This window comes from Lepidothrix coronata, unplaced genomic scaffold, assembly GCF_001604755.1.
Source record: "Lepidothrix coronata isolate B3197 unplaced genomic scaffold, Lepidothrix_coronata-1.0 Scaffold57, whole genome shotgun sequence".
Classification (NCBI taxonomy): Eukaryota; Metazoa; Chordata; class Aves; order Passeriformes; family Pipridae; genus Lepidothrix; species Lepidothrix coronata.
In genome coordinates, this window is record NW_016690237.1 from 4,902,442 (window position 1) to 4,969,212 (window position 66,771).

Here is a 66,771-nt window from a genome sequence, read left to right on the forward strand (position 1 = left end):
ATCATAATTCCCTCAAAGAGGAAAAGAGAGGAAGGGAGACAATGTTCCAGCTGCTGTTCTGTGCTTCTGTAGCCTTCAGCAGCAGTGTTTCATGCTGTATTGCAGGCTGATACAGGCTCTCCTGCTCTCTGCCTGTTTGGGCTCATGACTGAGGGAGCACAGACTGACTACTTCAACATTTTCCTTCTTTTTCTTCCTTCCATACCCAGTGGGAAAAGGATTTAGCAGAAAAGTGTGGCCTGAACATGGGATCAGACAACTGACCAGGGTGGGAAAAATTTTAGCACATCTGTACTGACATTGTCTTCTCGGATGTTACTGTATGGATTTTACAAGGAAGGACAGAAAAAACAGACCAGGATAAATGGTTAATATTAATGAGGTCCTTGCAGGCAATGGCTTTGACATCTTAGGTGGTGTCTCATCTGAAGAGTAAGTCTGTTCATAATAGCTAGGAGAGAGCTGACAAATAGCAACCAAGGTGATAAAACAATTATATAATATTTTCCATAACCTTTGCATTTATTTAGAGGCACATTAAATCATTCTGTAAATTATTAGCATCTCTGAGATAATAGATACTACATGGAGACAGATAAAGGGACAATGATGATACATATACCAGCTTATGAAATATACAGCAGTTGGCATTAATCAATGAAAACACTGTTATGATTAATCTGAAAATATGCTCTTAGAAATAATTTTTCACCATTCTTGAGAAATGTGTCACAGCTTCCAACATTCCAGTTTTTTAAAACACAACAGATGAAGTGTCACTGCATGATTAGTAACAAAGAAGGGCAATTGTTAATTAAATAAAGTCTGAACCACCATTCCTGACACAAGCCCAGTCACCGAGAGTCTGAGAAAGACCAAGGACATATGAGACACCCATCTCCTGTCATTCCCTGTTGCATCATCCTTCAAGGAACCAGTCTCCACCTACTCTCCACATTTCGAATCATCCAGTTTGAGCACTGATTCCCCTGCATATACCTTTCCTTTTGGTGGGGAGCACTATGACCCTCAAAAAAACCTCTGCTGGATCCTGGGCCCCATCACTTTGGAGTGGGTGTCCTGCAGGAGACTAAAACTAAACTAAAACTGCAGGACCAAGCTACACTGGGAATATGCTTGGGTGGGCAGAGGAAGAGTTAAGAGTGGTTGTGCATTCATGCCCTGCTTTCCAAGCCTGTAAATCTCTGTTTGACTCCAGGATGTGCTAAACAGCAGCCCAGTATGGAGTTTTTCAGAGGAATTTGCTGAGAAACTGCAGAGAAGCAAAAGAGACACAAGTAATTTGCTGTAGAAGACCATCAAGCATCTGCTGAGTGATTAGCTTACCAGCAAATAGATACACTGAGCAAACACAAGACAGAGGAAGCCTTGAGATTAATGACAAGAAGTAAGGGTAGGGGTATATCTTCTTGCATTTATTTTTCCTAGATGCAGTATATAGGACAGCTGAGAAAACAGTTCAACCAGTGCTGCCATCCTTAGTAATATTATTTTAAGTTAATAAAAATTTAAATTTATGTCCTTTTTACTACCTCTCCTCTGAAGAGATATTTCTCTTCCTTTCATATCATTAAGGAAAAAAATTCCAGCTCTCAAAGAATTCATTGCCAAACTCATTTTTAATAAATTATTTCCATTTCTTATTCACTACCATCTTGTGGATTACGTCTGAGACTTTACCAGCATCCTGATGGAGATTAGTTCAGGTCCCCTTAGGCACCTTTGAGAATATTAGAGCAGAAGCAGAATGTAAGATTATTTTAGAAAATATTAGTTTATAAAGACGAAAGAGTTGGGGAAGAGAATCTCTTAACAGGGAGTAGAAGTATTATGCCATGACAAAAAGAGAAATATGTTGAGTTTCCAGGAAAAAAAAGAAAAAAAAAGGGAATCAGGGAAAAACTTGTAAGGTTGTGCAAATCTTATGCTTATCTCCCCTCCAAATTTGAAGGACATTTTCAAGTGCACCCAATTCTGGAAGCAGTTTCCAGCACAGAAACACACATTAAATGGTAGAACTGTGAAAAAGAGATCATCCCCCATATGATTTAAGGGTTTGTGAACCTAGCTCCAAGGATTTAAAGAGAGGTTTAAAGCGGTGCCTTATCTCATCAAGTCTAGTCTTTGGTGCTACATAAATAAGCAAACCTCAGTTTTTCAAGTGTGGGACAGTTATTTGAAGTGTTGGGAGCTACCATATTGACCAAACTGTTTTGTTTGAAGCCACTCTTTTATACTTTTGATCCGCAAATCTAATCACTTCATTTTCTAGAGTATTTTATCTCTCTCTGGGTCAGACTATTAATCTTTTAACTGCTTCTACCCTGTAGTCAGACTGGTAAATTTATAATTGCCTTTGTGGTCCTCCACTACAGTCATCTTATGTATGACTGTACTGGTTTCTGCTCGTTTCATTAAGTTCTTTAACTTAGTGTCATATAACATATGGCTTTTCTGGAAATCAATACGTAGGTTTCTCTTTTCAGAATTACATAACCACAGAATTAAGGTTATGATCACATTATAATTACTGTTATGTGACTTTTTTATCTGAAGAAAAAGCAAACAGTTCTTGACAGAACTAGTCATTGCTTTCAGGTATCTTGATGTCTATATGACAAAACAAACAGTTAAATACATTTTGATTCATCAAAATCAGGAGTATTAATGATTGTCATAAATGGTGACCTGAGTAGGGCAATGTCTGGAAATAATTTCTCCCAAATTAAAAACCTTGCTATGTTTATTGTTGGCATTAGATTGGTCTTCTATATAGTTGAATTCCTATTTCAGTAGAATTACCACAAATAACATTTTCATCTATGAAATATAAATAATACCTTTTCTTTTTATCTATACATCTCATCTCCTCTAATTTTAGGACTTATCTTCTGACAGAATGAAAATGTCTGCTTTTGATGTCAATCTCTGTTTTATCCATTTCCATAAGCATTCAAGTTACTGTCTCCAAACACTACTGTCCTCCACTTGATCTTGCAAAAGGTAGTAGAACCTGATAGCTTTAGCCAGAAATAGCTCCTATGGAGGGATTTTGTCTTCACCCTACACAGTAACACAGAAGTCAGACAACTTGGTTTTTATCCACTGAATTTATTCCTGTTCATCCCTTTAACTTTTTTTCTCCAGTGCTTTTTCCATTTCTGCACAATCTTACAATGTATTCTTTACTCTCTCCACCATGAATAGTTCATCATCAAATTTTATCTCTCTTGGGAGGATAACTCTATCTATCTAGAAGGATAACTTCTGGACTTTATAGCACCTCCCTGATACTACTACAGCAAGCCAATTATTTACAGCATCCTATCAAAGAATTCCTTTTATCTGAGTGTTTTAGGCAGTTCATTCCTAGTCAACTTTATTTTGGTTCAACCTTTCTTTAGTTAAAATTAATGAAGCACATAGCTGCCTCTCCCCCTACTACCCCCCAAGCACTTAATTTATTTATTTTCTCTGTGTTTTAACATAATAAGCTTCATGTCTTGCCAGTCAAGACAATAGATCTCACAATATCTTGACTCTCATTTGAGAACAAAATGCCATTCATGATCTTCTCCAGCACATCAGTCTGAAAGGAACAGATAGGCAGCCTTTTTTTCTTATAACCCGTTCAAAAGAGCAGTTTCATGCAATGGCATGCAACCTCACTGTGAAGCAAAGTCAGAACAGACCAGCATCCTGTTTTTACTAGACAGTTCTTTACTGTTTCTGAAGGTGGTTGAACTTTTTCCAATAAACATTCATTTGAGGAGAGCTTATATTTAAGCAAAAGGGTTTTTTACATCACATTTTTCCAGGAAAATGAAAATCAATGAAAATTGAATTTGTCATCTTGATCTCTCACATCATATTTTTTCAGTAATGGTAAAGTACTAGAGAAACAGACAAACAAGGTGAAGGGCAGAAATCGGTGTGGAAAACAAAACTCATCTTCTGTAAAACCTCAGCTAAAATTTTGACTGTGTGAGCAATCATTTTCCAGACCTGTGGAATAAAAGAGTTGAATATTCACAACAATTTTTCCTTATTTTTACTAGATCCAAGATCTAGATTCTCTGGACCTTTGGCAAAAAATGAGTTAATTCTCGTTTGCGTATAAGCAGTTTCAACTATAATTAGGTGTATCCCTCAGCCTTTTTAAATGCAAATCATATTTGTTATAAAAGAAAAACTCATTCTGCAGTCAAAATAGCCTGAAAGACAGGCCAGGTATTATTACAAAATTACTTCATTTTCACTGGAAATGGTTATGCCTGGAAAGTCAAGAATAGATTTTGTCAAGAAAATCAGTCTATTCCGAGGTCTGTGAGAAAGATATATATTTCCCTTTTTAAAAATCTTTTCAAAAGACATGTGATGCTGGTAAATGATTTAGAAGCAAAACATGGTAAAGTCAAACCAAACTGACAATTGCAGAGCATTTGTGTGCCCCGAAAAGTGGAGAAGGGTGTTAATTTCCCCAAGTCAGCTACTGACCTGGAAGGAGGTTAATGCAGTCCATGAGATGCGCTGCATGAATGAATAAGCTATCCCAAGAAGTTGGGTGAATTAGGCATGATCAGCACTGTGCTAACTTGTCTACCCTTGAGACTGTGCTGGCACCTGCAGAGCATTGTCCTGCAGTCTGTAGATGCATTATATAGCTTGCAGCTGTCTTGGGAATGCTACACAATGCTTTTATGTATATGCCAACAACCTCAGAGCTGCCCACCTTTCAAAATACATATATTCAGCCATTTCACTTGAGTTTTAGAACTCTGATGTGATACCACAACTATAGTAAATCCTAGTTCACTCAAAATTACATGTACATTCCTGATTTTTAACATACCTTTCAGCAAATACCTCCCTGGAAAAATGGATGTTAAACCAGAAAGACACAGGCCAAAACCTACAGATTTTATATCTTGATGGAAATATTTTAACCAACTCTGTGTTCCTCCTGACATATGCCTGTCTGTGGTGAGTCTGGCTGAGCCAGAATTTATTTCCCCGTAGTAGCTCTGCATTGGTAGCTAGAGGAGTGTTGATAACAAACCCATGTTTTGGCTACTGCTGAGCACAGCACTGTAACACCCCCTCTTCAATTGAGGGCGAGGTTCTGGGAGGGGACACAAGTAGGCCAGCTGACCCACACTGACCAAGGGGATGTTCCATACCATATGACATCAACCCAGATAAGAAAGCTGAGGCAAGGAGCAGGACTGGAGCCACTCATTGTCTGTGATGGCTGCCTGCTGACAACAGTACGTGTGCCGGAGCCCTGCTTCTCCGAGAAGTGGCCGACCATCACTGCTTATGGGAAGTAGAGATTAACTGCTGGCTTCTGCTTGGTGAATGTGCACGCTGCTTTTGCTTTCTTTTTTTGCATAGGTATAAACTGCCTTATCACAATCCACGATTTGTGTTGTTTTCTTTTCCCACCTTACTCTCTCCCCTGTCTGGCTGCGAAGGAGAGGGATAGAGCGGCTGGGTGGGCACCTGGCAGTCAGCCAATGTGAACCCACCACAATGTCTCAGCAATATTCATACTTTTTCTTAAATTTTATGTTTTGACTAAGAAGAATACGATAGCATTTGCCTTCGGAAACCTCAGAATATTTTTGACACAGAGAGCAGCAGCTCCAGCCCACCCAAGTGTTCCTCACTCTCCTTTCCTTAACACAACCCTCACAGGGCCAAACAAGAAAAATAAATTTACATAAGGATCTATTAAGTGTATTCTCTACCAACTACTGTGTCTGCAGCTTCTAGAAGTGACAGTCTCAATAAGCAATGTGAAACTCTGCAACTACAAAAATGTGAAAGCAGTTGTAATACATCGAAATGGAGGTATTCTGTCAGGTTTCACATAGGCCAGGCTGCTATGCAAGTGTCCTTAGCCAGAAGGACATTATCCACTGATGTACTTGGGATGTCAGTGGGTTTCCCCCTCGGTTTATTTACAGACTGTTATAGTGAGGAACTGAGGGTGCACACGCAATTTCTCTTCAGCAGCCAGTCTCCTTCATAAGCCAGAAGGACTGCAAGGAGTTTCTGGGGTAACTGTTGAGTACTCCTGAAGCTACCTTTCACATTTATTTCAGTGAATCTGTATACCCACTCAAGCATATCAATTCAGTTTTCTAGGCTATGTAAAGTGTCTTCCTAAGAAAGAATGGGTCTAGAGTGTTTTTCCTATCTACTTTTTCTACTTGCTAAATTGTAGTAGCTCCTTATATCCTGCAGGGTGACATAATTTTGCATGATCCTGGTCTTGTCCCTTGAGACTTAGAAATACATCTTTTGCATTTGTACAGCTGTTTTCCTCAAGACACCAAGACCTTATTGTTGGAAGGGACCCACAAGGATCATCAAGTCCAGCTCCTGGCCCTGCACAGGACCATCCCCAGGAGTCACACCATTTGCCCGAGAGTATTGTCCAAACACTTCTTGAACTCTGTCAGGGTTGGTGTTTTGACCACTTCCCTGAAAAGCCTGTTTCAGTGCCTAAATGGATGAGAGAGCGACAGCAGTACACACAAAAAGGTCTGATGGAATGAAGAGAAAATCCTCTATTTTCTCTTTTCTCCCTGGTTGCCTGCACATCTTCCTTAAAATTGAAGTGCTTTGTGCCTCCTCTTACTAGTGTGGCATAAAATAGAGTACAGGTCTGAGACACAGAGCTATTTCAAACCTCTGAGCTTGAAAGTTCAGTTCATTCTTGTCTGTTTTGAAAACCATATTTTTCAGGAAAGATGGAAAATGTTCCATTCTTATGATAAAGACAGGAATCAAGAGAAATATCTGCTACCATCCTCTGAGCTTTCCTTGTCTGATGAAGTAGCATAAGCCACAGAGTGTATGAACAAATTCAGAAAGATAAACTATTCTTCACTCTTTTATCACAGACTATCCTCTGGCTTTAGCATATGGCCAGGATATCACACAGAACAACAGTTTCTTATTATAGATTAGGAAGAGCACTGAGCCAACTGCAGTTTCAAATCCATCTGCCCATGCAAAAATAGTTTCTCACTGGGATCTTCCTTCTAATGCTGAATTATTTCTGCCCACAAACCCCTTCTTCCCAAATGACTTAGGAAACAATGCCCTTTTAAAAAATATGATTAAAAGGAGTGGAGAGCTCCCCCTACCCAGTGTCCCTAGAGTGGCCTGTCATTAAGCATGAGGCTCACAGTCCTCCAAGGTCCTGTCAGGATAACTTTATAATGCTTATTGCCATTGTGTTGATTCCATACTCTGTGGATATCCATAGGCAGTCTTTCTCCTGCATTCAGACTTTTCAGAGCAGACTGTAGTATCCATGCAGAGCCCCTCTGTAGTCTGTGCATTCATCATCATTTCAAAAATCTCTGGCCTTCCCTGCATCTGCATCCACTGGGCCATTTCCTAGTTTTCCTTTGGTCCCTATCCAAGATTTCTGTTTTTAAGGGAAAAAAATGTGCTAGCTTTTTTTGGGTGCTGTTTTCTTTTCCCCAATCTGACTGCTTTTTAACTCTGCGGGGGTTTTTTTCCAATTTTCCTGTTAATCTTTCCAGTCTTCTGATTTTCCTGTCCCAAATTCTTTTTTTACATAATAATATATGTATTATTATGTATTTTCAGTCTTGTTTAATCATTATCAGCTCAACACTAACTATATTTGCTTGCAACAGAAACAAGACTTCTGCAATTTGTCCTCAGTTGAAATATTTCTTCTTTAAATTGTCTGATGCAAATATTACCCATAGTTGAAAAAGGGGATGAGGGTGTGGGATTAAGCAGTTTAACACAAGTGCTTTCTCTGTTGCATTTTGAATTCAATACTGCAGATCAGGCACTGCACTGCAGCATGCTTCCCAAAACTCATAGGAGCCCAGCTCTCATCTCCCTTGTTTTAGCTGTGTATTGGTTTAACTCCACTCAAATCTATGATGTTATACCAACAGAAAGTTAGGATGACACACTGCAGAGTCAGGTCTGTATTAATTTAATTTTTAGAAAGCCAAATCTTTTTCTGATTCTGTTCAAAACATTCAGAATTGTTTCTTGCTATTCTGCCAAATGATTTGCTTCATTTTGGAACCTGCTACTGAAGTACCTTGTATACAGCTCAGCCCCTTCTGTGCTCCTGTTGCGTTTTAGTAAAATGCCTATTGTACATCACTTCCAGAATGGATAAAAACCTTTTGGACAGGCAGAAATAAAGCTGTATAAATGGCTGAAGTGGCTGTACAAAGTTTCTTGCTCATAGGTGAGGAACTAGTAGGAAATTGAGGTGGAAATCCAATACTACATTAACAAGTTAACAGCCTATGTAAATCATAGCTGATCATCACACATTTACACAAGAATATCTATTACGGAATTCTCAGACTTTCAAAAAAAAGTTAGAAATTAATCGATGGCTCAGAGTGCTCACAGTGCTTTTTGGTAAGTAAGTCATTGTCTAGATACACATTATAGATACATCAAAGAAGAACGAGATTTATGTTTTCCATTACCTGTTGAAAGGGTCCATTAGATGTTCTTGGTCACCAGAAGGAAAACTTGTGAGTAAATAAAGGTAAATTGCTGCAGACTGTAACTAAAGATATCAAACACTTAACTCTTCTCTGAGTAAAAAACTTGTTGGATGTCCAGGCCCAGAGAGTGGTGGTGAATGGTGTTACATCCAGCTGGTGGCCAATCACCAGTGGTTTTCCCCAGGGCTTAGTATTAGGGCCAGTCCTGTTTAATATCTTTGTCAATGATCTGGACAAGGGAATCGAGTGCACCCTCAGTCACTTTGCAGATGGCACTAAGTTGAGCAGGAGTGTTGATCTGCTTGAGGGTAGGAACCTCTGCAGAGCAATCTGGACAGACTGGATTGATGGGCCAAGGACAGTGGTATTAGGTTCAACAAGGCAAAGTGCCGTGTCCTGCCCTTGGGTCACAACAACCCCATGCAATGCTATGGGCTTGGGGCAGAGTGGCTGGAAAGTGGCCCAGCAGAAAAGGACCTGGGGCTGCTGTTGACAGCTGGCTGAACATGAGCCAGCAGTGTGCCCAGGTGGCCAAGAAGGCAAATGGCATCCTGGCCTGTATCAGAACTAATGTGGACAGCAGGACAAGCCATGTATTCAGTGCTGGCAAGGCTGCACTACGAGTACTGTGTCCAGTTCTGGGCCCCTCACTACAAGAAAGACATTGAGATGCTGGAGAGAGTCCAGAGAAGAGCAATGGAGATGGTGAATGGTCTGGAGCACAAGTCTTATAAGGAGCGACTGAGGAAGTTAAGAGTGGTGAACCCAGAGAAAAGGAGGCTCAGGGGGAACTTTAACTTTCCCTGGAACTACCTGAAAAGAGATTGTAGTCAGGTGGGTGTCAGTCTCTTCTCCAAGGTAACAAGTGAGAGGACAAGAGGAAATGCCCTCAAGTTGCACCAGGGCAGGTTTAGATTGGATATTAGGAAAAATTTCTTCACCAAAATGGTTGCCATGCAACAGGCTGCCCAGGGAAAGTTGAGTCATCACCCCTGGAGGTATTTAAAAAATGTGCAGATGTGGCACTTGGGGACGTGGCTTAGTGCTGGACTTGGCAGTGATGGGTTAATGGTTGGCCTTGGTGATCTTAAAGATCTTTTCTAACCTAAGCAATTCTTTGTTTTTTATTCTGGCTTGTTTTTTTTTTTTCTTTAGGGCTTTTAACTTAAATTTGAAAATGACATTTCACTGAAAAGTTGTAACTAAAACAATTATTAAATATTCTTCATGTTGGGGACATGTCCTGAGATACCTGACAAGGCATGATGCAAGGCACAAGACAATGAATGATGTAGAGGAGTTTCCATGTACTCTGGGGTGATGCTTTTCCATTCAGATTTAATGTGTTGGTCTCAGCCTCTCTTATATTGGCCTATGTAATTAACAGATATTTTACAAAGAGATGAGAATGGAGGACATTTTCCTCTGTCTTCTACTCCTCTCCATAAGAACTGAAATGTGGAGGGTTTATGGTGACAACCTGAATCTAAAATACACTCTAAAAAAAGGCATCAAACAAAAATGTCCCGAGTTTCCCAACTTCCCCACAAAACAGCTGAAAACATAATAATTTTAGCCCCACTTCCCAAAGAAATGAGGATAAACAATCATATGTCCTATGTGCTGCATGTCAGATAACCCTTTCACCTACTAAGTACTGACAGGAGTTACCCATGGTAAAAAAAATTATTTAAGGGAAAAAGCCAGAGAGACATTTTATTCTTACAAATGTAAGAAAATGGGCAGTCATTAGATTGGTGGTGGTGATATTCAGTGCATCACTATTAAGACAAACATTTCTTATTTTTTTTTACTGTGAGAATTTACATAACATAAAGAGTGGAAAATTTTCCACTGAGAATCTTCCACAGTAAAACCAGCAGAAAATATACTTAGGTATGTACATTCATGGCAAACACCAGACTGAACTCAAGAGCAAAAGTATGTTCTGATGGACACAGCAAGGAAGAGACTGGATCTTTGTCATGCAGGTGGTTAGCTATATTGCTACTGGATTCAACTGGAAGAAGCTTTCAGAAGGCTTCAGTTTCATGACTTATCGAGTACTGCAGTCTCCCAGGCTGCACTTAGTGAGTTTTAAATGAGAGATCAGGAAAGCCATTTGTTTAGGAAAATCAGGGTAAAAAAAAAAAAAGACAAAATAGGATCCAACACTGCCGTGGTTACTAGACCATGGCACTAAGTGCCACATCCAGTCTCATCTCAAAAACCTCCAGGGACACTGAATCCACCACCTCCCTGGGCAGCCCATTCCAATGGCTGATTACTCTCTCTGTAAAATATTTCTTCCTAATATCAATCTAAACCTCCCCTAGCAGAGATTAAGACCATGTCTTGTCCTACTGCTCATTGCATGGGAGAAGAGACCAACACCCACCTGCCTACAACCTCCTTTCAGGGAGTTGTAGAGAGTGATGAGGTCTTCCCTGACCCTCCTTTTCTCTAGCCTAAACAACTCCAGCTCTGTCAGCGTCTCCTCATAGGACTTGTGCTTGAGTACCTTCACCAGCCTTGTTGCTCTTCTCTGGACCTGTTCCAGCACCTCAAAATCCTTCCTGAACTGGACACAGTACTCCAGGTGTGGCCTCACCAGCGCTGAGTACAGGGGAAGAATCGCTTCCCTGGACCTGTTGGCCACACTGTTCCTGATACAGGCCAGGATGCCATTGGCCTTCTTGGCCAATGGGCACACTGCTGGCTCATGTTCAGCTTCCTGTCAATCCAAACTCTCAGGTCCCTCTCTGCCTGGCTGCTCTCCAGCCACTTTGTCCCCAGCCTATAGCACTGCAGGCTACATACAGCAAGATATGCACTCTTGCCCATTTTTAATGGGAGGTCTGAAAGAGTGATACAAAGCTCAAGGTTTTCATCTAGGTTCTTACATTCCCTGTATGCTTGCTTTCCTTCATTTTCTTTCTTTTGGTACATCTTCTCTGTGTGAGGCTGCTCCCCTCTCGCCTCACTGGCTGCAGTGCTGGCACTGCTTGAGGGGAGCCCTCCACTCTAGTATCTTCCCAGCCTGATTCCAGCTGTTTCATCTTTCTCTTCCTCTTTGTGTCTCCAAGCATTCATAATACCTCGTACTCCCGGGGCTATCTGCATGTTCTGGTTGCTTGGAAACCATTCCTGAATGACTACATAGGATTTAAGAGAACTTGTCTTCGATAATTCTCCCACCTCCTTTCTCATAGTGGAATACTGTTTTAAGCACTGCAAGTAATTCTTTTTACTTTCTTTCTCATTATCTTTAATGTGGTTTTTAGTTTGTTCTCTGTTTTTATGTACACCGTGCTTTCTTTTTTTTCCTTTCCTTTTCTTTCATCTTTATCCTCCAATGTAACTTTTAGTGCCACGATTCTGTAATATCCTTATAATGCAACACAATTGAAAAAGTCACCACAGCCAGAGCCCTGGAAGCAGGATTTGTCTGGAGGTACAATGCAAAATCACAAAGAAAGTCTACTCCTAAAAATGTCATAGGAGCTGCTCCCTTCATCCATGCTGACGTGATGCTGCTGTCAAATGAGGAGGAACTGCAGGGCCCTCCCAGGCTCTTGTGAGGCTAGGAAAAAGAAGTGTGATGAGGTCTTACCTGATTAACACCTGCAGAAAGATCAAAGGCTAAAATAGGTAGCAGAGACAAAATGAGGGCAGAAAAAAGGAAAAAAGGTTCTTTGTCTTCATAATTATTTAAATGGCCAGAGCATAACTCACAAATAGCACTGTAGCTACACTTTGCTTTTTATGAACACATATGTTTTCTGCATATTGATTTTCAATATTCTGATATGGAATAACCAGCGTTATATGTTCAGCATGAGATTTTCTAATATACCTTATTAACTCTGTGGACAGAGCTAATGTTTTCAAAAAGGCAATGTTTCTTTCACTTTTTGGAACTCTTGAATCTATACCCACATTTCCTATAATTCTCTGAGTCAAATATAAAATTCTTAACATTCTTTTGTAGTACTAATAGGTGTCTGAGTCTTACAGATATTCTATCTGATTGTCTAAAAAATTGTATGAAAAAGAATACAATAATTCACTGTGAATGACTAGCTATTTTGATTGAACTAATGTCCTAGGTAACTAGGATCACAGATAAACTCTTTGATCGTTGAGTAAATAACTGCCCATTTAAAATGGCTGTGGAAATGTTTTTGGTTAAGACCCGGGAATAGACAAGTGACTATTCATTTGTCACTTGTGCGCCTTACTTATCATCCTAGCCTGGAGTCTGACCTTCCTGGCACAGGTCATTCCCTGGCACAGGTCATTCCCTGGCACTCTATAATTATAAGTGTTGAAGTGTTTGCAGACCAACAGATTAGAGTGAAGGTACCTAAAAATATATGATTGTACTGTGGGCTAGTGCAAGTCAGGGTTAGAACTCCCTTTCTTTAATGAACACCAAATTAGAGCAATACAGTTAATTAATTTTCTTAGTGATGTTCCAGAAACAAAACTGCGTGTCAGCTCTCTTCAAGAGCTCAGAAATCAGTTTTAGATAATTTTAAAAAAAATAGTTTGAAAAATGAAGCTATTGGTGCTAAAGCCAGAATTATGTTTGGCACCTCTCAGTATGACTGCAGAGACTATATCTCTGCCTGGAGGCAGCTATTGCTTCAAGTGAAGACACAGCACATTAAACAGTCATGAAGAGTCTCCCAGACTTCACTTGTGCCACCATGTTTTCCATCCTGCAAGATATGCATCCATAACCTACAAGAAAATTAGAGAGAATGTGACTCTTCTGTCCTTCCCCTGGTAAGTCGTATATGTCTTGCACTGCAGCAGATCAGGGAACAGACTAGCCCCTGATACAGGAGGAATGCCCTTTTCCCTGCCATCTGAACCTAAAAATCTCAGAAGCTCTGAAGAGTCCTTATTTCTAACACTCCTCAAGTGATTTTATTGCTGCATCACACCCCTGTCTTGAAAGTGATGTTTTTAATGTTAAATATATAATACAGTCAAAGTTTGCTGTGCAGCATAAATTCAGTCTTTTAAATTTGTTCATAAGCACCGGTTTAAAATCAGTGAACTCTTCAACAGGTCTGAGAAGATTCAATGATCACCATGTTGTTTTGGCCTAGTCCTGTGATCCTCTTATTTCTCTTACTTAGCCCACTAACATTTTGAAGAGCAGCTGAATGATTGCATCTTAGTGTCCCATATGCCGTGGAAGGAGGGAGAGGGAGGGAAAACCATTTATTTTGCTGTCTTTATTCCCATGAGAACCACTAATCACGTGGGAGTAGAACAACAAGTTCTGCTAGGCACACAGAATCTGCTTATGAGACATCTCTGCATGCTCTCGAGGTTTCATTAGCTTTAAGTGGATTTTTTCCACTCCTCAAGATTACTGTTATTTCAAATACAAATTTATTCAAACCAGGGAAAGACACATCTCCTCAAGTATGCCAACTTCAAACTCAAGCACAAAATGCACTGTATGTATTTTTTTAAACAGTTCAATGATTAAAATATGCATCATTTACAATAATGGGTTTATGGCAAACTCTTACTTTCCTGCTGTAGGGAATGCTAATAATTAATGCAATTTCTGTCATCTTCCTAAGACACCACTGAACCTGAAATTATTATGGAGAAATAATTTTTCTGTATGGGCTGTCTTGCAATAATAACCAGTTTGTTATATGATCATCTAGAGAGAATGCAATTGTAACACAATAGCTACACCCAATGGCAACCTCTTTCACTGCTATTTTTCTAAACAAAAATGCTAGGATTTTCTTAAAGGGGACTTATCAAACAAGGTCAAACATAAATACTGGCCAGTTTTAACAGTTGCTTTTTCATGAAGATAAGTTTATTTTTAAATGGCAACACATTGAGTAATCTTTCATAATTCAATGTTTTCTTGCAATTTATCTTTTAATGATTTTTCCTATTGCAAAGTTAGAAAATGTTCACTGAAGTAAAAAATTTCCATTTTGCTTTCATGAGAATGAAAAAGCATACTACAAAATTGCTCTGTAGATACAGAATTATACATCTTGAGTAAAAGTACATTTGGGAGCTTTTCTACCAATTGAACCAGTTTAAAAAAAATAAATAAATTGAAGAAAATAATATTTTGAAGTTTTAGAGTCAGCAGTACATGGGAAACAATTTTGACATCATGAAATGAGTGTCACAGTAAGAACTGAAAAATAAGAAATAAAGAAATGGACTTGCAACCAATGCTTCTGGTGAAAAGCAGAGACCTCTATACTATGACTTTTTTAAATTTTATTTTTTCATCGTGGCTACTTTAAGTTTCATGGATCAATTTTTGCTTCAGAAAAAGTGGCAAAGTCTCAATTTTCAGTTATTTTTCATTGCTGAAAATTTAGGGGTAATTCCTATAAAATTTAATAGATGAAACATAAGAATTTGCATATTTCCTTACAATACCTGAACTTGTACAGTTTATAGATGTATTTTTCAGTCATTTTCGGCACTGGTAGAAAAGAAAAGTGATTCATGAGCTGCATCATGCTTTCAGACTTACAACATACCATGAAACTCAACGGGTAGCTGATTCCAGTCACCTGCTACACTGAGCAGTTCCGTTGCATGATATGTTGCTTTTACATTCACAGAACAAATCATCAGTGATGCTCCTTCTACACACATAGCAAGAGTTAATCCTCCTCTGGAGCAGCAAAGACTCCAAGATATTAAAAAATATAAAGGCAGAGAAGGTTCAAGGAGATCTTAGGTATGAGATCAGTGATGGAAGGGGAGGGAAGAACTCTATCCGTAAGAAATATCTGCATCCATTGGAGCAAACTTCCATCCCCAGCACAAAGTTCAAATTTGAGTATTGCCTTCAATGCATAGCCATCATCCAAAACTTAAAAATCGCTATGCTACCACTTTCAACATTAGTAGGTGTGTAAAAAAATCTACAAAAGCTGGTTTACTTTCCAGTTCCACTGCTCTAGGAAGAACCCTGTCAGATGACAAGAAACCCAAAATGACACAGAATGAATGGGCACAAGTCATCACTCAAATACACCGACATATTTTATAAGCTTCACCTAGATAGGCTTAGAGAGGTAGCAAAGCCTCTGCTAGAAACATGTGGATATTTTCCTCTGAAAATACCTTCATCAGTGTAAAGAAAGCCTTCATCATTGACTATGGAAACGAGACACTCTCACTGACACAAGGCATTTTCTCAAGTCTGTCTTACAGAGGATCTTTCCACACACAGCTTACCATGTTTGTCCAAAGGCTGGCACTGCTATTTGGCTTCACAGGTGGAAGTTCAACCCAGCTGAAAATTCATCATGCAGAAAACTTAAATCCAAAGTTAATTGCTTATTAGCTGAAATGCTCTTAGTGAGAATCTGGTTTATTGTACTATTCAAACATACGTAAGAGCCACATCACATTCCTCAATCAAAGTTCTGCTAAAACTAGTTATATTGATTGCAATTTGCTTAAAGGACGATTAAAGGCTGCTGGGAGGATGCCAGTGTGTCTATTGCTGGAATATATGCATTAAAAGACCAGGCAATGCATATATTGACAGGCAAAATACAGCTGAAAGACTCCAAATATAAAAAGGGGTCACCATAAATCTCTGTCAGAGCATGGAAATGATAGTGTAAACAGAGTTTTTATTTCCCTGCAGATGGCAAACCACTTGTTACACAGAAAGATCCCTGCAAAGGAGGGTTTTCCTTAAGATTTATCACCAGCAGAAACCTTACCAAGCGTGGCTGCTCCTCACACAACAGTGTCCTCATAAGCAAAAGAAGCAATTTGGTTCTGTTAAACATGTATGTATTCCCCATGTGGGGAACAGGGCTTCTTCACAGTGTTTGTCATTTATCAAGAAAAATGGGAAGAGTGTCTGATGAGACACCTCAATGCCTCTGTCTTAAACACGGAGCACCCAGGGGTTACCCTGTCACTAATCTGGCCAGCACAACTTTGCTTCAGGCTCTTTCAGATTCTAAATACTGGAATTCATGCAGAAAAAAATATAAGAAAAAACATTAATCATCTTTTTAAAGGAGAGGTGGGAGAGTTTTAATTTATGTTCATCCATCCAAGTTGATATTTATCTTCCCTGTAAAGATGCTGATGCCTTAACAGCAGAATAACTTCAGCATCCAAAAGAACAGAAAGGACTCTGAGCTCACTCTGTAGAAGTTTCCCAGCAAAGACTCCATTGTGGTAAGTCCATGTCGCTGTCCTTTTCCTACTATCATGAGTTAACTTACAGAAGCATTGCACTTAAGGAATCAGGTCTGTTAAATCAAAATGCCCTATTCTTGCACTTACTGAAGACTGACTCTAAGACAGGAATTCTTTGACTTATCAAGCTTCAATATCAGTTTATATACATAGCTGTAGCATATTGCCTATGACTAGCCTATTTGCTGACTCAGGGAACAAAGCAGCAACATGAGCAAATGGCAGTCCACAGGCACGCCCTGGTATTACCTCCTTTTCTGCCTTTACTTGCTTGCACACCTCCAGGTTCATCCTAGGAATCCAAGGCACCCTCTTTCAGTTTTTTTACATGCCTTCTCACTCAAAGTGTAAAGGTCTTCAGGACTGAGACCACATCTTGAGATCAAACACTTTCTCTTAAGTTGCAGCAGTCCATGGGCATGCAGGGTGTTTTACAAGCACCTGAAGTGACAGCTCCATATCTTAAATATCACATGTTTTACAGTGGGCTTTGAACAATGAGGACCACAAAAGGCAATGGCAGGGTTGGAAAGGGTATAAGAAGATGGGAATTACAAGTGTGGAAGACACTTGGGATGGTCTTGATGGGCTTGATGTTGCATGTCCACTATGGGAAGGAAGTGTTTGGGAGACCTTGCAGGCACACATGTAGGGGATTATTTTTTTTCCCCTACATATAACATAGGCTGACTTTTGTAGTGCTCCTCAGTCAAGAGTAAATTAACCTTTCTTTGTAGTGCTCCTCAGTCAAGAGTAAATTAACCTTTCTTTGGCAAAAACTGTGTAGGGTTCACATGTAGCCATTTAATTCATTCACTTAAAAGGGTAATTAATTCACAGATACCACCACATCCTTCAGGGTACTTTTTAGCATGAAACTAATATTACTGGTACCATCAAATAAGCAAAATAATTTCTCTGAACTGTTTTACTTTTAAGGTGGTGGAAATTGACAAAGGCCCGAGTCAGCCCCAAAAGTCCCTTCTGGCTGTTAGATCAGCCTCATTCCATTATTTGTGTTCGTGCCTGGCTGCTGCAGGATGTAACACCTTGCTTTGTCTGGAAGATGAGCAAGCGTTCAGAACACATTACTCACAGGCTGCAGCTCCTGGTAAAGTCACCTTCATGCCACAAAACTCACAGGTAGGGAACACTGCACAGAGATTGCAGGCTAAGAGGGAACTGAAAGCACTTGCCCCAACTCCTGCAATATTCTGCTGATAACTACGGGGCAAGATCCTACTCAAGCATAAGTGGGTCACGAACAGGCCCTCTTACTTGTTAGGATAAGAAAGGCCATTACAGCCTTGTGATTTAATTTTATACCTATCACAGAATATGAAAATGGACAACTTTTCCCTCCTGAGACCTGCTCTTCCTGTGATGAAGGGAGAAGGAGGCTCCTGTACATGGCTGTAAGTGCAGATTCCTTCTGTACCTGATCCATTTGATCTCTTCTGACTATAATGAGAGCCCAGTAAGATTAGCCCCACAACGTTAATAGCTTTTCTAAAGACTTCTTAAGCATGTTTTATTGTTCATTACAGTGAGCTCAACAACTCACTGAAGTGAACATCCATTTCAGAACAGCATTTGTTCTTAAATTAAAAGCACTACAGATAAGATCATTTGATGTCTCTGGATCAGCCAGACATCCTCACTTCACTTTCTAGTCCTTCTAGGAAAATAGGACCTGTAAAATTTTTGGAACATTGGAAAAATGGTACCCTGGAGTGCCTTGAACATAAAGAACCATTTTCAGAGGTTCAGATGAGATGACTCCACCTCAAACAATGATGAGTATACCACTGCTTCTCTGCTTTCATTATCCCTTAAATTTTATTTATTTTCTTTTTTTTTACCTGGTTGGGGAGGTTTCTGGATAGCCAGAGAATCACAAACAAGTAAAATACCTTTCAATAAAAGAGAGAGACAGGGAGGCTTCTTGCCTGTGTATCTGTGCAGAGACGTTCATAAACATGAAAAGCATATCCTAGAGTTTCATAAATGTGGAAGTTTAAAATGTCAATACACTTTTAAAATAAATCTTATGATTTGCAGGCCTTCCTAATCTTTGAGCAGTTAAGGTTGACAACACTGTAAATAGCAGCTTCTGGCCCAAAATTTTAAAATTGAATGCAGAATGACACTAAAAATAAATAAAGATGATCTGAAACTTCTGTCAAAAAGTTCATAAACAAGGTAATCCATTCAGGAGAAAGGATATTTGAAATGTCTGCTTACACCATAAAACAGTCTTTCAGATCCACAAGGCAAATTAGGAAAGAATAGCAACACATTCCCACTGTCTGCCCTGGTGGAAGGAAAAGAGAAATACAAGACTTTGTCAACAGATCCAAAAGAAACTCCAGCCTTGCAGTCTGTACATCAGCTAAAAGACAAGAATTTAAGTCTGGGCTGAGTCTTCAACAAAGTCATCAAGCCATTATCATGACCAAAAACCTCTTGCAGGCAAGTTCTCTTTGCAGCCAATCATTCCCATTGACAGCCCATTTTCAGACGCACTCCCCCGGGAGCTGTAGGCTCTTCTTCTCTCAACCCAAACACTGTCCCTAGCCCAAACCCTAAATGAACCGAGTAGACTACCCTCTTTCAAACCCATACTTCCACTCCCTATCCGTTTTTTATTACACCATCTTTGTGCAGATAGGATGTATTGCTTCCATGAAGGAGCTGGGAAAGCAAACTGCAGCATGTCCAGGCTCAGCTCTGTATTTCAGTTGCCCCATGATAGTTACTTGTCATTGGCCTGGCCTTATCTGGCACTAGACTCCTTCACGATACTTATACTGCCACCCTCAGCAGATCCTGTGTGACTCCCTCTAGTATTGTCTTACCTTCCAAGGTTCAAGCTCCAGGTGTGTAGGATCAGTTCTAGAAAGTCCCTGATGTACATCCAGGTGCTCAGAGAATTAGATGCTTCAGTCAAGGTTTTAAGACAATGGGACTAGCTTTAGGGTTCATTTACATAAATATAAATAGCTCTTCCTGAGAAGGTAGGCACAGGGGAAGTGTTTTCAAACTCACACTTTGAAAGTCATTAATTACGTTCACCAAAATCTTGCTTTAGAAGAATAAAAGATTTTTTTCTCTTTTATTTAGCATTGGCTTGTTATTCATTAGCATGTGCCTAGACTGTGTTTTCAGGACTTTTCCCTGGAATAAGGTAATTAAAAGATATTTAGAAATTAAGCAAAGTTCGTAATCACTCTTCAAGCCTGAAATTTAACATGGTCATCATATGCACAGAATAAAAATGTGTCTTCCTAGTATGTGCATTCATTTACCACTCACAATGAAGGATCAGAAATGAAAGAAATGGAGAAGATATTTTATTTTCAGATGCAAAACATTGATCTTTCAGAAGTTTACTTTAGCTGGCAATACCAAACCATGACCTTGAATCTCAATGGAATTTTCTTTTAAATTGGTATACTGGCTGTGTTTGGGATGGGGTTGATTTTCTTCATAGCATCCTGTATGGTGCTATATTTTGGCTCTGTGATTTAAATGGTGTTTCAGTTATTTCTGAGCAGTGTTTGCACAGCCTCAAGGCTGCCTCTATTTCCCACTTTGCTCTCCCAGTGAGTAGGCTGGACAGCTGACCCAGATTGACCAACATGATGTTGCATGACACATAATGTCATGTTCAGAAATAAAAACTGAGGGGTGGATGCTTTAGGGAAGGTAGTCATTGCTTGGAAACTGGGTGGGAATCAATCTTGTCGTGGGAGGCAGTAAGTGACTGCCTTTACATTACTTGTTTGTTTTTTTGTTTCCTCTTACATTACCTTATTAAACTCAACTCACAAGTTTTCTCACTTTTTGTCTTCATTTTCTCTCTGCTGTCTCACTGTGGGGCCAAATAAGCAAGCAGCTCAGTTGTGCTTAGTTGCTAGCCAAGGTCAAACCACCATAGTTGGGATCAATTTAGTTCCTTCATAGTCTCCACCTCCAATTATGCTTTTTGCTTTCAAAATATGTCAGAAATTGTCCAAAAGTAAAAAAGTTCTGGTTTCTGTCTGTTTGTGATGCTGTTGGATGCAGGAACCTGACCTCAGCTACTGTGGGAGACAAAGTCTTACACACAAAGCGTGGACTCGGGCACAAAGTGAATCCAAAGACATGAGCAAATGATGTTCACTGTCTGCTAATCACAAGCTACTATGGGTACAAAAAGTTGAAGAAAAACTTGTAAAAGATTCCAGTTGTATCACATGGGCCACTGTCTACATGATGCTGGCCAAGTGGGCACTGAGGAACTGCCAGAGTGGTGGCTGTGGTCACAGGGAGGCTGATGAGAGAGGCCAGACCCCACAGAGGAGTTGGGGCAGCCGTGCCTGGTGAAGCAGCCCCTCAGGAAAGCCAACAGAGGCCCGGGGATCTCGAGAATAGGCACAGGAGGGTACCAGTCCCTGCAGGGAGGCAGCAAAGGCACGTCCTGCACGAGGAGACAGAAATGAGGGCCATGAGAACTGCAAGGACAATGGGAAAGCTTTTCAAGCTGATGGCTGCCACAGGTTCCCCACTCAGCCAGGGCTAGGCAGTGATCCACACCAGGACAGGTCATGACCCAAGCACCCAAGGCCGGGGAGAGCAGTGAGTCATTGATGTCTCTCAGTGCCAGAATGGGACCCTGGGGTCCCCATGTTGTGGTTTGTCCCCCACCAGGTAGCACTGGCTGAGACCCATCAACCCCATGGTGTAACCTGTCTCTGCCCTTGCAAGGATGCTCTTATTCTCAGAGTAATGAGAAGAAATTAAATGTAAGGGCCTTGTACCACAATGTTGGTTTGCCTGTGGTACCGTAAAAGGGTTTTACAGTCCAGCTCTGTCAGATGGGCAAAACCTTCTGTGAAGAACGGCCCTGTGTCTGCTCCACAGTGCGGAAGGACGGGCTCACATTGTTGATGCCATCATTGCACACAAAGGAGAAGGTTTTGCTCCTTCTTGCACACATGAGAGCTGCATGACAAAAACGGGTTTGCATTTATTGAGAGCTGGGTGCAGAGGGTCTTTGGCCACTTTTACCTTGATCCCCAACACCTAAACTATGTAATTTACATGGCATTTTGTCTATGACTGCAAATGATCGAGCAGAGCTCGCTTCTCTCCCCTTAATCATGGCAGATGCCTCTTAGCAGACAAGCACAGCAACAGCAACATCTAGTGGCAAGTGAGATGGTGGCTACAGCAGATCAGAAAACAATTAGTGGAGTAAGCCAGGCACAAATGTTAGAGGTTAGAAAGTAGCAACAGAAACCTTTTCTGTAATAAATTTTATTTCAAAGTTTGATCATGTTTACACATATATATAATATATAGAAAATATATATCTCAAATATAAACTAGTCTTAACTCTTCCTTTGCTTCACATGACTAACACTCATTACTTCACATACGAATTGATTTGATGACAATATGTTTGTATCTTATTTAGAATGCTTTGATTTTAAACATGCAGAAGCATAACAGCAGAATTTCAAGGGAAATTATACATATAATTATAGTTTTGTTACGTACTCAGGCAATGAACAGTAGGATGCTTTAGGCATGACAGAAACATTAGATGCATAATAAGACACTCAGGATTCCTGCAAGGACAGGATTCTGCTATGTTTTTCCTACACGAGGTGCAAAACAGTACTTTTTTTCCCTCTTTTTCCCTTCTGGCACTGGTCCTGTGTTTAGTGTGTTGGGCATCCATTTTTCAAGACAGATGATTTTTTAGTTAAAACATGCACTTGACCTATATCTCCACTGTACTGAGTCTAGCTGGGATGGAGTTAGCTAAGTTTCCTCACAGCACTCCATACAGTGCTCTGGTTTAGATCTGTGACCAAACCACTGTTGATAACACAGGAGTGTTTTGTCTATGGTTGAGCAGTACTTACACAGCATCAGAGCCTTCTCTGTTTCACATTTTGACTCTGCATCAAGTAGGCTGGAGGTGGGCAAGGAACTGGGAGAGGATATAGCAGATAGAGCTGACCCAAACTGACCACAGGGATATCCCATACCATGAAACTTCATGCTCAGTGGTAAAAACTATGGGTAGTCTTTCCAAGGCAGTTACTGCTCAGAAAGTTGCTGGGCATCAGTCTGCTGGTGGGAAGTGGTGAGTGATTGCCTTTGCACCCCTTGGATTGTTTTTTGTTTGTTTGTTTGTTTTGGGGGATTGTTTCTTTTGGGTTTTTTTCCTGCCTCTTTCTTTCACTTGTTAAACTGTATTTGTCAAGATCCAGAAGGTCTTTCTTGCCTTTCCTCATTCAGTTCTCTCTCTCACACTGCTGGGGGCAGGGAGGGAGCATGCAGTGGGTCTGTTGCTTGATTGCTGACCAGAGTCAACTCATCACAACCAAGCATACTTCATACAGTGTTCTAAATATTCACATTACACTTTGTCCAGAACTACCAAGTGTGATAGTCCATATATTGTTGCAATATTGCTGCAAAGTTCTATTTTCAGAAGTTAAGCTGTATTCTAAAGGAAATACAGTATCATTCTTCATATCAGCTTACTCTGGACCTTTCTGGTGTCTTGGCATCTCCATGAATACTGGACACTGCCTTGCCCTTGAATTGATCACTTACAACCAAAGTTTCCATCCCCTAAAATTACAACAACAAAATTCAGCCTGGACTTCTTCCTCCAGGTCCATTCCTCATCCATGAAACTCTTTCCATGAAGCACATTTTCCACAGATGAGATGATCCACAGCAAAAGATCACCTTGTGCCTCTGTTCAGTTTCTGTTAAGAGAAAAACTGTATTCAGAAGCAAGTTTCCTCTTGAAATCTGTTATATGTTGACTGTTCATATCCAGAAATCTGATGCTTAAATCTGAAGGAGAATATGCAAGGAGCATGCTTACTCCTCTAATAACAAATCATATTGCTAACCTTGTCCAGGCCTTGTGTAAATGTTGCTCTATACCTTGTACCAATGCGTGTCACAGACTGTAGCAAAGGAAGGAGAAATATTTGATTTGCTGGGTTGTATTTTTTTAAATTTCCTATATCAATGATAATTGTCTGTCCCTTCACTCCTATATTTTAGGACAGAATTACAGGTTCAAAAGTGACTCATCAACAAGGAATTAGAATTTTCTCTGTGCTATATCAGTCCTCAGGAAATCCGAAGAAAGTGGGCACTCATTATAGTGAGCAGTTTTATTTTCCAGGAAGCAAACAGAGTACAAATTAAAATTTGTCTTTGTCAAGTACTGTGTTAAACTTGGAAAAAATAGTGGTAAAACCTGAAGCAGAGACTGTGAACAGATAAGAAAGTATAAGCTCTTCTTGGCACATTTCTTTCATGGGCAATTTCTGATGGATTAGGTGTTAATTTATTTTTCCCACACTCAGACATGCAATCCCTATGTGCTCAACAATTAGTGATTCTACTGACAGTGCATCAGCTTAAGAAAGAGTTGAATGCCTTAACTAAAAATCAAGTGGATGGCTTATTTCATTTTTCCACTTATGTATGCAAGACAGAAGAAGAAAGAAGAGAGAATTATTTCCTTCCTAGAACAGCATCATAGAGTTTTCCAGTCCTCTTGACTTGGATCACTCCAAAGCCAGCTGCCTCGAGGAGCTTGCTGTACTCTGCTGCTGTTCTCTCTTTTCCTTCTGTCTGGACCAACATATTCATCGAATACAGTTGGGTTTCTAAAGGCCCACTTTTATCTTCATTCAGAAGCGATTCAACCAGCAGCACTCCACCACCTGATTGAATGAAGAGCAATGAAGAACATGCTGAGCTCTGAGAAGCTGAGCTATTTTTGAGCTGTTACTAGGACAGATCCTAACCTTTAGTTTCAGCAAGAAGCAACCTCTACATTGAGTCATATTTCAGCATCACAGAAGACAAGGAAAGAACATTGGACCATGTCTCTGCTTGGCTATGTAGGTACTGACATAACAAGACTGAAGGGGATGCTATGGCTGGGACAGAAGCTTCCTCCAGCCAAAATCCACAGGAGTTTATTGATTTTGCTGAGACCTTGTCTCTGTAGGCAGTGCTTTTGAAGCTCTGAGGGTTCAATGTAATGCTTAATGCGACTTTTACTATGATATACTTCTCTAAGGACACAGTGTTATGGCACATATCTGATATTCCTTGTGAGAGCAGTTATTTTAAAATAAAATACCACAAAATATTTAAGTGTTAATCCTTCTTAGAAAAATGCCTTTTAAGGAGTTCACATAAAGAAGGTACAAACATTGGTAGAGGCATTATCTAACCACTCTATTAGATTTTATTATCTTGAATAAAAATAAGCTGAAAGAGATGGCAGTTGAACCTGCAGCACAAAGACACTGCAGAGTCTCTTCCCTTGGAGATGGGAACACCTCTAAACCTCATCCGAGGTGTGCATGGAGCCCTCACAGCCAGACATGCAGACACAGTGTTGATGACAACAAAGAGACAAAGGCTAACGAGCCACCAGCCTAGTGGTAACAGTCTTAGTGGCCTCTGGGATCCAAACACCGGGAATCTAATCACAACTGTGGTATTTAATAGTGTGAGAGGAGTCACTGCAGACTAGCCTTCCTTGGCTTCCTCTTTCCACGGTTAGAAAGATGGCAAATTAGAAGCAGAGCCACTAAACCAGGAGTCGGGAAAGCAGTGATGAAACCCTCAAGGGAGCCATATGGCTCTCGTGAATCCTGACAGCACTGGGACAGCAGTGTAAGAGGTTGCAGAGAGTCTCTCAACCTAATGGAACTGACTGAAGATCAGAAGGGAAAGTCTGGCACCAGAAAACATATCAAGCAAAGCAGGAAAAAATTACAAAGCTTCCATGTACGCAAGGGGATAGGCCACTACTTACACAAAATGAGACTGTAGAGAAAAACACTGCACTTCCCAAAGCTCTCACTACCCTCACATTTCTTTTTAACCCACCTACGACAGTAAAGTTCTCCCTTTATTGCTGACAAGATTATGAGGTATATCCTGCTTTCCAATGCTATACCTGTCATACATTATAGGAGTTATTTTTTCTTCTCATAGCATGTAGAGGACTTTTCAGAGCCTTGTTAAAGAAGAACTACTGTCAGTCAAATCCCAGGTCACAGACCTTCCTGAAAGGGGAAAGATCAAATATGGTAAGAATACGTGTAGCACATTTACTCTATACTGACTTCTGACCAGCCATGAATTTCAGCATTTCTTTTCAGCATTAGTTTAATTTGAAAACATTCATTTTTATATCCTTCTTATATTATACAGCCCAAAGCTGCACATAGTACTTGAAGTGGGACTGCATCTATGCTGGGTATAGTGGGCCAACCACTTCCTTTAACAGCTTAGTTACACTGTGCTTAATACATCCAATGAGACAATTGTCCATTTTGGACACCATGGCAAATTGTTGGTTCATACAGAGCTTACCATTACCCAAAACTCCCAAGATCCCTTTCTGCAAGGCTGCACTCAAGCCTCTTGTACCACAGTCTACAAGTAATCCAGGTTACACCATCCCAGGTGCAGGAGCTGGAATTTGTTCTTCTTAAATTACCTATGGTTGGTGATTGCCCAGTGCACTAATCTGTCAAGATATCTCTGTAAATCCTCTTTACCCTCAAGGGAATCTATGCTTCCTCCTAATTTAGTATCATCAGCTACCTCATTTAGTACCACTGGCAAATGACTTGGTAACATCCATGAGAGGGAAGACACTTTTACCTTCAGTAAGAACGTGGTTGAGATTGCTTTTCAAAAACATGACAAGAATGTGAATTTTGAAATCACTGTAGATTGTTAATGAGGAAAATTAAAACTGAAATTGAATAGAGGAATTTTATGCAAATGCACATACACACAGGAAAACAGCATCAGCAAACATTAAGGAAATTGAAACTGCTCCCTGTCTGCCTTAATGATATGCTGTCTGGAAGAGAGTCATTATAAGACACTCTGTATTCACAGTCCCTTCCATCCGAAGGGACATAATATACAAATGTTATCAAACTCAGCTGTCTGCATGGTAAATTAGGAAAGGGAAGAAATAGTTGAAAAATCTTGTTCTTCACGTGGTATAACAAGGGGAAAAAAAGGCAGTTGAAGTCAGCTCTCTGTTTCTCAAACTCCAGAAATGAAAAGTGGGAAGAAATCCCACCACTGAAGAATCTTCCACATTTGAGGTAGGCAGACAACAAACCCTCAGATGTAAACCTCTGCGTTTTTAAAACTTCATGAGGAGGCAACATCTACTTGTCCAAGCCTCCAAAGGTCAGAGGGGTCTCAATAAATGTTAGGTCCATCCTGAGGGCTGCCCTAGTTGTTTGGTTTTGGTTTATTTTTTTTTCCCCTTAGACTTTTATCACGCCTATTTCAAGTCCAAAGTCGGTTTAGTATTAGGATGTTTTATTATGAACTATTTGCCTCTAGGGAAGAATGCCCTTGAGCATTTCAGTCTTAGACATCTATACAAGACTGAGTTATATGTCTTACCTTTAAGACTAAACGTCCACTGCTGTACTGCACAATGATCTGAGGATAGTCAAGGTCTTCTGTGGAACCCATCTTTCTGGACTGAGACACAGATTCCCTGGCCCTCTTAATTTAAATAAGCTTCTTTCCACAAAGCACAAAGCATGCCACCTGATCCACTTAATCTTATTGCTTGTGAAAAACACACTGGTTACAAAATGTGTTAGGTGAGTTATATGGCTTTGATGTGGTTTTTTATCAGATTTTTTTCTTCCATCATCAAGTATAAGTCTAAAGAAGCCGTGTGGATTAAAGCTTGTATTGTCAGTTCTTCAGTCAGTTAAGACGCTGGTACTTCAGAAGCACTCAAAAGCTTGTAACAAAGAAAACAGGAATCAGCACAGAAGAGCATCAAGAACCTGAACTCAGCACGATGCACCAGAGTTCATAAACCAAAGCGGAGTCTTACCTGGGACTTGTTCAAAAGCAGCTCTACTCTACTGATCTGGCTTTTGATGCGGGAAGGCTTTGCAAAAATGAAACAGAAGGTAGCAAGGGACAGAGCTTAATATAAAGAACATCTCTATTGATCAGGCATGCAGCTTGGCCAGAGAGGTGTGCTGAGCAGCAGCTTGCAAAACATGATCAATACATTTTATCTCACCTTTTTTCTATTTCACTGGGATGGTTCTTCCCCTACCCACCTTGATTCTTTAATTTTCCTGCCTTTGGCCCTTTGTCTACGTATTCCAAGTTTACCACAAGCCCCACAGTAATTCCCACAACCCCACTTTAACTTCACATGATGTTTTCTCTCTCTCTTAAGCCCTTTGATAATTTCATTTCTGCCCTTCTTCTCAGTTAAAAATATCTGGCTGAACCTCTTCAGGGCTTTTTGGGCTTCCTCCAGTGGTCCTCTACAGAGGGGCCAGGGAGTTCTGATATTTGGCACTGTGCTTCTCAATGCCTGTTTGCTAGCTTTTGTACGTAGGTGTGGTTTCTTACTGCTCCTGTTTCTTAACTTTGTCTGTTAGGCTGATTACCTTAACCATTTGTCTTAAAAGAGATGTCCCTACATTATGGACATCTACATATCCTTAACATTCAAAATGTTCTACTATATACAACTCAGAAACAGTACCTCTTTTCTGGTTTCTAATGTCACAGGGTCTCCCGTGTTACCAGAATACTAGGTCTGAATATGCAAAAGTTAGAGCAAACGTCAAATTGTAGAAAAATGTGTGACTCCTCATCCTGGACAACATAGCCCAGAATCCATTCAGCTTGCATTTTACAATACATCATTACTCTGAAGGAAAGGTCTGGACAACAAGTTTCAAGAACACAGCTACATTCGTAACGGACCTCTTCCCCTACTATCCCCGCCTCAAGGATAGTGCACAATCTCAGTTTCTCTTTAGTGTCTTCTATCTGCATGTGCACTAAACGAAAGCTTGAAAACCTCATTCACTTGCCCAAATTTAGACCACCATTTAGTGAACACACTACAGCTTTTTCAGTTCCTCAGATCCATTCCAAAGACAGTTCTATGGAAAAGAAATCTCAAAACATTTTCACTTTGACTTTTACCAAATAAAGTAGGAAACATGGACATCACTAGCACTTTCTTTTACCATACAGTTCCTGGGACTTCTAGCCTTTATGTGACAATGGTGATCCACAAAACTGCAGGGAGGACTTGGTCTGAGGATGAGATGTCCTTGATTAGGCACTTGCCTGGCAAGTGGAGATTGCTGGCAAGGGTAACTATGGTGCCACTACACCATTATCCCTCCACATTGTCCTACAAACAGCCTAGTTCCAAGGACAGCACTGCTGAGCATCCTATCCAGAGCAGGTCAAGTTCACTTTGCAGCTGCCACAGGACGTATGTCATTAGCTTAGCTAAAGATAAAAATAGAGTTCCAGGCAGGCAGACTTAGTCCTGAAAAGTTTTAACCTACAGCTATGGCAAGGCATTTGCTTGAGCTAATCTACAAATTCATTGTGAGGCAGCAAGAGATGTATAGAGAGGATAAGGCATGTGAGGGGATACCAGGTCAAACGGATTTCCTTCGCTGTGATTAAAGACAGAATGTTGCATGTAACTTCAAATTAGCCTCGAGAACACAGTACCATATAATGTATAAAAATATAGAGGTACATTTCCTTTTAACAATAATCAAAAATACTCACATATGTACAAATACAAGGACCAGCGGTTTCCATTCTGCACACCCAGTTCTGAACAAATGCAAGCACTGAATAGTTTGGGTTCATTGCTGTTTACATTCTCCTTAGAGGCATCTCTGCAATGGGATCACACATGGACTGCTGAACTAGGCTGTTACACAAGTCTACATGTATCCAAATTCAGCCTTACATTGTTTCTATCCACCTGTTGAAGTTATCTGAAGTGGATCATGTCTGATTTCAAGTTGTATTCTTGGGCCCTCTGGTATTCTGGGCCCTCTGGTACTATTTACTTTGTCTGCATGCAGCAAAGCACTTGTTTCAGGTCCTTCTCACAGTGTTTGTTATTTAGAAGGAAAAGAACCCAAAAAAACAACATTCCAATCATGCATGCTGTCCCACCGTGTCTCTGTAATTGTGATAAGATTGAAACCTTATTTCTGCATACGTATGTGTACTGAGGCTACTTTCTCCCAGTGCTCTATCTACAATGATAGTAGTGGGAGGCTCCTTTAGATGCCTACTGAGAAAACTGTCTCAAGCTCCTCTACTATCCAGCTTAATGGGCAAACGCAATCAGTGCTCAAGAAGCAACTGCAGAGAATTACTTTCTGGTGCCTTCTCTAAATGTTTCTCACTTCGGTAATCTCTTATTCTGCTTCCAAGAACTGCATGGATAATGGTGGTCTGTGCTTGATCAAATAATTTAAAGGAATACCAGGAGGCATGCAGTAAGGACTTCCCAAGTGCATAACAGAATGACTCTGTTGCACCATCCTCCTGGCAACCCTGTAAAGAGAATCCCGGGGCTTCAAACAATCACTAAGGTACAAAATTATTTTTCATAAATGAAATCAAAATCTAGAGGAAATTGAAAATTAATATCATTATTTCATGCCAAACTCCTCAACACTTAGACAGGATTTCTCATAGGACTCTGTAAAGACTAACCACAAGAAGACATAAGTTGGTTTGGTTTTATTATCTAAATTCCCTAGGAATAAAAATTCAGGTAAGAGAGTTCTGTACAGGAATCAGTTTTATTTTGCAGGAATTCAAGTACAAATTCAGCTCTACTTTTGTCAGATACAGTGTTAAAATCAGAGAGAATGATAAAATCTGAAGCAGACACACTGCACATTTCTTTTGTGGGTTTTCTCTTGTGGAACAGATGTTGATTTCTTTCTCTCCCTTTCAGATCCAAAGGTAAGCCTGGTCAGGCTGCCAGACTTGCAGTACATGCGCATTCAAGTTTTGTCATTAGTGATTCTTCTGTCAATATATCAGCTTACAAAAAAGTTGGCTGCCTTAACTAAAAGCTGCGTTGATGATTCTCCTCTAAGAGAATAGCACATTTCCCTGCTTATTCTGTCTTGTTAAGTACATAAAAGGTGTACTATTATTTCCTTCCTAGAACAGCATCATAGAGTTTTCCAGTCCTCTTGACTTGGATCACTCCAAAGCCAGCTGCCTCAAGGAGCTTGCTGTACTCTGCTGCTGTTCTCTCTTTTCCTTCTGTCTGGACCAACATATTCATCGAATACAGTTGGGTTTCTAAAGGCCCACTTTTATCTTCATTCAGAAGCGATTCAACCAGCAGCACTCCACCACCTGATTGAATGAAGAGCAATGAAGAACATGCTGAGCTCTGAGAAGCTGAGCTATTTTTGAGCTGTTACTAGGACAGATCCTAACCTTTAGTTTCAGCAAGAAGCAACCTCTACATTGAGTCATATTTCAGCATCACAGAAGACAAGGAAAGAACAAAAGTATTGGACCATGTCTCTGCTTGGCTATGTAGGTACTGACATAACAAGACTGAAGGGGATGCTATGGCCGGGACAGAAGCTTCCTCCAGCCAAAATCCACAGGAGTTTACTGATTTTGCTGAGAACTTGGCTCTGTAGGCAGTGCTTTTGAAGCTCTGAGGGTTCGATGTAATGCTTAATGGGACTTTTACTAACTCTGCAGAAGTTAGCAGCTTCTTTTGTCTCCTTCCCAGACTGCCCAAGGTCTTTTAGTGGATTCCTGCGTTATCTCAGAGGCCTCTGGCTGAGCCGCTGTTTCAGGGCCTCTAACTGGAACACCTCTTTGGTTCCAGTCAATGCATACAGCTATCTAAACAATACCCAAAATCCTCAATTCTTACACCTAAATGCTTTGAAAGCAGAGTCCCTGTAGAGGAGACAAAAACTGGAAGCCAGACAAAGAGATCTTAGACCTGGCCCTATTTGGCTCAGTTTCACATGGATAGCTTAGGAAAGCAAAAGACCAAACCAAGAAGTCCCTGCACTGAAACTCTGCCACCCCAATTGAGAATTAAGACTGATGTGCTTTCCATTACTGATAGGCGAGAGTCTCTCTGCTCTTTACAAGCTCACACCTACCAGGTTTGCAAGCTTTGTAGACTTTTGCCAACAGTTGTTTGCATTTGTCATCATCCCAATCGTGCAGTATCTTGGATAAAATATACAGTTCAGCTTCAGGAATTGAATCATTAAAGAAGTCTCCTGTAAAGCAAGAACCCATAAGTAAATATTTTCAGTTCTGTCCAGTTCTGGGCTTGCCATGTCTATCACACATATCATACAACAATGGAATTACCAGTTGGAGTGCAATGTTGCACTGCATAGGGAATTTTACTCTTGTTCAGCCTCAAGATATTAAATATTTAAAAGCAGTAGCTCACCCTGAAACAGCCTTTGAGGCAAAGGAAAGCATTTGAGTTTAGTTTTTCTCCAGTGATATAAATTCAGATTCATAAAGCACTAAGGAACATGTTTTCAAGATTTCTGTCATGAAAAAAAGGAAAGAATATTCCCTTATCTAAGAAAATTTTCAAAGACTTTCAGTAATCAGAGAGTTATCTCATAAATACATAAGTAAGAATACACACCTCTCACCTCCTAGCACTAGCTTCATCATCATGCCTTTTATTTAGCACCTGGTGTACCGCATTCACATTTTTCTCTCAGCATTTTACTTCGTCATTTCTTCTTCCTTTTTGTTGCATCTTTGTTTTTATACACTCCTTTCTTTCCTCAAGGCTTCTTTTCTCTCTCTGAGCATCAAGCAACATTAAGCCATTCCAACACTTCGAAGGTTTTTGTAAACATTAAAAATATCTCCCTACACGCATTTTCATCATAGATGAGAATGAAAATGAGATGATGAAGGATCAATGGACTGGGCAAGAGGAATATGAGCTAGCTCATTCACTTTTATGGTCTGAAATGTCTTAGGACTTGAAAGTCAGTTATGATGAGACAAGGAAAACCCCTTGCTCAGAGCAGGCCTGGCATCCCTCACATCTGCCAAAAAGTTTTCACAGGAGGAAAGGGAAGTGTAAGGAAAACTTATAACAAGGCATGGCAGATTTCAAAACTGCAAGATGCTTTTGTTTGTTAATGTACCCTTGTACTGAAAAAAAAAAATCAAATAGTTATGTTCAGGAATAAAGAGCTTCTGTGTTGCTGAACAACTGAGTTGTGCCTCTGATAGCTACAGATGCTTATCTGGGACAGCTGCAGACCTGGGTTGGGGAGTCTGCAGCCTGGGACACTCAGCCCCCATAAGGGGCAGCTGGAGACATGAGCCTCCTGTGTGTTACCTCTGAGCAGAGTTGAGGGGCTTGAGAGCAACAGCTGTGGCAACACTACACCACTGTCCACACCCACCTTCATGGAATGCGATCCTACGCTCCTCAGGGAAAATAAATTGCTCTTTGACCACTTGCACAACTTTTGGTAGATCATAAATTGTGACTGTGGAATTGGGATACAAAGAAACACACTCCCGGGCCAAAGCTCCTCCACCTCCTTCGGGGAGAGCAAAAGAAAGTTAGCACTGACACAAAACCAACCTGTTCAGCAACACCCCCATGAAACCATGCAGGCAATGGTGGATTCAGCCTCATGGAATCTGACAATGTACATTGCTCCCCATGTGTTGCTGAAAGGGAAGATGGAGGGATGGTAGAGGCCACTGGTGCCTTTTGTTCTGGGTCAGCCCCACCCCTTACAGCTCTCACACACCCTCCCCGCCAGACCCAGCTCCGGGTGCTGGAAAGTGAAAAATGACAAACAGCCACTAAACCGGGTGCTGGGGAAGTGATGGAGGTGGATCCTGACCCATCCCATGAATCCTGGCAGCACTGAGCAGTGCTTGGACAGTAGGGTGCTGCAGGATAACAGGCTGTAGGCAGTATATCAATGACAGTGACTGAAGAGGAGGAGGGAAAGAGCCTGGCACTGGAAGAATGTATCAAGCAAGGCATGAAAAATTGTCAAAGCTACCACATGCACAAGGGAATGGCTGACTGCTCACATAACTGAGACTCTGTAGAGAAAAGCATTCGGCTTCCTTGCTCTCATCACTCTCACATTTCTGTCTTTAACCCAACCAAATCAGTAAAATGTTCCTTTTATTGCTGAAATACATCCTGCTTTCCATTGTTTTGCCCATCATATAACATAGAAGCTGTCTTTCTTTTCAAAGCTTGTAAAAGACAGTTTAGAGGCTAGTTAAAGAAGATCTACTGACACTAACCTCCCAGGTCATAGATCTGTGTGAAAGAAGAAAGGTCAAATGCAGCAAGAACATCTCTGCCACATATACTCCATACTGAGTTCTGGCCAGCCATGAATTTTAACATTTCTTCTTCTGATCTAGTAATACAAAAAGACATAGCACATAGAGAAGGTTACTTACTACATTCTTGATGATTCTTATCATATAACTTATTAAGAGTTTTAACATAAATACTAATCTCTGCTTTTATTGACATGAAATATGTTCTCTTTGCACATAAACCTTCATTGAATTGTACTGTATCAGGAGTGTACAGCTATGAATTCATGCATTTAAATAGGGAATCAAGACTAGTGAAATCTACCATTTAACATGTATTTTGCTTCTAATTCTCAGGTTTCCAAGGGATTTTCTTTTCCTTCAACTACCATTGCCTCTGTCAGAGATTTGGGATATGTTTTTCAGATTAGGAAATTATATACTTTTATTCGAAATATCGGACAGTATCTTGGTAATTGATACTGTTGAGAAAGGAAAACATTGCATGACAGTTCTGATGAGAGGGATTCTCCTGTCAATATATTTAATTATCCTGAGCCATAATTAAAAACATTATTTTTATCTACAATAAGAAAAATAAAATTTCTATAAATATACTAATAGTTACCTGTACATTGCTCCAAAAGGATCTTGAGATGAAATGCCAAAAGTTCTTTCATATTGGTTTCTTCCTTCTCTAAAATAGCAGTCAAAAATGCATATGAGTGTGGATGTCTTTTCTTTTACCCCAAATACACCTCAGGGCTGTAGTTTCAGCTAGAGCATCACTGTGGAAGGTGCTCAGCTTTGTACAGAATATATGTCAGTCTGTTTGCACTGACTCTAGAGGCACCCTCACTTACCGTCCCAAAACATATATTTCTCAACCTTTCACAAGAATGATTGGTTCTTTTTGAGGTCACATTGGTGTGACACTTTGAACAACCTGATCTAGTGAGTGGTATCCCTGTCCATGGTAGGAAGTTGGAAGGAGATGTTCTTTAGAGTCCTTTCCATCATAAAACATGCTAGGAATCTGTAATTTATAGGAACACAGCTCAGGTAAAGGTACAAGACTGGTGCAATCATCACCATCATACACACCATTTTCGGTCATCAGTTGCATGGACTGGAACAAGTAAAACTTCAGACACATATTAAACCACTCCTATAAAGCTTTGCAACAGAAGCATCGTTAGCCATCATTACTCATCATTTACTTTGGTGATACATCCTCGGGTAAGAACCACTGTAATGGTAAAGTGTTTTCCTGAAGGTGAAATAGACAGAAACCTGATTTCTAGATCATCTCTATAATCAGAGGGAAAAGGAAAACAAGAACACACACAAACGGAAAACAAGTGTGTGGGGGGGAGAAGAACACATGTCAGCCATGTTAACAGCTGAAATTACCTGCTGGTTTTAACTTCTGAGAACAAGCCAGCATCTTCATTGAGCCCTTTCCCAGAAACACATCACTCAGAGCAGCCACGCAGATGCTGCAAGGCAGGCTGCAACATACAGCGCACAACACTCCTCCTTACCTCACAGCTTCAGTCAGGTGCTGCCAGCACAAGTAGACTGTATTGGAATAATACATCATCATATGATACTGAGACTTTGGGCTTGATTTTGTAAGGTAGATGTTGGAAATTTCTGTGTTTCTGTAGAGGGCTAAAGGGTGAAATGAATATATTTACTAACATGTGTGATATATCACCTTGCCAAGTCTATTGTACAGCATGGTATTTATTGCCAGAAGACACAACCACATTACTTCTACAGTCAGATCCTTCAACTGCAATGAGCAGTGGGTGAGGTCTGCTGAAATTTGTGTTGCCCCATTTAGCCTGAGTAAACAGTATCTCCCTATACTCAACTGCAGAACCAAACATTTCTTTCCAGAAGTGCAAAAAGAATGCCTTACAAGTGCCGTTATCTACCTACAGGCTTCTGTGCTCAGAGGAAGATTTCAGTGTGCTCTGTCTAAATAAGAACTCTTTGCATAGAAGTCTTTTTCTGATCATCAAGGTCAGCAATTGGGAGACAAGTCCCCAAAACAGCATGCCAGCTACACCTACCTTCTCTCAGTTCACTAGGGCAGGACCTTCTGCAGACAGAAGAATACCTAAAGGACTCACAGAAATCTCCCATTTTCTCTAATGCATCTGTGATGGCATCACTCACCCAGAGGACTGGGATACCAAAGGAATATAAAAGACAGATCCTGCTTTCCCTAAACTCACTGGGCAACAGCTATAAGCCCTAACCAAGAGCATGGCAACACAAGGTAGAGCAGGGGACACAATTTTTAAGACTTTGGATAGCCCTGACCAGCAGGCTGGTGGCCAGACATCCCTTCTGTTCAAGCGGAATCAGTGATTCTCATGCAAGCACAAACTTATGTTACCTCTCAGTTTTGATCAAAATAGTTCATACAGTGGTAAAAACTCAAAGAAACCCAAAACCTGTTTTTAAATCATGCTGTTGCCCATCCACCCTGGGATTTTGTTTTAAAGTTTAAAATCGCACCCATACCTCAGAGATTTCTTGAGACCAGCCCTGTACAGATCCTGAATATTGCCTCCAAGGCCACATGAGGCTCTTGCACAAACAAGCTTAGGGATATAGAGCCCTTCACCTGGATTTTACCTTACACTTGTGATTATGCTGACATTTGTCACTTCTCTTCCAGCTGAAGTGTGAATCCCAAGTGATTTCCTCCTTCTTCCAGCTACATTAACTTACCTAATATTAGGTATCATCTTTGCCTACACATCTTACCTCATTTAAAAACCATCGGAGGTTTAAGTCTTTTAGTTTATTCCCCTTCCTCTGCCTTTATTACCTCCTTCTTGTGTCACCTCTACTGCCAAGAGCTTCAGTCCCACACAGGCCTCCAGCAGTCTTTCCATCCCAGTGGTGCTGGTACCCAAGCATGAAGCAATGGAATCAGAAGACAGAGGTTCTCCTGACTCCAGCAGAAGATCAAACACTCCCAACTCACAGGCAGTGAACATAACCTGGGGGTAAGGAAAGGTGGGACTGAGGGATCAGGTGAAATCAGTAAAGCCTACTGAATTTCTTAAACTGCATTATTGGAGAAAATATACACAAAATAATATTTTTTCCATGTAAAACTTTATTTCATACAAACAAGTCCAGTTATTAAAATGTAGTTGATCTGAGCACCGATATAACATACAGGGCATGCAATGCACTTTTTGTTCATTTTTTTTTTTTCTTTTTGGGTGAAGCCAGTCAATGCTTTTGGCTCACAAAAGTCCACATTTAGAGAGGAGGTTTTGGGTGTAAATATTCCTTCCTCTTCCCTAGTTTTGGAGCACATTTTCACAGTATCTCTTGCTTTTTGCCTGGAAAGAACAAGGGTAAGACTGGATGGTGGTGGTTGTTCTCTGTTTATGTTTTTGTTCTTTAACTAAGGATCTAATGCATGCTCCACTGAACCGTGGAGTGGGGAATATCCCACTCTACGGACCCTGTTTTCAGGGACTGACGTGAAGGTGGTCTCCCAGAAGTAGGGATTCTCCTCTCAGCCAGAAGAACTGCTTCATTTAGGCCAGGAAAATCACCCTGTCTTTCCATAGAGAAAGTGTGAAACTTCTCCAGCAACAACCTGCAACTTTCAGACAGACATAGCTACTATACATAAGAAAAGCACCCTTCTTTAGCTGTACACAGTCAACTTTACAAGTATTACTCTGGTCACACAAACACTCCTGAGACAGCAACAAAGGCATTAACTCAGTTGACTGCCTGAATATACTATTTGATCTACAATGATACCTATGCAAAGAAGCTCATTTTACTCTGAGTAAAGCGTGGCTTAATCAAAGATGAGATCGTTTCTCAAAAACATAGTACCATGTTAATTTGGAAAGCACTGGGTGCTCCTCTTTCTCAGAAAGTAAAGTAATTTTTCATTATCTGTTTTTCCTCTCTTCACTGTCAGCTCCATCTTTTAGGAGCATTAAGATGCAATGGTATTTGCACAACCCAAGGAGCATTCCTTCTCTTGCCATGTTGGCCATAGGTGCAGAAAGGAACAATAAGAAAAGTAACTAAATAGTACATTAAGGAAAAAAATTGTCCATTTCACTATATATTATAATTTTATGCCCACGTGCTTACACACAGAGAAAGGCAAATAATGTAAACAATATGGAGAATGGAATTACTAGTTCTACCTTTGTTCTGTAATAAAATGCTGGTTGGAAAAACAGTCATTATACCAGACACTTTCTTTCACTTTTTCCAAAGATTTACATTCAGGACCTAAAGTAAAATCCTTGAATATATCTGTCAGCATTCTCTTTCTAAGACTGAGTTATATGTCTTACCTTTGAGACTAAAAATCCACTGCTGTATTGCACAATGATTTGAGGATAGTCAAGGTCTTCTGTGGAACCCATCTTCTTTCTGGACTCAGACACAGATTCCCTGGCCCTCTTAATTTAAATAAGCTTCTTTCCACAAAGCACAAAGCATGCCAGCTGATCCACTTAATCTTATTGCTTGTGAAAAACACACTGGTTACAAAACACGTTAGCTGAGTTATGTGGCTTTGATGAGTCTTTCTACCCAGTTCAGCTGTTTCTTTGGATCTTCCATCATCAAGTATAAGTCTAAAGAAGCCGTGTGGATTAAAGCTTGTATCATCAGTTCATCAGTGAGTTAAGATGCTGGTACTTCAGAAGCACTCGAAAACTTGTAACAAGCAAAACAGGAATCAGCACAGAAGAGCATCAAGAACCGGAACTCAGCACGATGCACCAGAGTCCATAAACGAAAGCAGAGTCTTACTCATGACTTGAAACTTGCTGTGAAAGGCACAGGTGCAGGGGACCCTGGGGCTGGCAGTAGGGTAGACCCCACCCCTAAGTGCAAAAGCAGCCAGTCCAAAGAGAAGCTGGAAGAATCTGTTAGCTGCTTTGTTGCTGTGACTAGTTTGCTCTGACAGTGACCACTCAGGTGAGGCCTATGAGGAATTAAGTCCACTCTTGTTACTTTTCTGTATTTTCCAGGTCCCTCCCCCCATAACAGCTTAGAAATCAATACCTTAGACAGCAACACCACAGCAGGGGTGACCTACTTGTGCTTTGCTGTGTTTTGGCAAAGCAGGGTGCTGAGGGATGACAAAATGTTCTACATTTTCCAGCTGGCTCCTGCAGTCTTCCTCATCTTCTCTGCAAAACTAACCATGGGCATGCAGAAGGCCCTTGGGAAGAAACAATGAAATGACTGCCAAGTGCAAGATGTAGTGTAGACTTCAACTTCATGCAGGACATACCTCATAGGTATTTCATCAGAAAATTAAACCCCTGGATTATTTTTCTGAGATCTTTCTGCCCTGCTGTCCATCTCTCCATCTTGTAAATGCCTGAAGTCTTGCCCATCTTGACTTTTTGGGCAGATGTTGCAACTCTCAGGTGAGAAAGGAGCCATTCCATCAAGGAAAAGACTTACAGTTTTTACATCATATATTTAGAGATCCTTCAGGCAACAAAGCTAAATGACACTTGACTTAGCTAATACAGTGATGGCAAAATGTTACAAACCAGCATTTTTTCAGTGCTAGCTTTCTCCATGCTTCAGTGATTAACAGGCTAAACTTCAGCAATACAGAGATCAAGATGTAGCTCATCATTTTTTGTGCATCAGCTTAGTGTACAGTTAAAGAGTGCACTTCATGACTTTATCCCAACACAACTTTTTCATATTATCTTCCTTTCCTAGGAAATAGGCTTGTGTTTTTATAATGAAGCTGAAGGTTAGTCCTGAGCTTCTCTTTTGAACCTGCCTCATTCTAGAAGAAACAGGCCAGTATAAAGTTGTCACACATTCTTTCTGACCATTTTGTGAATGCAGTGAAATGTTTTCAACTGAAAGATTCCACCGTATATTCCTTCTGTGAATCTGAATTTTCCATTCAGATCCTTGCATTTCAGCCAAAAGAGGTTCTATTTCTTTTAGCCACTGGTGAAGTAGCAACTTACTTGAAGAGTTAGTTGTTAAAGTTAGCCAAGAAGATGTCAGCCTTTTTCCCCTCTGTACACAGAAACAGTACCTGTTCCTCCAGCTTTAACATCTCAGGGTCTCCTGTGTTACCAGAGTAGTAGGTCCAAACATACAAGAGTTACAGCAAACACCAATCTGTAGAAACATGTAGAGCTCCTCATCCTGGCCAACACAGCCTATAAATATAGGGCTATTTTCTTGCTAGTGCACCAGACTTCACTGTTCAGTACAGCTTAGACACTAATATTCTGTGTATTTTGTACTGCGGAGATCACAACACACCTCTCTGCCAGAGTGACTGTGAATCTGTGCAGCTTGCATTTAACAAGACACCAAAGGTTTCAAGAACACAGGTACATTCATAATGAACACTTTCCCCTGCTATCCCTACCTCAAGGAGAGCACATGAGCTCAGTTATTATTTAGGAACTGCCATCTGCATATGCAAAAAAGCTAATCTGAAGAGTTCATTCACTTGGACAAATCTAGACCCTCTCTTGGTGAACACGCCACAGATTTTTTAGTGTCTCAGATTCATTCCAAAGACAGTTCTGCAGGAAAAGAAACTTTAAAAATTTCTCATTAAGTCTCCACCTGTATGAGTAACCAAGTCAACTTATTTCCCTCAACAGCTTTCCCTCTCCTCCAATGAAAATAGAGAAATAAATAGTGTGATTATTCACACATCACTAGCCAAAGATAAACATTGTTAGCCAAAAAAATTAGAAAGTTGTAGGAAAATAAAAAAAAAAAATTCTCTGCTAAAGTCATATTCTGCCTGATACTGAGAAACAAAATGCAATGCTTGCAATTCCATGCAAGCTGAGAAATTTCCCACTTCTGCGATCATAACAACTATTCAACCCCAGACTATCAACCATACTGGAAGCAAAACTTCCCCACACATTTCTCTTCTGCTGAGCTAAACAAAACAAGTCTAAGAAGAGCTAGTTGCCTTTCACCAGCTTACAGATCACTTTCCTCAAATGGCTCAGCCACAGAGGGTAATCACATATTTCAGTGACATTTAGTACAGTTGCATTACAGATTCATAAGTACAAAAGTGCTCAACCCTCGATTCTTGTAGTTTTGACTAAATAACAGACCATTATGTGCACTGTTGCAGACTAGCACACCTTAACTGGCCATAAACACGTTCACTTAAAGCAAAGTTATGGGGTACAAGGGTCTCCAGTAAAAAAATGACCACCCAATTAACTAAACTCGAAGTTCTTTCTCAGTTATGGCTAAGTCTGTCTGTTGAGAACACCAGTCATAATCATCTAATGGGATTACTACTGGTAGTGAGATGTAGGGGTGGAGGGTTGCAAATAACCCACACCAGACTGATGCAAAGCCACATGCAGTGTGTTCTGTTTCCAAGTAAATTATCAGCGAGGCTTAGATTTTAAGCTCCTTTTAAGCTACAAATGCATTCATGAAGATGGAATTGTAATGGCTTTCTTTCTCTGAAAACTCCATGCGCAGGTTAAAGCCGTTACTTTACCTCTACAGTTCCATTTTGGTGACACATTTTCCTTTGCCTAACTAACTCACTACAGACAAATGCTACACCAAAAAAAAAAAAAATCATGTCATTTTGGCATAACATTTGAAAGTAAGAAATTATCTATGAAAAAAGGACAACTGTGCCTCACTATCATTATTAAGCTTCTAAGTATGCCCAGATTATAAGAGATGGCTTGGAAATACATTAAGATGATACAGTTTGTGGCCTTTTTTGAAACAATTCTAAAAAGCCAAGATGCTTAGTATCATACTTTTTATTTGAAATGCAAAGTCTAGTTTTAACAAAATGCTCATTTTCTTCTTTGCAACTTCTAATTCTTCTCACATTTTACAATAGATGTATTTTCCTAGTAATATAACTCTCTTCTATCATTTTTTGACACCAACTAATTTCATTCTTTTCCTGTTTACATCACATATCCTACTTGCAAATACTTGGAGTGGGCAGGAAATCCTCTGTTTTAGCTCATTTTTTAAGCAAACACTCTCTTCTATTCAGTTTCACTTTCAGTAAAAACTCTGGCTGAGAATGTCTTTTAAAGTCCATCTTAAGCAATCCAGAGTTTAACTTGTGGCCTGCAAATAATCTCTCAACAAATAATTCAACCAAATAGTCATTGAGATCTCTGTCAGAGGAAGGTGGCAGTATAGAAGAGGCATAGACTCCCTGGGGATAACCAAGTTCACTAGCAAAAAATGGTAGATGCTTTAAAGAGAGAGAGAGATGCAAAAAGAAAACTAAGATGGATAGCAGCTAAGGTAGGTTCTGATTTCAGAAATTACTTGTGCTCTGTCAAGCATCACAAAGGAAAACTCTGGACAAGTGATTGCCTTGCACAGGCCATTTTAGAGGCTCAGCTTTCTTCGAGATGAGCCAAACACCTGCATGCTCATGGGAAATGGTGAATGAATTCCTTATTTTGCCTTGTTTGTGTGCGTAGCTTTTGCTTTACTTTAAACTGTTTTTATCTCAACCCATGAGTTTTCTCACTTTTACCCTCCCAATTCTCTCCCCCACCCCACCAGGGGGGAATGAGTGAGCAGCTGTGTGGAGCTGAGTTGCCGGCTGAGGTTAAACCATGGCAGCAAGCCATGTGCAATTGCAGGGAAAATCTAGTCTGAAGGTGATTAATTCTTTTTCAGACACTTTGTTGGCAATGTTTGGGAGTGACATATTACTTCATATTTCCTACAAATAGTCCAATTTCATGGACAGCACCCCTGTATGTCCCATTCAGAGCAGGAAGAGCTCACTTTACAGGTGCCATAGTGCACATGCAGCCAGATTAGGTATCAATTAGAGAGCAATTCCAATCAGCCTTAGCCCTTCAAAAGTTTTATAACATGTTACTATGGCAAAGCATTAGCTTGAGCTAATCTGTGATAATTTTTTTTTTTTTTTTTTTTGTGGGGCAGCAGATGTACTCAGGGGTGCAGAGGGAATCAGATCAAATTAATTTTCTGTGCCATCTAATGGTATTAAAGAAGAAAGGACGGTGGTGCGTACCACTTCTAACAAGCCTCAAGAACGCCATATTAGATTAAGTAAAAAAAAAAATAAAATAAAATGGAGGCACACTTCTTTTTAACAACAATAATTGTACATGTAGGAACATAGGTTACTCCATGGATCTCTTCTGTGCACCCAGTTCTGAAGAATCAACTGCAACTAAACTGCTGCTTTATAGAAACACTAGAGACAACTCTTCAAATTTATTGTGAAGCAGAAAAAACACATTCTGCAAATAACATGTTCATGAGGCTCGGGAAGGGCCAGATCAACAGAATGCAACGTAAGCTTAATGAAATAGGTATTGCATCCAGAATAACCAAACCTCAAAGGCAGGATACCAGTTCAAAACACTGATATATATTTCATCTTTAGTATAATAAAGACAAATTTGCTTTGTATAGTAATACAAGACATGAGTGGTCAATTTTTCCCACCCATTTACAAATTAAGGAATTTGCCAAACTACTAGGCTGAATTACTGTCTTATATAAAATCTAACATCTCTACCTCTGCTGTCAAATATGAGCAGCCACAATAGTCTGTTACGTGATACCACACATGCTCAAGAACTGCTCTAAAGCTGACACTAGTGTGATGACCAGGTGTTACAATCTGCTTAAATGTTGCAGAAAGAACTTCAGATTCGAATATTCCCTTTGAGCAAAATTAAAACTTACACAAGATATCTGCTGATGTCGAAACTGATTTTACTGATTGCTAAGAGATGCAAAGAGAAAGAGTTAAAAATAAGAAAAGTTGGAAAATGCTAAGATTACTTCTAGAAGCAGAGAAAAGATACCGCCCAAACTACCTTTCCGCTGAGCTGGCCTGTGGGGGGCGGGGGGTAGAAGCTGTTTTGCCTTTTTTTTTTCTCTGTCTCTGCCGCTTTTCGATGTTATCTCTTTACTGCGGGGGGTGAGGGGTGGGGGGTGTCTCAACAGCTTTAGTTCTCTGGAATGCAGCCAGGATGAGTTGTTTCGCCACTCAAAGCCGAGAGCTGTGTCCCAGGCCGGCCGCGCAAGGGTCCCGGTTCAGCCGCACCTTTCAGCTCTCAGAAATACGGTCAGGGTGGAGGGATAAGATATAACTCACGTATGTCGCACGGTGATTCTCAATCCTCTCCAGGCCGGCAGGGTTCCAGTCTCCAGTGACAGGTGGGCAGTATGCAGTGGCAGAAGAAAGGTGAAGGGAGAGGTGGGGATAGATTCTCGGCCGCAGTAGCCAATTCTCTCTCCCACGCCTCTATCCCCTAGTTTTCCCAAATTTTTCCTCTACTTTTATAGTGTTCAAAGGAGGTTGTATGTGATTTCTTGGCACATAGCCCTATTCAGATGTTTGAAGAGATATGATAACCATAAACAATAGCAGGATCTTTTGGCAGGAAAACTCCAGCAGGAAGCTCTGGTGAGAACTTCTGGCAGAAAGCTGACAGAATTTTTGGTAGGAAGTTTTGACAGGCAGAAACAATGGCAAAACATTATTTTTGCCATTTCTATGTTATCTGTCTGTTACACTAGGTAGTCCTGATCAATAATCAATTCTCATTAGTTTGTGTTTATAGCCTCGTGGCACTGAATCCTGCTCTCACAATTTTGGAAGCAACTGCAAAAATTCGCATTTTATCTGTCAGTTTTAAGGATGACGCTTCCAGATAACTTATCAAATGTTTTTTATACGCATAGCTAACTATGCCTATGTCCTTATTCTAGGTCACTGAATAGATTACAAAGGTAGAGCCAATTAGAAAAAGATTATGGATATGGTCACAGCTTTGGTAATCATTTGTTACTAATATCAATTACTTCCAGCAATTTGACTCAAACGTTATGAAAATTACTTTCCCAGAGCAGACAGTAAGCAGATGGAAAGCATCACAATAATCATACTAAAGGGCTTTGCCTTGCTCTTGTGGAGAAGCTCTAGCTTGAATAAGCTGCTTCCTGAGTCACCTAGTGCAGGCTGAGGCCAGGAGACAAAAAGAAAATTGCAGGCCAAAAGGCTGTTAAATACAGAGGCTCACTGGCCCTCACACAGATACAGGAGGAGACATTTTTCTTTAAGGACAAGAATAGGAATATGTGGTAACACTGTCTATAGCAGGAACTTAGATGTCTTATCCTTTTGAGACTCATTCTTCTTTGCTTCACAAGGGCTGGAGGAAAACCACTCCTGGTTGCCACTGCCAACAGCCACAGTGAGACAACCATGTGAAAAAGTGCATGCACCAGCTCCTGCACAGCACAGGGAGGCTCAGGAGCTTTGGCACACAAACCTCTTACCCTCCAGCTCAGACCTTGCTCAAAGCAGTCTGTGATAAGCAGACTCCTCCTCAAACAAGAAGAGGTCACATGCTCCCTTGTATCGTTAAGATGATTAATACACTCCAGAACCCTACACTACCTCAAAAGCAAGGGGGTTTTCCACTTGATCCTATTCTCCTGGAACCTCTGCAAAGACAAAAGGGATACATGGTGACAGATGTGAAATCTCTCCTGGCGCTGAGTGCAACAGGAGAGGTGCATCCTCACAACTTAGAAAACTCTCCTCCTGTCTCCTCATGTGATTTAAGGCTCAAGAAAGGAGGCAGAACACTGGAAGAAACCCTGGGAACTTCTTGAGACTCAGTATGTGGAATAGGGCTCAGGTCTCTTCCACAGCTGCCAAGGCTTTCCAGCAGGCGTGAACATACTGCTGGAGCATGAAGTTGCCCAACCCATGGCTTAATGGAATATAGACCTTGTATTTATACTACAGCAGTCATGCTTATGGGGGAAATAAGTTAAGAGTTAAGAGTGAACCTAAGCCTTCCCCAGCAACAAATCCTGATTTTAAAGTAAGCTTAAAGTTGACAGGTATGGCTGCCTGACACAGGGCAAGAAGCTGTGAACTATTTCAGTTCTTGGCTTTGCAATGGCATAGGAAGACCTCCAGATTTTGAAAGCAGGACACAAAAAAAAAATGAAGTCAAATGCATGGGATAAACTTAACACTTTCAGAGGAATGACAAGTACTGAAGTCTTTCACCATCCTCAAGGATTTGACTACCCTATACCCTTGGGGCTGCCATCCATTCAGTCAAGATCAACACTGATATTCAGGCTTCAACTTTTCAAACAATAGTCAATGGAGAAGTAACAAAGACTTACAGTTACAAGAAGAAACACCAACTCATTTTATCTCCTTTTAGACAGGTCCTAAAAGTCAGTCCAGCAAATCCAAGCAATCAGGTAAGATTTATGCAATTAGCACCTAAACATGTTGTTACCCACCCCAGAATGGGGAAGGTAACCCACGTTCTTATTAATAAATCCCTTGGGGTGGATTAGAGTGAAACAACACTAAAAAATTGGTGTTTGAAAACATATATATGTAGGGTTTATTTTAGAACAATTTTGTTTCAAAGGTAAACAGATATGTTGCCATTTCGGGTATTATCATCTGTATCTGTCATGTATAGCAATATGGCAAAAAAATAACCTTTAGGGAAAATGCATAAGGGAGAGAAAGGGAAAGTTAAGATAAGGGTAAGGGAGAGTAAAGAAAAGAAAGGATAAGGGTGGAAAAATGTGTATAGTCACCACCCACTGGATTCAGTGATGGAACTTGGTAGTTGTAGAAGTGATGGTCTTGATCTGCTGGGGGCGGGGAAGGGAAGCCCACACACTCAAAGTTATGAGTTATTACATATTTCCAGAACAACTTGTACCTCCCCAGGGTGGAGAGTTTTACCATGGAATAGTGTCACAGGCCATGCCACAAGCCACCCTGCTGGGTGAGCAGCTGCCTCTTTCCAGCTTGCAAAAGTCCCCTGGCGATCCTAGAATGTGTAAATCATTAACCTTTTCAGTCTCTGACACAACACTCTTCCAAAGTAGTGGAAAACATCAGTAACTTCGGTACTTCAGCTTCCAGAATCCATTATAAAACCTGCTGCTATCTTTGGTTCTTTCATTTGAAACACTAAGACCCCAAGAAGATATTTGGTAGAAATGGACTGAGTGAAAATCAATGCAGAACAAAGAGCAATTCTTTGCTATCAAAAATTATATTCTTTAAATTATTGCATCAGAAGTTTTTGCAGTAGTACAAGCACATACCTCATCCATAATAAAACTCTGAATAAACTATATCAGGCATGACATAATTTATATTTGTGACATTATTAAGATTACAGTTTCAACTGTTTCTCAAGTTTCCTTGCCATCATCAATGAAGACCACAAGCAAAGTGATGCCAAGCAGTAGTCACCTTGGAAAGACAGCCCCCACCCCCCCCCCATTATTATTGTTGGGCATGACAATATATGGCAAAGGACATCCCTTCCTCAGCTGGGGTCAGCTGTGTCCCCTTCCAACCTCAGTCCACCCATTTGGGGAGGGGTGTGTACAAAACAAAAAACCGGAGCAGGTTAACTCCATCACTGCCAGACCCAGCATAAGGACACACAGCAAAATATCTATTCTGCACTGAAACAACTCAAATGCCTTATTTTGCTAAGCTATCAGTGGCGAACTGAGAGAGGGTGTTATGCTGCTTTAGGTGTTGACTTATGTTAAAAATAATTTGACTCATCAACCCAAGTTAAACATCCTGATAGTGAGGTGAAGATGTGGCGTAATGTATTCTTATCTAAAAATGCTGACACAGCTGGCCTGGAGTCATATGACTGACAGTCAATCACTTTATACTATAAAGGTTCAGTCCCACTTTCTAACAGCAAGTTCTTCTAACATATCCCTTTCTTGGAGTGTGTATGAGGAGACTCCTCCCTTTGGTCAGGACACCCCTCAAGGTTACTTTTCAAGCCTGATTCCCCCATGGTTGTTCATAACATTAATCTCTACCTGCTTGTTTTTTTGCTTGAACATAATTGCTTTGATACAGTACACTATATTACACTATACTACTATACTAGTAGTTTTAGCTTCTATACTGTGTAGAAAATAATTCTGATTAAGATATTCTTGTCTAATCATTTATTATAATAAATAATTTATTTTTATATAAATATATTTGGTTTGCCATCCTTAATCCTGTGGGACAAAGTTGTACAAAGATTCATAATTCCTTAGACTTAAACCATTGACAAAGTCTGGGGCTAAGATTGGATCCAGCTGCACCTAGGCTCCTCTCTGAGGAGTTTAGGAAGCAAGGGAGTCCTTTCTGCACCTTGTGACTTGATGGGAGGGTTTCTCTAGTAAACTGTATCTGAAGCTCCCACTCTACCCGTGACACCTGGACTAGTGGAAGGTCCATGGCAGGGGGAGTGGGAACTAGACAATCTTGGGGGTCCAACCCAAACCTTTCTATGATTCTGTAATTTTCTTAGGCCTCAGAAATTACCCTAGATGTCAAGGGAGCTTACGGAATTATTCATTTCAGGGTGGGATATAAAAACTAATCTTGGCATCTTCTCTGGAGCAAAATAACCTATCAAGTACAGCCTTTTTTTTATCAACTATCTGTCAGATTCTTCTAGTATGACTCCAACACTTTTTGGTAACTGCTACTGCTTTAACTGTTTCCACTCCCCGGAAACAACACTGCATTCATAGCTTTATGACTTACTGAAAATAGCACTATAAACTGACATTTCCCTGATTATCTCCCTGATATTATCAAGACCTCCACCCAAGATATCAATCTGGGCAAGCTTGGTGCTGTGCCCATTTCCCCAGGGAGCCTGTTCCAGTGCCCAACCACCCTCTGGGTGAAGAATCTTCCTAAAATCTAACCTAAACCCTTCCTTGACACAACTTCAGGCCATTCCCTCAGGTCCTGTCACTGTTCAACAGAGAGATCAGTGCCTGCCCCTCCAGTTCCCCTCACGAGGAAGTTGTAGATTGTCATGAGGTTTCCCCTCATCCTCTTCTCCAGGCTGAACAGATGAAGTGACCTCAGCTGCTCCTCATACGGCTTCCCCTCAAGGCCCTTCATCATCTTCATAGCCGTCCTTTGGATAGTCTCTTTTGCTTGTGCTGTGGTGCCCAAAACTGCATGCAGCCCTCAAGCTGAGGCCACACCAGTGCAGAGTAGAGGACAATCAACTCCCTCAACTCAGGAGGTGTCCCTCCATCGGCTGGTGATGCTTTGCCTGATGCCCCCCCGGACACAGTTGGCCCTCCTGGCTGCGAGGGCACTGCTGACTCATGTTCAACTTCACATCGACCACGATCCCCAGATCTCTTTCTGCAGAGCTACTCTCCAGCATCTCATTCCCCAGTCTGTACACACAATCAGGGTTGCCCAATCCCAGGTGCAGAATCCAGCACTTGTCATTGCTAAACTTCATATAGTTGGTGATTGCCCAGCCCTCTGATTTGTCTAGGCCTCTCAGTCTTCAAGGGACACAACAGCTCCTCACAATTTAGTGTTGTAAATGTCTACCTTTTCTGTTCACAGCTAGTAACTACAAAGATTTCAGCAGCATGGTCTAGTAAAAAACAAATCCCACATGCATTCACTGAAAGTAACATAGAAACTCAGTCAGCCAGGGATCCAGCACTGCAGCACACAGTGTTCCTCTGACACTCAAGGAAATGGACACACTTCGATTTCATGCATCAGTGTGAGGAAAATGGCATCTGAAGGCTGTAGATATAGAGCACGTCCTGCTGAATTAACAGCTGACATAGCTGTAACATAACAGGGTAATGAAGAAGAGCAGCTGACCTTCATTATTCAAATGTGTTGAGTGATGTTTTCAACAAACAGGTTCTTCTTATACAGCACTTCTGCAGATTTTAATATACTGACATAGGAAAACAGCAACTTCAGTTCACTGGAAAGTTTTCTTTTTAATTTTACCATAAAAATGCAAAATAAACTCTTCAACTGTACTGTTATAGCTTTTAATATTCCTGAGCTGCATTTTAGAAGCAAAAGTATTCTTAAATGGATTTAACAAGAGACACTGCAGCCTTACTTTTAACACGACAAGTAAAAATAATTTAGCAAGAAGGCCCCTTTTTCAAGATAACGCATAGCTCTTTATATACCTGAAAAAATGCTTCAAGTAGCTCTATGCCACCTGAAGTAATTACAAAGCCAAATGTCAACAAAATATTGGAACAACTTCCAACGATTTTACCACCGCTTCTTACTTCCTACACCAGTGTGTCTCTCTTACATGGAAAGTATAATTATACAAAGGCATTACATGTCAGAATAGTTTGGGCCACAAAGCTTGGCATCATAAAGACATACGAAGGAATCATAGCAATTTAAAAGGTATCCTGCATATCTTTATAGTCAGTTTTAAGAAAAATATGAAAGTCCTGCTATCCACCTCATTCAGTAAAAACTCTACTTTGTTAAACATGTTTTCATTGATTAAACCAGAAAACACTTCAAATCAAATCTGTATGTAATAGCTTGTCACCTCTGTAGTTCCTATAACTGGCATCCATGTATTTTTCAAGCCAAATTAGGTGATACAAAAACTTAACACACTAAAATTAAGCTTTAGAAAACTGAAAGTGAAGAAAATAGACTGGCTTTTAGCACAAGCACAGGTGGTTATACCTACATTGTGGTAGAAACATAGAAAGAGACAACAAAGGTCAATAAAAATCAGGCATCTATGTTCTTGATTTCAGGGACTAGATGCAACCTAAGCATTGGTGAAACAAACGTGTTTTCTATAGCAGTCACACCGATGAGGTCTGGTTTACAACTTTCTGGCCCTTTTGTCCAATCACAGCCTTTCAAAGGAGTCAAGGCCTCCACTACCCACTCCAAGTACTCCTTCGCTTGCTCCGTGATCACCTCCGGTGCCTTCGTCTCCTGCTCACACTTCTGCGACTACGACTTCTTTCCCTTCTGTCTCGTCTACGTTCCCTACTGCGAGTTCTCCTGTAACGTGAACGCCTGGGGCTTACACTTCTCCGACGAGGACTACGGCTTCGTCGAGGGCTGTAACTTCTGCTAGAGCGCCTATAATACCTCCTTTCTTTCCTGCGCTTCTCATCCCGGTAACTCACATCTCTTCTGTGTCTGCTGCTCTCTCGTTTACCCTTACTGTCATCACTATTTATGCTACTACATGAACGGCTCTTTCTTCTCCTTGGCTCTGTGCTACGTTTGTCCTGCTCACAGTGTGAGCCCTTCCTGTGCGTATTCTGGTCACAGCTAGAGAGGCTCTTCTGGTCCTGGCTATTGGTGGGAACACATGACAGTACCCCTAAACCTCTTTTCTCAGAACACCTCTCAGAGTTTGTAGTATGAAGATTCTGACCTTCTTTGATGGGAACTTTGTTATGAATGTTGCCATTTAAGTACTTGCATTGAGTGTTTACACTTTCAGGGGATGCTACTTCTGTTTGAGAGCCGGAAGCCAGTTTGCCAGTAACGGCCTGTCCTGAGGTAGAAGTGATGCAGCTGGATGACACAGTGTGTGAAACACCACTAGGGTTTTTCAGTACGTCAGAATGAGATGCTTCAGGTTCTTCTTTGTTTTGATTAACTGCATCCATTTTCTTGCTCAGAAGATTATTCAGTAGTTTCTCCCTCAGTTCCTTTTCTTTCCTCTGCAACCCCAGTGCTCTCTCTTTTTCCTCTTCCACACGTTTAAGCTCAGCCTCCTGGAGCCTCCGTCTCTCCTCTAGCTGCTGAAGACAAATCTTTTCTTCGTTCTGTTCTTGCTCCAAAAGCTTTACTGTCTAAAACAGTCAAAAAGAAGATAAGAATAAACGAAAAAACATTTATATACCTGCTCATGCTTTCAAGTTGTACCTTAACAGAAAAGTAGCAATATGGCAGGAAAATTAAATCTAACAAACAGAACTTAACCATCCCAAAATAAAATGACGTTTCCTTAAGGGAAAAAAAACCCAAACCAATCAACCAACAAAACCCACTAACACACAACTTTTTGAGGTGAAACATTATTGGTTCACGATTCTGGAGAGTTAATTGCTCCTAGCTGTTTCACACAGCAAAACCAAAGCTTGGTCTGTATGTCTCCTTAATATAACAACAGTAACAAGAGCTAGAACAATGTGAAATCTGCAATATTGAAATACATTTATCAGGGTCAACACTTGAAGGTTTCAGCCAAATTTAAAAATAAAATCATCTTTCTCTTAGATGATTGCAATCTGCAGTTTGTAGATGACTTTACAACGAATTCATAAAAACCAGCGGAAATATTATGTATTTACGTATATAAAACAGACAAATATTACGTAGAAACTGATTCCCATTTTGTCAACCACTTTAGAAACCATGATACTGAAAAAGTCAGTTTAAACATTTTTTTTATACTGACCCAGCCAAACAGCTTAGTGTAGACCTTAGAATTCTCCAAGTGACAGAAACATACTCCCTGTTTCATCAGGCAACCCTTCTATTCTGCAGCTACAAAGTTTAAAAGCCTGCCAAAAGCATTTCTCCCTTCTTCTACTATATAACTGGTCTGTACATAGCACTCTATGAATTCAAGAGTGCACTCCTGAGGCACACCGGCATGAAGGAAAAAAACCATGCTTTGCCACACAGCTTTCATTTCTGCAGAAAATACTTAGCATACATTACACCCTAACATGACTTTATCCAAGTCTTAAGCTTCACTGTTTCAGTGAAAAAATAACAACACTGTTAGAGACAGGACCTAACATTTAAGTCCTTTGCTGACAGTTCTTTTTCTACAGAAAAATAATTCTGTACATTTTCAAATATCAACTAATGAAAGTTTATTCTTTGAAATTGCAAAGAACAGTTAACAGAATTGCTGAAAGCCAGATGGGTAACAGCATCAAAACTGGAACTAAAAAAAAAAGGAGTTTTGCATCTTATCTTCCACCTTTAGTTCACTTTATCAAGCTCACACATTCTTTTACTGGACTTAAGAGCAAGCCTGCCAATTACTTTTCAGGTAAAAAATGTTATTAAGAACTACAGTTTCAAGTTCACTCTTCCATTTACCTATACGTGCATAATTTTCCAAGGGAGAAATACTGTTTCACTGTGCTTTTCTGATTTTTTTGTCTAAGGAATAGCATCCAAAGAGGTAGTAAACCTGTTGTTTAATGAACAATGCTCCCCACCCCTCTCAAGTCAGGCTTTGTTCTGCTGCTTTCTTCATTAGCTTCTGAAATAAATACTGAAGTTACCTTTACTCTGCTTAGCAGTTCTGCAATTAATCTAATGGACTGCAGATTTCTCTGAGCTAGCAGGAGCTTCCTTTCTTCTAGCTTTATCTTTTCTTGCAGTTTTTTCTGTTCTTCAGCTTGAAGCTTTTCAAGCTGCTTTTTGTTTCGTCGAACTTCACGATCTTTCTGTTTCTGTTCTCTCTTGCGCAACTTCTCTTCTCTTTTTCTCTCTCTCTCATACTCTTCAAGCTCTCTCTGCTTCCTAAAAAGAAATTAATATTTTTACCTTATCTAGGCCAGTTACAATTTTAGATTCCTATGTAAAAAAATCTTTTATACTTTAAGTAAATTTCTTTTTAAGTAACTGTTATTGATTACTGAAGAACAAAAGTAGAAAACTGAACATTTTAACCATTATTTGCAAGAGCAAGCAGTCATCAGCCTGCCATTTTTTAAAAACAAAGACAAAATATGGCTACAAACCTATTTGACCAGAGACGATAACCATGCATCAGGCAACCGGGTAGAGAATTATCATGATGAGAAGTAAAATACCAAGTCAAGTAATGTGTGCAGGGGTGGTGGTTTTTATTTCAGTCATTAGGACAAAATGGTAGCTTATGCTAAAGGCCAAGGGTTTCTGAGATCAGGTGTCTAACAGCAAAATTTTTGGGAAATTGAGTATTTTGCAGGTTTAGAGTTTTGAAATGAACGTAAGTATAAGTTATAACCTAAATAACCCCATTCAGATTTAAGTGTTTCACTTTAGCTACAGGAAACTTCTGTTTCTATCTTCTATCTTTTGACACTGATATGAAGGAGTAACAATGGTTTTGATATGCCTGATAGTTAAAAACATAACTAAGCAAAAAGCAATAAATACCTTTCTTCCTCTTTTTGTTTTTCCTCAGCTTCTTTCTCTTTACGCTTTTGTTCTTCCCTCTGTTTTTCAAGCTCTTGAAGCTTTTGCCTTTCAAGTTGACGTTTCTTAATTGATGCATCACTGAGGTGTTTTGTTGAGTCAAAAGAAACCTTTACAGGATACAATTGAAAACAAAGAGACAGAATTAAAAATCCCTGACAACCTACCAATTTTAACCTAGACCTCAGTGTAAGTACAATCAGCAATACAAACCCTTTTTTAAAAGAAAGAGAACTTCTCTATGTACCCAGAGCAAGCACCAGCTACTGTAACCAGGTAACTAGCTATTAAATGACTGTGCACTAGCAAGATCAGATACCAATTTACACTTCTGTGTCCCACAAGGAACATAAACCCCAGTTGTGGCTTAGGCTGTGGCTGCACAATGTTTTCAACATGTCAGAACAGGCACATACAGAACTCTTAATATACGCACGCTGTTAGGGACTGTACAGCATTAGGTAGAAATTGGTCTAAACACAGGCCCATTTCTGTTTAAAACTGATTCTTAAATTTAGCAAATGAAATAGTTCTACAACATTCAGCACCTGGTTTAAGCAAGTGCCTTCCCACCAGTTCTAACACCAAGATTCCCAAACTGAGGTACGCAGGACTGAGGATCCCAAGGAAGATACGCACATCTGATCAACAAGACCTCAAAAACAGTAAACTTCCAGGACACATGAACACACCTTGGCCATGTCCAGTTGGATGTTGGAACAGGACACCAGAAGACACCACAGCCCTGGTGTCCTTATCTCTCATTCTGTGTGGAGCCAGGTGTCTCTAAAACATTCCTGCAGATTCATAGTCATGAACCATGGGGAAGAGAACAAGGGGCACACGCTCTGCAGTTTAATTCACCCAGGCTCTACGTAAAATGATGTTTCACTAACAGGCTGAAAGGACAGATAGGTAGAAACACACAAGGTGTTGTGACCTTGTATGACAGGTATCTGTCCTGACAGGGCAGCTGCCAGGAAGACATGCTTCCTCTTGCACAGCCAAACTAAATTTGGGAACCCTGATCCTCTGTGTGCAAGTGACAGTTTGAATTTCACTGGGCTAAGCCACAGTTTTTATGCCGCAACTGACAAGCTTTGATAACAAGATTACAGCATTTTACTTACACTGACTAAACTTGCATAAATATTTGCATGTTTCCACATTACACACAGGAATACTCTAGTTTTTTTTCTGAAATGCAATTTCTGGTTTGATGAATGACTATTGGGCATACTGAAACATATTGGCAAACACTCAGCCAACATGTAAATGCTCAAATCACCCCCAGAGTAAGTTTTCTTGAGGCCAAGCTTTCATAGGTACTACATCTGAACTGACTGTCTTGATCTCTCCTATCATAGCTGTAATTTCTAAGACAAACAGGTTACAGAAAAATAGTACTGGAAAACACAGTACGTAAATATTATAAATTAAGGCTAGTGCATTCACATGAAACTGTGGTAGAGATCACCACTCCCATTTAAATTTTTGTGGAGCCCTTCTGTATGTGAGGTACACTAATGATTAACTGTGTATTCCCCAGGCCATACAAGCCATTAAATTTCACAGTTCTGACACTTGTCTGGTAGAGCTCATTGTCAATACAGGGACCAAATACAGAGGCTATGAAATTTCCACCCCTCTCCAAATTCCAATTTGTAGGGAACACAAGAAAGAACTATGCACTTTAAACTCAACCTTTTGGTGAAATCTGTCTGAACTTGTTCAGAATTAGAATTCTAAGTGAAACCACAAAATCTACAAACACACGTTATTTTCTAAAACTATTTAGAAAGTGATGTTTGTAAACCTGATCCTTCCATCAGCAGTTCTCATTTCTGGAACTGTCTTGTTAAGGAAAAAGTAAAACTCGACTCACTTTGCTCACACAGTCTAACAACACATTTTTCTGCCAACGTTTTCTATTTAAAATTGTATTAGGGCTGTTCCATGAAGCTACATGAGCGCTGTCAATGTCGTCTGTTGTCATCACCACAGTACACAGAGGTAGGTTTCAAGCACTATGGAAATAACATTTATTTGTATTTGGTCTTTCATATGTGTTCCCATAAAAAAAAAAAAAAAGCTTGCAGTCTCTCACCTTGATATTGCAAGCCACTGCTTTGCCATCATCGCCTTTGTACATGAGCTTCATCCCTCGCAGAGCGTTCATGGCCTCGATGAAACCCGCGTACTCCCGGTACTGGACATAAGCTTCGAAATTTAAATGGCCTCCAAAACTGAAAGTGTGGAAATTTCTGCCAGTCATTTCTTCTCTGTAAGGGTCCAGCATAGGTATGTCCACATTACGGATTTCTCCAAATTTCTGGAAAACTTTTATCAGGACTTCTTCGCTTGGCTTTTCCGAGCCTGTCTCCTTTGCTGCAAACCACTTGCAAGGTAAGCCCTCCAAGTGAATGGTGTCCGGCCTTTCCCCCGGCAAAGTTTCGTTCATGTCCTTTGCATCACGGAAAAACGAGTCCCAGTCATGTCTGGTGGGAAAGTCAATCTTATACTCTGCAGCACGCACTTTCAAAATGTCAGAGAAGCCACTCAACTTTATTGTTTTGCCATCAAGGCATGCCAGGAAAGATTTAACCAAACTTTTGTTCTCAACCTCTCCTTCAAACCGAATGAAATCCATTGTGCTTTTAGAAATCCGCAGAGTGGAAAACTGGTGAGTTTGCACCATCCCCTTCAATCTTTCCATCACCTCCCAGTTCGAAATGGATTTTCCCGGTTGCTTCAGCTGAGGAAGGGCCACACTGATGGTCATTTTTGTAATGGGCTTAAGGTATAACCCACAGGGAGCACAGAGCTCTACAGCTTCTGATGTATCATGAACTATTGTTGCAGCAGCCATAACAAAGAAAAAGCATAGGATAAAAAAATAAAAGATGCAAGTTTAAGTTGCAGGCCAACAGTAGTCAAATAAAATAGCCCTTATCCATAAATAATTTAATTCTTTGGCGATTTAACCATTCCCAAGTTAAAACGATGTCTCTTAATACAGCAGTGAACTAGATAACTAAAACCGAGTAGTACAAACATCTTAAACTACTTTATAACCGCTAGAGCCTATAAGTAATTAAATCTCTGTAAGGCCTCAGAATAGAAAGCAAGAAGCTGATGACAATCTTAGGAATACATGAGGTTGGTATGTGATGGCTCAGAAAGCAGCTACCCTTTCTCAGAAGGGAGGGAAGGGACTGGCGGCGCGATGTCACACCGCTCCCAAGTTTACTTAACAACCAGGGAACCCCAGCAGGCTGGCGCCGAGGCAGATCTCACGTTCTCCGGAAGGAAGATCTGGAAAGTGTCTGCAACGAGAGAAAAGCGCTCTTTTGATTTAAGAGCCCGAAGCCGCACCGCCCCGACCCTGCTGGCAGCGCCGAGCGGCCCCCGCAGGACAGGGCGGGGGAGCGCTGCGAGTCCCTCCGCAGGCAGTGGCCACCCCCGGCCGCATGGCCCGCCGGCACCTGCCCCGGAGCGGCTCCGCGGGAAGGCCGCCCGCCGGTCCCAGGGTCACCCGCACGCCCCGCCGCCTCCTCCTCGGCGCGCTCCCCGGCGGTGGAGCCCAGGTCCGCCTCCCGCCTCCCTCTCTCCGTCCCTCCGTCCGTGTCCCGCTCCCAGACAGTACCCCCCTCCCGCCTCACCCGCAGCCGCCGGGACGCGTCACACCGCGCGCGCCGCCGGGATCGACATCGCTTCCGCTTCCGCCTCCTCGCGACCCGGTGCCGCAGCGGCCGGGCCGGGCGGGGCGGGGCGGCCGCGCTCTATGGTAGCGCCTCGCCAAGGCGGGAGGAGCCACCTGGCGGCGGGGCGGGAGAGCAGCGGGTCACAGGGGAAGTGTTTCCGCCCTTTTGTGGGTGAATACCCGGCCCGCGTTTCGTGCTGTGCCACAGGGACACACACAGCACAGCGTGGTTAGCGGGCGCGCACCCAGCGTGTGTGGACAGCTGTGTTTCCTAGTACGGCAGTTTCCCCTTTTCACAGATTCACAGGTTGGAATTAGGTTGGAAACCACTGAGTCCAACCCATGACTGAACACCACCATGTCAACTAGACCATGGCACTAGTGCCACGTCCAGTCTTTCCTTAAACAGTTCTAAGGATGGTGACTTTCTGGACAGTCCATTCCCATATCTAATTGCTGGTTTTGTGAAGAAATTCTTCCCAATGTCCAGCCTAAACCTCCCTTGGCACAGCTTGCAAATATGTCCTCTTGTCCTGGTTGCTTGGGGGAAGAGACCAACCCCCACCTGGCTACAACCTCCTTTCAGGTGGTTGTAGCCAGTGATGAGGTCTCCCCTGAGCCTCCTCCTCTCCAGGCTAAGCAGCCCCTCAGATGCACTCCACAGGACATGCTTTCCCTCTGTCAGCCTGGGACACCGAGGGCACAGCCACCCTGCCCAAGGCCACCTCATCTTGAAGGCAGAGCAGGGGTGACTGAGGTCACTGGCGACTGAGGGAGACGTGCTGCTTACCACATCTTTCCAATACTTTTGCTGTGTTTGAAAACAAACCCAGACTCTGTATTTGTAAAAGAAAAACAAAAATCGACAATACATAATGTAGTTCAATAGCAGGAGTGACTAGTGCTGTTTGAGGTACTGTCAGATATCCAAGATATCCATACAAGGGTCTGGAAAATATGCCATGTGACCATCAAGGAGATTTGACTATTCTGTCAGATGGAAGTTGTGCTGGATAACATGCAGCATCCCCAGTGGCAGGGAGCATGTGAGTTAGACAACTGAATTGAGCCTCCTAGATCATCTCAGGGGCATGGGGTCTGAGTCCTACTGGGCTTTCAGCTGCCACATTAGGAGGGTGTGAGTCTTTTCAAATCCTGGGTTGAACCTACTGCTGCACCTCAGCTGCCATCTCCAATTCCCTAGAGCATCTCCTTAGACTCCTACAGCAGGAAGCTGAATCCTGGTTACACCTTGGCAGCAAACTTGAGACTTCTACACAACCACTTGTTTGGCATCAAAGATTACCTTTTTTTCTATAGATTTGATGCAGAGTTAAGGTCTGAAAAGGAGTTTCTATGAGAATAGCAAAGCAATATTTTGATCCTCAAGTACAGTTCTTAAATGGTCTTATACTATTTTGCAGTTAACTCATCGGACCTTGTCACTGCAGCTTTATCATCATCAGATTCCTCATACTTGGGCTTACAGCAAGTGAAAGATGCAGAAGTTGCCACATACGTACTGACTTCATTATCTCCAGATGTGTGTGCCCGTGTTCTCAGAGAACCCAAGTTTCAACCCTGTGGCTGTAGTTGCATGCCCCCACCTACTTCTTTCAATTTCTTGCTGCTTATCCCTACCCCTTGAGCTGTTCCTGCTACTGCTGTCAGGCTCCTAGCCTCATCCAGTGGCTCAACCACTACAGCACCTTCCTGCCCCTGCTCCAGCATTTTAAAACAGGCACCAGGCTCCACCTGGGATAAACTCCCACCCCTTGAGAAAGGTTACGATGGCAGTAACCTTCAGCAGCAGGCTGGGTGGAAATAATGACTTTAAAGAGTCATTGACTTCAGTGCAGGAGGTCACCATCAATCCAGCAGCTGCAGTGAGACCACAGCTGTTGCGCAGAAGTGCTATTTCATGTCGCAGATGCTGATAACTGCTGGTTGTACTCTCTTTTATGGTTAAGTAGTAGTATAAACACAGAATCAGGAACTACAGCTACCATACAACTGTTAGAAACAGTGTGTGGTTTATGGTCTGAGAGCCCCTGCGTAGTATGTCGCCTTCTGCTACAAACTTCCACTTGGGAGCGCACAAAGCTGACCTGAGTAGGTTCTGGAGAATTTCAGTAGCAGCACAGCGAGACACTGCATATGGCAACAATTTTGAATCCTGTGCATGATAGCCCTACCCTCTGAGACTCTGCCAGAAATCAATATTCTGTATTTTAAACTCAAAGACTAGGACAATGCTCTGAAAAGTTACAAAATACCAGAACTGAGGTTACCTGTGACATGACATCAGCCACAACCTTGAGAGCTATCATAGATTATTTTTTCCAATGTGCTGGAAAGAACTGTTACAAGCATTACATTTAATAATATTGTAAGATAAGAAGAAGTAGTGATAATGTACATAACTTTTAAAAGATGTAGTCAAGCATCAATACTGCATTGCAGCAAGTGTAAACAGTGTGTCTGCTGAAATGCAGTCTTTTGCCTTTGGCAGATGTGTTATTTTTTCACTGTAGTGAGATACCTAAATAAGTAAATGAAATGTGTCCCTTTGGCTTTCAGAATCTGAAGTCAACATCAGTAAAAAAAGGATATCACACCTACAGGGAAGAAGGATAAACCAGCAAAGTAAACATCAGCATCCAAGAGCAACTGTGTATGTAAATCTGGTTTTTTACTGTAAGACATTGACTCTCCCCAATTCTGTCAAATACATTGTGCTAATGACCTAAAAAAACCTTCTAGTATGTCTAAAAGCTTGTACCTTTTTTCTGACTTCAAACAGATAGTCTTATAGAAGATCTCACTTCTACCTATAAACTTTCTCATCTGTATCTTCAGTAGTTAAAACACCAAATCCCAGAAAATCTCACTAGAGGGAGCGCTTGTTATTTACATTTATGTAACAGATCTATTCATAAACACAATTAAAATAGGCTATAAACAGCAGATACTATGTTTTGTATTCATGTCATGATACTGACCATTCTTCCTTTCTTGGAAGAGGATATAATTCTCCCAACTATGCATGGTCCTATCTGTGTACTTCTGCTCTTCCTGAAATGCACTACTTTCTCAGCCTTAATGGTCATTTGTGGTAATGCACATGAGATGTTATGTATTTACATAAGATAAAACAACAACCCAGTATAGTTCCATTTTCCTTCCTTTCATCTTCTTTCCTCTCCAAAACGCACCAAAGAATATTAAAAACCTACTTTTAGTTTAAAACTTATCTGTGTCTGTTGGGGAATGATTTGTCTCCCATGCCTATCCAAATTTTTTCTACTATATAATGTCCAGAAATATTCCTGGCACATATCTTCTTAGAAACAGTGTATGTGGCACCCTGTGGTTTCTTTGGATGTGATTTTTGTTTTCTGTTGTCGTTGAACAGGGGACATCTCTTTATTCTCTCCCACACTGAGGGAAAACTGAATGATTCACTTCACAGTTGAACAGTTTATGAATGGTATTTGGAAATGGAAGCAGCAGCACAGAAGAATCTCTCAGATGAAGAGATTGTGTAACTGTTGAAGAGACATTGCAATGTTCGTTTCAGACTCTAAATAGCCTCTTCTCACAAAGCAAAATTAATCCCTGAAGTGGGTAGGAACAGAGGAATGAACCTAAAATGTATTGGTTTATTTCCCATAGTAAGAAATGGCTCCACAAATAATTTCATTTCCTTTCAGTAGTTCTACTCTTTTTTGTTTGGAGGTTTATTGTTGGGTTTTTTTTAATCTAACTGAGTTCTGTCTGTCAGTGAAGTGTATGGGTGTGACATATTTTCTGCCTTGGAAAGAATATATAACATTGGAAGTAGTACCTATGCTGATATGGGGCAATTTCAATTAACTAGAATTAATCATTACTTCCTGTGGCTGGTTCTCATTAGGCCTAATTATTATATTCTGTTTAAAGCAATAGATTATGACAACATACAGAGACAGTTTCACTCTCTCTAACTTAGCCTTTTGGCAGAGAATTACTCTTGTTTGCACAGAGTAGGAGCACACAATGCAGAGCAGATAAATTTCTAATAATTTATCTCTGTGAAAGGGCTCACTGCCATCTATCTCACACTGAACAGAAATGGCAAAATTTCTGCATTTTGCTTTCACTGAGGCAGAATTAGCATCTGTTGTGGTACTGGTTTATGAACTGTCTGGTCAAACCATAATGTGGTGTAGCCTAGAAAACAAACAAACAAAAATAGATTTAATTGCAAAAACACATTGTACTATGCTCATTAGCAAGATCTGTGTTTTAAATAGCTTTAGTACCATGCTGTCAGATGCATTATTGATAATTGCACTTTTTATACAGGCAACCATGAGATGCTTTCACTTAGTGACAGATTTCAATAGTTATCACTTAAAATAAGTCAAAGTCTAAAAGATCTGGAGTTTTTTCTACTTTTTTTTCCCTTACCCATTTAGGGGGAAATATTTGAATGTGATTCAAATTAACACTAGAAAATTAAGTATTTCCCCCATAGTATTACACATTACAGGTTGATACCAATCATAAAAGCATCTCATGTTTTAATGTACACTTTTTAAATCCAAAAATTTTCTTAGTAATTTATGGAGTGAAAAGCAAGAGCTAATGGCTTTTCTGATGCAGAAAAGAGCAATGAGTTAATACCAATAACCTTCCTCAGTAGTATATTTCTCTTGACAAATTCCACAAGATTTAATACGAGTGCAACTGTTGACACCCCAAAGACTCTTTTTAAAAGAGGTGAAACTGCATTATTGCCATTGTAGAACTATACATTTCTGAAGAAGACAAGATCTTTTAAGGACCAAGATCACATCTGTAGGTTCAGCCTTCTCTCCCCACTTATGTTTCACTTAATCCAGAAAGACCAGAGATATTTTGACAGATCTGGCATAAGTGGCTATGGCATCAATTCCATGTTTCAGCAGCAATGTCTATAGCACAGCCTTGCTTCCCAACACACTCATGGGAGATGTCAGGGGAATCTATGGTAGAATGCTCTGCTGAGTTTTTGCTATATTTGCTTTTTGCCCCTGGCAATCCTTCTTCCTCATTTCCCAAGGTCTGATTGTGAAATCTGATAAGCTAAACAAAGGAAGGATGACCAAGCCTGGTCACATTTGATTTGCTCATAACTCTGCTCTTTTCATGCACACAGGTACTGCCAATATGTCTCAGAATGTGCTGCCAGGGCTCATCCATTTTAAGCTTTACATCTTAAAAAATGTCTTCTAGTAATTTCTATTACAGGTAGTGGGTTTATACTGAGATGCAGACTAAGACAGTTGAAATAATCATCAGATCACCCAAATCACTGACAAAGTTGAATCAAGGTTTGTTTCTGGACCACTATATATATATATATATATATATACTTCTATATCTTTTACTATGTATCAGTCTATATATGCAAACACACATACAAGTATATATACAAACTGATATCCCCCTAAGCTCTTTCTGCAGCTGGCAGAGACACTCAGGTTTGTGTCGGGAAAGTCCTCAGGTGGTCTGGTGATTCTGTGCTAGAGAATGACAAGTCACCCTACTATTAAGTTGTAAATACCCTCCTGCCTTCTCTTCCCAGATATGAAAAAAGCTTTGGTAGTCAGAATGGAATTCTAAAGTCATGTAGGTACCACATATTGGACAGCAATCAACTTCCAGACAGAGACCGAAAGCTTCCAAAAAGATAAGGTTTTTGAGCAGATATTCAGGTACTGTTACCTGATGTGTTATCAGGAAGTGCTAGAAAATGTAAAAGTAGGAGAAATAAAGATAATAAGTCTGGTTTAGTAACATCAACTTCAGGTGTAGAGTGGTTTGTCTTGAGCTGCACCACAAAAAAGTTTGACACATCATCTATGTAGGATTTACTTATTCTGTCAATGTCTAGACACTCACATAAATTCTGGGAGTTTCCAGTATTCTGGCTGCCAGACCCACAACATCACTGCAGGTGAGCTATTTTTCCTAACAGTGCAATGAAATAAATTTTTTTTCATTAGTTTTCTCTTTAACCTGCACTTCCCTATTCTATTTGCAGTAGTATTATTGTCATGATAGGAAGAGGAAACAGAAGGAGAAGGAAGGTTGCCATATATTTCATGTCTTTGGTCAGGAATTATCTTTAATATAATGACAGTCCTGTTTTAAGGATAAAGTGACAGTTTTCTGCAAGTGGGGATAGAATGCAATGATTCTTGTCAAGCAGTTTTATTTATAAAAATAATAATTCTAACTTAACAGAGTATTTTCAGCTACTTGTACTATAGCTTAATTGTTGTCTTACTTATAATTTGGTATGAAATAACCATATGAAGCAAGCTTTGCACAAAAGAATGGGAAAAGTTATTTAGGTTAGTGCAAGGGGACTTAATTGTGAGTCACAGGGTATGATTTAAAAAGGGAAAATGTCATGACTGCAAGATCCTTTGACCTATATAAAGGGGAAGGCTTCATAACAGCCAGATTGTTTTGTTTGAGAGACTGTGTGGGAAATAAATTTGTCTGGGAAAAGCTGCAAAGCCAAAAACCTTTTTGTCTTTAGCTTCAACTGCCCACTTTACCCTTTGCTGGTAAAATAGGTGGTATAAAAAATGAATATCTCTACTAGGTTTCAGTGATATTTTTCTGGCTTCACAAGCTTGCTGGTATTCCAGAGCACTTTTTACCTTTTTTAGAAAGCCTTTGCTTATTGAGCTAAGGGATGGAATTTTTTAATGTTTCTTTCCTTCTGGCCTTGCACCTGGGTCAGGGCAATTCCAAGCACAAATACAGCCTGTGCAGAGAATTGATTGAGAGTAGTCCTGAGGAGACAGACTTGATGGCATAGGTGTATGAACATCTGAACCTGACCTGGCAATGTGCACTTGCAGCCCAGAAAGCCAATTGTATCCTTGGCTGCACCAAAAGCAGTGTGGACAGGAGGTCAAGGGGAGGGGATTCTGCTCCGCTACTCAGCTCTCATGGCACCCCACCCAGAGTGCTGCATCCAGTTCTGGAGCTCTCAGCACAGGAAAGACAAGAACCTATTGGAATAGGTCCAAAGGTCCACCATGAGGATGATCAGAGGGCTGGAGCACCTTTCCTATGAAGGCAGGCTGAAAGAGTTGAGGCTGTTCTGCCTGGAGAAGAGAAGGCTCTGGGGAGACCTTATAGCACCTTCCGGTACCTAAAGGGTGCCTACAAGAAAGCTGGAGAGGGACTTTTCACAAGAACATGTAGTGATAGGACAAGGGGGAATAGCTTTAAAGGGAAAGAGAATACATTTAGATTAGATATAAGGAAGAAATTCTTCACTATAAGGGTAGTAAGGCATGAGAGTGGATTTTCCAGAGAAGTTATGGGTGCCCCATCCCTGGGAATGTTCAAGGCCAGGTTAGATGGGGCTTTGAGCAACCTGGTCTAGTGGAAGGTGTCCCTGCCCATGGCAGCAGGTTGGAACTAGATGGTTTTTGAAGTGCCTTCCAATCCAAGCCATTCTGTGATTCTACAATGTGTTTAAAAATTTTACATATATATGGCACAATGGTCACAATATTGAATATTGTGGATTATGGTTTTGTAGGAGGACTTGAAGAATTTAAATTCTACATCAGTGATTATCTACAGTTTTATCACCCTTCCCTACAGAGCTGGACTACCCCAATTTTCTTCACAAAGATGGATGTCGTTCCTGTGATCTCAACCAGTTTTTCAGGGACCATGACTCTTTTTAAGCAAGTTTTTCTGATCATGAAATTGCAGGGAAATACAGTTTTAGGCAAATGTTTGATGTTGCCCTGACTCTCCTCTCAGCAGTCTTTCACTGACATTCTGGCCTGTTCTTACTAAAATAGTGAGTTTAGGGAGATGGCACATCAGTTTGAAAGCAAAGCAGCATCTTTGTAAGTATAAACTATCAAGGCCTGCTAAGTCTAAGTTCATGATAACTGATAATAACATACACAGTACGCAGAAGAAAGCAATTTGATAGTTGACCTGCTTGTCCAGCAGACTGAAGTTGAATTTCCTTCCCTGTTAAAACTTCTCCATAAAGACTTTCCAGCTAAAGGAATTACACACAGTGATACTTAAAATTTAAGTGAGAAGCTGTTGCTTCATATGGGCATACCTGCGCACAGTGCATGGAGGGAGTCAAACAGTTTAAGTGAGGTTCTAAACAGCCAGTTGGGAGGAGCCTAAACTACTCAAGACCCAAGTCAGGTATGGATTTGAGGTTTTCATCTCAGCTCTCTGCAGGAGACAAATGCTGAATCTCCCTCTCCCAAGGATCAAACAGTTGATCTTTTTTCCTTAGGATCCTTTCAGTAGGAGGATTACGGGATCTTCATGTTTCATAGGGTTCTTCAAGTAAGGTGGGAAGCCTAAGCTTATCTCCTATCTCAGCCCAGAGGGAAACAAACCCACAACGAAAATTGTCGGCACATTTTTACAACATGGTCAAACCAGAATGTTCTTAACACAGAAGCAACTATTTGTTGTTATGAACCCGAGGTATTTGGTTTCTAGCAAGATCTACCTTTCAGTCCAGACTCTGGGCACCAGAAATGTGGTAGTTCATTAACTGATGAGTTTAAAAGATAAAGGAAATTTGTTTTAGCATCTAAATTGCCCAGTATGCAAAATTTGTTGTGATGCCTTTCTCAAATCTCTGTTGTTCAGCTAGTAGTTAGTGACCTCAGGGCATAAATCAGTGGGTGATATTCTACAGCCTGTGTGATGCTGAGGTCTAAACCCACATGATGTTACTTGTAAGGAGAACTTGGGGGAATTTTTGTTTGCATACACAGTGTTTTTCAATTGTTTTCACATTGGCTTAAACTCTTATTTAGGTATTTTATTTTAGATTGTATCCAGGCATACTCTGCTGACCTCCTATGCTGGTCAAAGACAACTGTGTCTGGTGATCTGTCAGTGAAGCACCTCCT

At 40.7% G+C, this 66,771-nt stretch overlaps 2 protein-coding genes across 5 annotated transcripts; both read right to left on the bottom strand.

The window, feature by feature from the left end:
- Positions 1 to 30,481: 30,481 nt before the first annotated feature.
- On the bottom strand, positions 30,482 to 38,737 carry ASMT (acetylserotonin O-methyltransferase). The gene is made up of 8 exons (XM_017816602.1): positions 38,378 to 38,737; positions 36,865 to 37,039; positions 35,561 to 35,690; positions 34,645 to 34,713; positions 33,996 to 34,114; positions 33,125 to 33,265; positions 31,835 to 31,957; positions 30,482 to 31,058 (listed from the first exon to the last, which is right to left on the bottom strand). Exons 1-8 carry the CDS (start codon positions 38,447 to 38,449, stop codon positions 30,847 to 30,849), a joined length of 1,041 nt encoding a protein of 346 aa, XP_017672091.1. The 5' UTR covers positions 38,450 to 38,737; the 3' UTR covers positions 30,482 to 30,846.
- Positions 38,738 to 49,931: 11,194 nt separating this feature from the next.
- On the bottom strand, positions 49,932 to 57,839 carry AKAP17A (A-kinase anchoring protein 17A). Of its 4 annotated transcripts, none has more exons than XM_017816715.1 (6): positions 57,774 to 57,839; positions 57,302 to 57,437; positions 56,219 to 56,961; positions 54,073 to 54,221; positions 53,211 to 53,451; positions 49,932 to 51,758 (listed from the first exon to the last, which is right to left on the bottom strand). In XM_017816715.1, the coding sequence occupies exons 3-6, from the start codon at positions 56,891 to 56,893 to the stop codon at positions 50,862 to 50,864; spliced, it is 1,962 nt and encodes a 653-aa protein (XP_017672204.1). In that variant the 5' UTR covers positions 56,894 to 56,961; positions 57,302 to 57,437; positions 57,774 to 57,839; the 3' UTR covers positions 49,932 to 50,861. The 4 variants fall into 4 exon arrangements, with proteins under 4 accessions (XP_017672204.1, XP_017672206.1, XP_017672205.1 ...); XM_017816717.1 differs by having other exon boundaries at positions 57,362 to 57,437; positions 57,774 to 57,834; XM_017816716.1 differs by having other exon boundaries at positions 57,409 to 57,437; positions 57,774 to 57,832.
- Positions 57,840 to 66,771: the final 8,932 nt, after the last annotated feature.

Coding starts and splice junctions, on each gene's coding strand:
- ASMT (XM_017816602.1), bottom strand. CDS start 38,449: ATGGGTTCCACAGAAGACCTTGACTATCCTCAAATCATTGTGCAATAC. Junction 31,958..33,124: donor TAGGATCGCATTCCATGAAG/GTGGGTGTGGAC, acceptor CTTGCTTTACAG/GAGACTTCTTTAATGATTCA. Junction 31,059..31,834: donor CTACAAAGCTTGCAAACCTG/GTAGGTGTGAGC, acceptor TCATTCAATCAG/GTGGTGGAGTGCTGCTGGTT.
- AKAP17A (XM_017816714.1), bottom strand. CDS start 56,980: ATGGCTGCTGCAACAATAGTTCATGATACATCAGAAGCTGTAGAGCTC. Junction 54,222..56,218: donor CAGTGGCTTGCAATATCAAG/GTGAGAGACTGC, acceptor TATCCTGTAAAG/GTTTCTTTTGACTCAACAAA. Junction 51,759..53,210: donor AACTGCTAAGCAGAGTAAAG/GTAACTTCAGTA, acceptor TGACTGTTTTAG/ACAGTAAAGCTTTTGGAGCA.